Here is a 72089-nt window from a genome sequence, read left to right as displayed (position 1 = left end):
GCAGCCTGAGCACTTAGCCCTGGGCCAGGAGCACGGAGCAAGGCCACAACACCTGCCCTGCCATCACCCGCACCGTTCAGGCCCAGGGATGGTCACCCCCAGTGCTGTGCACCTCAAGGCCGAGGCCTCACCGTACTTAAATGTCTGTGCCCCGTCTCATTCCATGTGCTGAAATCTTAGTCCCTAAAGTGGCAACATCGAGGGGTGTTGCCTGGGCTTCAGGTTGTGAGGGTGGAGTCCTCATGGATAGAATTGGTGTTCTTTATTTATTTTGTTGTAGACAATCTCACTGTGTAGTTTTGGCTGACCCTGAACTCAACGTATAGATTGGCCTCAAACTCACAGAGATTTGCCTGTTTCTGCTTCCTAAATTCTGGAGTTAAAGGCATGTGTGCTAAATGTGATCAGAATTCATGTTTTATAAAAGACCCCAGAGATCTGACGCTATCATCCAGCCTTCTAGATTACTGTACATATGTGGTACAAGCAGGTAAAACACTCATGCAAATAACAGTAAAGGGAGGGATCTCAGAGAGGGCACTGCTCTTATGGGAGGGTGTGACATGGAGCTGGTGTCACAGACCCAGCCATGCTGACTCCTCTGTCCCTCATCTACCAGCCTCAGGACTGGGAGAATTACAATTACCCGGTGTCTGGTCCTCCGCTGCAGTACCCCAAAGCTGAAGATAGGGCTGGGGCAGGGAACAAAAATCTAAATGCCCAGAAAATGCTCAAGGGCCGAGCGCAGAACGAGACCTCACAGGAGGAGTAGGCCAGATGCCTGAGGCGAGAATGACTCCCTGGAAAACTTTCACCTCCAAATGACTCCCATATCGAAGAGAGCAAGGCCCCTGTGGAAGTCAGTGAAGGACCTCACATCACCAGGCTGGCCTGGGACTGGCTACCAGGTCCAGACTGGCCTCGAATCTGAGGTTTTCCTGCCTCTACCACCCAAGTATTGACTTCACAGGCAGGAGCCACCAGGCCCTGGAGTTTCGTTGCCTAGTGTGGTGACTCACATCTGTTATCCCAGAACTCAGGAGGCTGAAGCAAGACTGTTACGAGTTTGAGACCATGCTAGGCTACAATGACTCTGTCTCAAAGCAAAACCCAGAATGCGGAGAGGGTGTGTGTGTGCTAGGTGGAGAGTACTTGCCTAGTTTTCACGAAATCCTGGGTTCAATCCTCAGCACTGCATGAAACCAGGCATTTAGTACCCAATTGTAATCCCAGCATTTGTTATCCTAGCCACATAGGGAGTTCAAGTCCAACCTGGGCTACAGGAGTCTATCTCAAAACAAACAAAAAACTCTCAAGATTTCTTTCTTACTCAGGAGGTATTTCTTTCATTAAACTATCAACTTTGTAGAACATTTTATGCATCCCCATGTATCACATAGAACACTGTCTGGGAGGGGAATTCCATGAGCCTCAGGTGTAAAGGAAGGACTGAAGGAGTGGAGTCTGAGGTCCCACACCTTTTCTCTGGCTTCTCTGTGCTGACACACTTTCCCCAAGCCTCTATCTGCCAAGGCCAGCACTGGTTTTTTCACTTCATCACTAAAGGGCTTTTCTCAAAGACAGAAAACTAATAAGGAAAGAAAAAAAGAAGGGGAAAAAGAAGAAAAGACCCAGTCGTCACCTCCCCCAGATATTTATCTGTCGGGGTGCTTTGTGTGGAGCGATTTTCCTGTTGTGTTTAGATTACAATCACACTGTAAAATAAATGTTATCAGCCTGTTCCTGCTTTAACTCAGGGACCTTTGTCCCCTGTATTAGAGAAGCTATAAATACTACACGAGAATGTTTACATTTTAAAAATCTATTTTCCTTGATCATTTGTAGAAGACAGGGGGAAAAATCCCTAAACTAATACACCCATTCATCTGAACTTTGCAAAAACTGTTTTCTCACAGAAATTACATTTTGCCCAAAGCCACCTTCCATTCAGCATTTCGTTTAAAGAAAGTTCAAGGCCAATGCGAAAAACTCACTGAGAAACCTGTCTTAAGATAATAAGAATAAAAAGGGAGCAGGAATACATGCAGCTTAGTGGCAGAGTGTTTGCACAGCAATCCATCTCCAGGATGGCAAGCGCGTATGGAGATTCCATGTGGTTTCTTTTTGAACCCCCCTTGGGAGGAGAGACTGTAGGAAGAGGCTGCATTTGATTTCAGCAAGTGGAGAAATGGTGTGAACGGCAGGAGAACTCGGAGATGGTGTCTGAAGCTCCTCTTTCCTGGCCTAGCCCCAGCCAGCACTCGGCGGAGATGTGTGTTCTCTTCTGAGTGACCATCCTTGGCCCGCCCTCAATCATAGAAAGACAGACACCCAAATTCTCATGTGTCTGTGTCAGCACAGCACAGGCCCCTGCTGAGCCACATCGGATGGACGTCTGAGCTAGGCCATGTGTGGTTTTCCTCCAGGCAAGGCAGAGGAGGTAATGGGGGGTGACGGCAGGTGAGTGTGAGGAGTTCTAAGGGTGAGAGGGAACTCAGTGGGACACTGCTTGCCTAATATAGAGGCCCTGAAGTTAGTGAGAGAGAGCAAGAGAAAGAGCGGAAGAGAGTGAGAGAGGACGAGGAAGGGGGAGGAAAAGAGAAAGGAGGAGGAGGGGAAGAGAGGAAAGAGGGTGAGGTGTGCCATGAGAAACACACTCTCAGGGGAGCCTTTTGTGACCCTGGAGGAAGTGACGCTTCCAGGGAGGCTGGAGCTGCTTTGGCAGCATAGGTCTGCCAGTGGTAGCAAGGGGCCTGAGCTGTGGTAAAGTGTGTGTGTGAGGAGGATCCAGGAGGCGAGGGGCCTCGCCTCGGGGAGACTGGGATGCAAACACTGTGAGCAGGAGGCCGTCTGGGAGGCAGGCAGGTGCCAAATGGGTAGCACCCAGCTGCCCGGCGGAGTGCGGATTCTGGCTTTACCCCATGAGAAGAAGGCAGGTTGAACAGAGGAGAAAGACCCCATCTGGACAGCACTCCAGCCTCTGGGGAGAGAGAATCCGAATTGGGGGGGGGGGGCACGGACCCTGAGGGAAACGGAAGACTGAAGAAGATCTAGGAATCAGACACTAAGAAATTGCTTGAGGCTCCTTGGAGGAAGAGAAGTCCATGAAAGAGACCAGAGAAAAAAGGAAAACAGATGGATCTAGAAGCCAAGGGAAGGCTGTGCCAATGCTGGGACAGGTGGAAGAGGCCTGCACGGCCCACGCCGGGGCTCTGCCCCAAGCCAACTGGAGCTGACCTTGGCCAGAGCGGACCAACTGGTGGGTCTAAACCAGATTCCAGAGGCTTGGGGTGTAAAGGGAAGTGAGGAAGCAGAGAGCTAAATGTAAACAATTTTTGCCTGAAGCCAGCAATTAAAGGGAGCGAGAGATAGCAGGCCAGGCTTGTACAAGGGTAAATGGGAAGATGTGTGCAAGAGCTGGTAACCATGGTGTTCTTGAAAACCTGTTCAACATTATTAGAGCATGAAGCTACACCAAGTCCACACCACGAAGAGCCACCTCCCCTCTGTGCCAAGTAGGGCTCATGCCTTGAGTACACCACCTCTTTTATTCTTCACCACAGCTCTGTGAGATTGGGATTATGGGTCCAGTCAATGGGGACAGATGGAGGCTCAGAGAGGCCACATGCCCTTGGCTGCTGCCAAATCTGAGTCAGCAAATTAAACCAGGTGTGTCTGCCTCTGAGCCCCTGATCTTTCTTGAAGCCAGACTGCCTCACTGTGTCACGGACACATCTTCCTGTGGATGGCTCCCCAAAGGTCTTCCCTGAAGTCCCAGGAGAAGTGGAACATTCACTAGGCTCTGTTTCTTCATGCTGTACCCTGATATTACTGCAAGATTGGCTGGGGTGCCAGCACAAATACAATGCGGTTTAATTGGACCTGGGTTCAAATCCTGAACTAATTACTTAACCCTGAGTTTTCATTTCTTGTCAGTAGAAAAATAAACAAAAGTTCCAGGCCACCCAAGGCCACAAAGCAAGATCTTGTCTCACGAGAGGAGGGGAAGAAGAGGAGGAGGAAGGGAAGGGAAGGAGTGGAGGAAAAACTCTATACTCGTGGTGCACACCTGTAATCCCAGCACTAGAGAGCTGAGGCAGGAGGATTATGAGTTCAAGGCCAACGCTGGCTACACAGTAAGAGATGCAGCTCAGTTGTTAGAGTTTTTGCCTAGACTTTGGGGTTGAGTCCCAGAATCATCCCAGCATTCCAGATGTGGAAGCAGGAAGATCAAATGCTTAAGGTCATTCTCAGCTACGTAGAGAAGAGGGCTACATAAGAAGTTGAGGGCCAGTCTGGGCTAGAGACTTGTCTCATAAATAAATGAATAAATAAGTAAATAAAGAAGAAAGAAACCACCAGATGAGGTGATGTGCTTCTATAATCCCAACACTTGGAAAATAGAGACATTAGGATCAGGAGTTCAAGGTTATCCTCACCCACATAGTGAGTTCAAGGCCCCTTTGAGCTAAATGAAGTCTAAAGAAAAAACACAGAAAACACCTGAAGCACGAGGAGGTTACAAGGAGGAAGGTCCTGCAGTCCCTCCCTCAGTGCTACTGTGGCAAGTGCTAGGCGAATGGCAGTTGTTAGGTGGATATTGCTCCTGGACTTCCTCCCCACCACACCCCTGCCTGTGGCCCTAGCCCAGGCTTTCTCTCCAGAGCACAGCTAAACAGAGCAAATCAGTGCTCCAGGGCCTTCGTACTCCAGTGCCAGTCGCTTGAACTTGAACTCACAGACTGTCCTTGGAATAGTGTTCAGGAGTGCATGGACCAAAAGGTCCCCATCATCTTGTCCATTGGCTTTTGGAACATTTTTTTCATCTTCCAGAATCCCCTTTAAAACTGCAGGGTTGGGTGTGGGAACTTGAGAGATGTCTCAGTGGTTAAGAGTACTTGATGTTTTTCCTAGAAGTCCAGAGTTCAGTTCACAGCATCCACGTCTGAGGGCTAACTCTCACCTGTACTTCCAGCTCCCAAGGATCTAATGCCCTCTTCTGGCCTCTTTGGGTACTGAATACACATGCATATACTACTGCAACCACACACACACACACACACACACACACCACAAGCACACGTGCACACACAATAAAATTTTAAGTAAGAAAAGACAATAAAAATAACAAAATAAATATTTCTAAGTGCAAGAAGAGGCCAGGGAAGTAAGTAGCTCAGCTGGATCCTCCCCTAACATGGACAACATCGTGGCTTCCATCCCCAACACCACAGCATGGTGGCACATTTTCAACCCCAGCACTTGAGGGGTACAGGAGGGAGGACCAGAAGTTCAAGGTCATCCTCTAATACATAGTGAGTTTGACGCCAGCCTAGTAAAAGTTCCCATCTTAGAAAATGAAAGAATGCAAGCAGTGGCCAGGGCTGGTCCCTCAGGCCTACAGAGTGTCGTAAAGGACAGCAAGACTTTGTTGAAAGAAAGAAAGAAAGAAGAAAGAAAGAAAGAAAGAAAGAAAGAAAGGAAGGAAGGAAGGAAGGAAGGAAGGAAGGAAGGAAGGAAGGAAGGAAAGAAAGAAAGAAAGAAAGAAAGAAAGAAAGAAAGAAAGAAAGAAAGAAAGAAAAGAAAGAAAGAAAGAAAGGCTGTCAGTGATACAGCATTTGCCTTAGGTTTAATCCACAGTACTGCCAAAAAGACAAAATGCAAAGAGCCTAAAGAGAGAAAAAAACAACCTCCCATATAAAATTTGCATAAAGACACTTGAGGATGCTGCTGCTCCAATTCCCCTCCTCCCTTGAGAGAGCAGCAAGCATCTTCTGCACCAAGCCCCACATTTGTTGGGGCCTCATGGGCTGTATCCCTTCTGCAGTATTGGTAGCCCAGTTCTCTGAGCCAACAACTCGAACATTCTGACCGCAAACACTGCCTTGCGTGAACTAGAATCTTAGAGATGGAATCATTTGGTCCAATTTGTTCTTAAAAACTGCAGTTAATACAAAACTGCCCTGAGGTTGGGTGTGGTCCAGACACACGCCTACAATCCCAGCTCAGACAAGGCTGAGGCAAGAGGGTCACTTGGGCAAGTCTGGACAAGTAGGATCTCAAAATAGGAATAAGCAAAGTCCTTGAACAAGGCCTTCCTTCCTTCCCAGGTCTAGAACCCCAGACTTCACTTGGATAGAACTTCCTTCCTTCCCAGGTCTAGAACCCCAGACTTCACTTAGATAGACCTTCCTTCCTTCCCAGGTCTAGAACCCCAGACTTCACTTAGATAGACCTTCCTTCCTTCCCAGGTCTAGAACCCCAGACTTCACTTAGATAGACCTTCCTTCCTTCCCAGGTCTAGAACCCCAGACTTCACTTAGATAGACCTTCCTTCCTTCCCAGGTCTAGAACCCCAGACTTCACTTGGATAGACCTTCCTTCCTTCCCAGGTCTAGAACCCCAGACTTCACTTGGATACCATGGTGATCTAATATGACCCATTCAGGAAAATAACTAAGCAAATCCCCAACTAGTAGACTTTGTTGAAACATACTTAGAACATATTAGTGAGGTTTCTACTTAAAATGACACAGTAAATAATTACCAAGTGGTGGTCCTCCACCTCTTTATGCTACTAGGAACAGAAAAATAAACAGAACACCATCCCTGTGTTGGTTCCCACAATCTGGAAAGAAGGGCAGAGGATAAGGGACACGCTGGGCCAGGGGAGATCCTGGTCAGCTTAAAGAAATGGACTGTGTGGGAGACAGGGCTCTGGGAGACCCAGTGCCTGGGGTGGGGGATAGAGGGCGAGATGGGGGTGGTAAGCAGATCTGGACTTTTAGGAAATCACAGTGAGGCTGAGGTGTAGCTCAGGGTGGAATGAAGCGTGCCAGATAAAGTTGAAAATAGGTCATTAGCTAATGAGGAGAGAGAAAGGGTGTCTCAGAGTTCTGCAGAAAGGGACCCAGAAAGCCTTCAAGGCAAAAGGATAGAGCGGTTATTGTGCTATATTCCCCTGGGAGGTGGAGGTTAAGGGGATCGGGTTGTAAAAGTTAACAGGCTTCTTGAAGGTCATTGGGAACGCTTCAGATTTCAGGGTTGTTTTTTGTTTTTGTTTTTGTTTTTTATACTGACGACCAGACAAACAGAAGTTATAGATAGGTCTTTCAGAATGAGAAAAGAAAGCCTCTTGGAACGTGACACCTTAGGCCATAGCCCTGAGGTGAGGACAGTCACAGAAGGGGCCTTACAAGGACCTGGCCTTGGGCTCTGGATGACCTTCCTGACTCAGGGCTGTGTCTCCATCTCACAAAGGGTCCATTCTGTGATTTGCAATCATCTTAGATGCCTTTGGCGGTTTGTGGGGGGGGTGGGGGGTGGGGGGGATGAGGGTGGGGTGAGGGTGGGGACAAATCTTGTAGCAAAATGTTAACTAAAGCGTGACTTGTTGGTACATGTCTGCAATTTCATTACCAGGAGGCCAGGGGCTCTCAAATGTGAGACCAGCCCGAGCTACTCAGTGAGTTCAAGGCCATGCTGGGCTACAGAGCCAACAAACATTCCCCACCAAAAACTAAAATAAAAGAAATTTAAAAATGAAACCCAGAACAGAACAAGCGCAGCTGCTGTGCTACACACCTGCAGTACTGGCTGGCTGGTGGCTAAGGAGACCTTCAGAAGTTCAAGGCCAACCTCTGCTATGTAAGGAGTCGGAGGCTAGCCTGAGCTGTGCAGCACTATGCTTCAAACACTAAACAAATTAACAGTTAGGAGTCTTCAACAGGATCCAGGCACGGTGGAGTAAGGCTGTAATCCCAACACTTGACTTCCTGCTGGGGGCAGGAAGATGCCAAGTTCAAGGCCATTTTTGGCTACACATTGAGTTGAAGACTAGGCTAGGCTAGGTTGCCTAAGATCTTATATAAACAAAACATTCTTCCACAAACTATGACTATGATTTATTTAAAACGATTTTGGGGAAAATCTCTATAATAAGTTCCAAGTATGTCTATATCACATATATTTTGAGTGACATCCAGACCATCAACTTTTCTAAGGACCTAACTTGGAGTATACTCTCAGCTCACTCCCAAAAGACAATAGGCTTCTTAAAGAAACCAAACCTTAATTTTTTTCTCCGCTACCAACCTAGTCAGAAACTTGTTTTCTGAGGGCTAGAAATGAGCTCACCCTCCAGGGCCGTAATTCTGTATCACCTCCACCAAGATGCATCTCAGGACACCCTCCAGTGTTGGCTAAGTGCTCCCAACATGCTCCAGGGACTAACAGAGGCCCGCATTGTCGTCCCCCTCCCCCAGAGGAATCAATACGAGCCAGTTGGTGTAAACAGATCCTCCTCTGCTCCCGTGAAGCCACACAGGAACATCTAAAGGGGGTAACAACGCCACTTTGTGAGGCTTCTGGCAAGATGCCATCTTGCTTCTCACTCCCAAGAGAGTAGTGAACAGTTCGGGCAGCCCGCTGTGCGTAAGGCTCACTACACATTTGGGAGGAAACCACGAGCCACTTTTGAGTAGGTCTCCAGGGCTGTAGGTTCACCCCAGGCAGAGGGGAAGACCCCACACAGTGGCACAAGTGTTTTCTCCTGTTTCTGATGCAAGCGGACCAGGGCCTGGTCTCAAATGAATGAAGTAAAAACACATGTGGCAGGGCACTGAGGCGGCATCCTGTGCTCATTTCTACTCTACACACCTTGAGCCTCACACAAAGACCCTCCTTCAGGCAGCCAGCCTGAGCCACTCAGGTTCTGTTTTCACACCTCTACCGAGAGATAAGAGGCAATGCTGAGGAATCACATAACTCAGTTGCGAAATGAACCTGATCAGCTAAAATTGACCATTTTGAGTGCCAAAGTGGGAACTAGCTTGGTAGGCACTCAATGGGTCCCCTGTTTTCCTCCTCCTCTCCCAGAGCAGCACATCTCTGTCAGCTGATCATTGGTTGGCCCATTGGCTAGGGCTGAGAGCAGCCAGGGCCTTGTGCTCAGTCAAGTGCACCGGCTTTGACTCGGTGCCTTCTGGAAGGCCCTGGTTAGCTGACACCAGGAAGGTGCCTCTGGCCCTCCCAGCAGCATGGGTAACTGGGCTGTTTGGCAGGCAGCACCTGTCCAGGGCCCCAATCCCCAGACACTGGGAGTTTCGGTCGATGAAGACTAAATGTTAACAGGCCCTTGGATCTTAGCGTCCTAAGTACAATTCCTGGGATACTAACAGCCTAGAAAAGCATGCTACATGCTCTCTGCTCCATACTCAATCTGCTTCATGAACTAGGATGAGGCCTCACTTGGGCTCACCTGTAGGGGCAGAGGCTGTAGGGAAGCAGACTCCTTAGAAAGACAAATGTCTTGGGCTGGTCCTGTTCAAACTGCTGCTTGTTTTTCTTCCTTCCTTTCTTCCTCCCTTTCTTCCCCCCTTCTCCCCCTGCTCTCTCTTCCTTTCTTATTTTAAGACAAGGCTGGCCTCAAACTCTGTGTGTAGCTAAGTATGACCTTGAACTTCAGATCCTCTTGCCTTAATCTCCCAAGGCATGCACCACCACACCTGCTTTGTGAGTTGGCAGAAATGAAACGCAGGGCTTTGCACATACTAGGCAAACACTCTACCAAATGAGTGACATTGTCAGCCTTATTTACTGTTTTCAAGGCAGTCTTACTGTGTATTCCAAGCTGGACTTGAACTCAGAATCCTCTTGCCCCAGTTTCCTGAGTGCTGGGATTACAAGCATGCACCACAGGCCCAGTCCACCTTGTGTCCACAATCTAGTCCTTGTCACAGCCTTTGCCTGGGCTCTGCTTTCTTTGAACTTCACAGCTGCCTGCTCACTCCTGAGGGCCGCTCTTAGCCTAGCCCATAGGTTTATGAAGCTTCCAATCAATAGGTCCCAAGCTGCCTAATTACAGTTTATCATTGAAATGATTGGAGAATCAGAATCACCATCCCATCAGTGTTATTCAATTTAGTATTGAGTTTCGTGCCTGAATTTGTAAACATCATAGACCGTGCAATCCTAATCAGAAAGAACATTGCTAGAGTTATCGCAATAGCTGACCTCAACTTATACTACAGCGCCACAGTGAGAGCACTGTCCTAACACAAAACAGACCATGGAACAGACTGGCCTTGAACTTGCAATCCCCTTGCCTTCTCTGCCACAACTTCGTTCTGTCTTTCTTGACACGATCTGTTTCTCCTCTCAATCGACAAACATTTTGGAGCAGTGGAACAGGGGACTCCTACCTTTGTTACTCATTTTAAGTTGAGTATTATTTCATGGACATCATGTACTAAAAGATCCTATCAATTAAACTGCACTTACTAAGAAATGCAGTTAATTTTTTGTATGCTTGGGATGTGGGGGTTCTACTAATCAAAATTAATTCATTGTTTAATTCATACAGTTTAATTGGGAGACAGAAGGAGTGAGGGGAATGCACACATGTGTGCAGATGTATGTGCCATGTGAATGCACCCAGAGGCTAGAGGACATGTATGTGCTCCTCTCCCACTCTCCACCTTACGTCTTGTTGTGTGACACGGTTGTACTTTATAGCCCTGGGTGGTCTGAAACCTGCCACACAAACCAGCCTGTCCTTCACCTCACAGAGATCCTACCCATGCTTTGAGACAGAGTCTCTTGCTGACGCTTGCTATTTGGGTGAGGCTTGTCAGAAGCTCCAGGGAGCCCCCTGCCTCTGTCCCACAATGCTGGGGTTGCAGGTACACACAGCCACAGCCTGTTTGGTTTGGTTTGGTTTTAAAACATGAGTACTGGGGTTTTGAACTCAGGTCTCCCTGATTTGTAACAAGTGCTCTTACTTCACTGAGTTGCCTGTCCTGCCCAAGTAATGCATCTTTGCAAGGAGCACAGAGGCCCACGCTTCTACATTGGGTCCATAGAATTCTAATCCAAGCGGAAACATCTGAGTCCCTTTGATCTCTGTGGCTTACTTCAGGTTATTATATTCATTTGGCTTCACCATTTAGTAGTAAAATGTCTTAGAGGGCCACCTGTACCCCATTTTCCCAGCACTACCTAGACATTTCAAGTTAGGACTCCGGGCAGTACGGAGCTCCTTCAGGGAGATGAGGCTTCTGGAGCCTGCAGAGAGGGAGGAATCCTTTCCTTTGCTGACTAGCTTTGCTCATTAAATTTTTGTGAATGTTCATTTGTCTTAAGTTTCCTGTCCTACCTGGAATGCAAGGGTTGTTTGTTGGCTCGTTTTAATCAAAGTTAGAACAGTGGTTCCTGTTACAACGGGCTTTGTTTTTTACAGAATAAGCAAAGCATGGGTTTAGAAACTGGTGTCAGGTGAAATCCAACTGTCCAGATTGAGTATAGACCAAGTGAAAGTCTGTTCTCTATAGATGAGGTCACCTCCTCCCAAGCCAGCAAGATTCAGGCTGATGAGGGCCTTTCAATGGCATGTACAGGTGAGTCCTGTGTGCCCCTCTATGGACCTTGCTCACCCACAAGTAAGAGGAACTCATATCCACATATGAAATGGTCATCATATGGCACTAGATGAAGATTCTGTTACCTTTCCAAAACTTCTTCCTTCCCTCAGCCCCATACATGTGCCCCTCACTCATACTGCTTATTTTGCAACCAATGGTTTAGAGAAAAATGGACCCTGGCTGGAGTTAGATGGTGTACAGAAAGAGATTCTGGGGAGGAAGGGATTTATATTGAAAAGCACTGCTAGTATAATTTACATGTGGAAAACAAAGATAAGCACCCACTGAAGTCCCAACATACAGTGCAGGAAGCAAAGCTTGGTAACATCTTGGCTAGTGGAGATCCTCAGATGAGAACAAGGGCCAGTCCTTTTTAAGGTAGCATGTCATTAATTCCTGAAGGATGTGGGCAATGGGAAGGGGAGCATGAGAGCTTATGCTTGTTAAAAGTGGACATAGGTTGAATAGGGCTGGACACTGCAAAGACCCCTTCCTTCCACATCTTCTGCAATGGATCTCGCTTTAATCCAGTCCTCCACCACTTCTGATCATCCACTGACCACCCCAGCTTCCGTCTCTTTGGTCTGACCCTGCTGAACTTCAGCTTATACCTGTGATAGCATCTTTACTCCACCAGCAGTAAGTGTTCTTGGTTGGTGGGTTGTTTGTCTGTTTTAGCTGTGTTTAGTACGGGCATGGAGAGAGGAGTTCATGTCAGCGCATGTATCAAGATCAGAGGACAGCTGGAGCGGGTCATCCCTCACACCATGTGGCTTCTGGGAATCCTACCAAGATCTTCAAGTTTAGTGGCAAACACCTTTACCTCTCAGCCATCTTGCTGGCCCTGGCTTTGGTTTCTTGAGACAGAATCTCTTAAAAGCTGGCTGCAGACTGACTATGTAAATGATGTGGCCTTGAACTCCTGATCTCGCGGCTCCAAGGTCCTCCCCAGTGCTGGGACTGCAGGTGTGTGTCAGCACTTGTGGCTCTCAGGACCTGACTGTAGATTATTTAGTGTAGTAAATGCCTTCAACATCACCAGAGTAAGGTTTGTGTTGTTGCCCTTTTTATTGGTTTTGGGTGTGTGTGTGTGTGTGTGTGTGTGTGTGTGTGTGTGTGTGTGTGTTACTGATAATTGAATTCAGGAATTTACACATGCTGGACAAGTGGTCTACCAATGAGCTACACCCCAATCTTTTAAAAGTTTATAATTTTTAATTTTGAGATAAGACCTCTCTTATTGCCCAAGCTTGTATTGGACTTGCCTTGTAGCCCCAGGAAGATCTGTGATTCTTCTACCTCTGCCTCTCCAGTAGCAGGGTTTACAGCCTGCAAACTCAAACTTCACTAATGAACCAGCACACTGCTTCCTTTGTTGCACTAATTTTGATAATTAAATATTTTCTTTTCTGTTTATTTATTCAGACAGGGATACACACACACACACACACACACACACACACATATACACACACACACACACACAGGCTGGCTTCAAACCTGTGTCTGCCTAGGTCTTCCAAGTGCTGGGATTATAGGCACACACCACTAGGGCCAACTTTTTCTTTTGTTCATGTACTCTAGCTAGCCTGGAACCAGGCTAGTCTGGAGCTCACAGAGGTCTGCCCGCTTCTGTCTCCCAGTGCCAGGGTTAACGGTGTATGCCACTATGCCTGGCTGCTTCTCTTTCTCTTTTCTTCATTTATTTATTTTCTTAAATGATTTTTTTCCAAGTCAACTTCCCTACTCCTCTCTCTGACACTGGTCCCCAATAATGAACATGTCTCTTTGTTGCTGGGCAGTGGTACTCCCAGGACTCGGGAGGAGAGGCAGGTGAATCTCTGAGTTTGAGGCCAGCCTGGTCTACAGAGTGAGTTCCAGGACAGCCAAGGCTACATAGAGAAACTCTGTCTCGAAAAATCAAAAAGAAATTGTACAATTCTTTTTTTTGAGACAGGGTTTCTCTGTGTAGCTTTGTACCTTTCCTGGGACTCACTTGGTAGCCCAGGCTGGCCTCGAACTCACAGAGATCCGCCTGCCTCTGCCTCCTGAGTGCTGGGATTAAAGGCGTGCGCCGCCGCCGCCGCCGCCGCCGCCGCCGCCGCCGCCGCCGCCACCGCCGCCGCCGCCACCACCACCACCCGGCGGCAATATGTGCTTTTAACTGTGGAGCCATCTCTGGGACAGCTGTATGGAGTTCTTAGACTTGGACTCCAAATGGACTTTATTTTATTGTTATTTTTATATGTGTGTATATGTCTATCTGTACGAAAATATGCCACAAGTGTGCAGGTGCCTGTAGTGGTCAGGAAAGGGTGCTGGCTCCCCTGGACTGGCGTTACAGGCAGTGTGAGCCATCTGTTACACATGCTGGAAACCCAACTCAGGCTCTGCACAGGAGCAGCAAGTGTTCTTAACCACCAAGCCATCTCTCTGCTCCCTACCCTTGATGCTGCTTTGGGGGGCACAGGTTGTCACTGTGTAGCTTTAGCTGGCTTTAATCTGCAATCCTCCTGCCTCTGTCTCCTGAGTGCTAGGAATATAGGTATTGTCATCATGTCTGATGAAACTCAGATTCTGAATTCACAGACTCTGAAGAGGTTCATGAGCTGGTTCTGATCTTGCCCATCACAGTCCCGGGTGTCACAGGGAGGTGGCCAGACCACTTGGCAACCTCACATCTCCAGCTCCAGTTTATCTGAGACTCTTTCAGAGGACTGGAGCACCCATGTGGTGTCTCACAACCACTGGAACTCCAGGAGATCTGTGTCCTCTCTTGCTTCTGATGGGCGATGCACATATATGGTGCACACACAATCATATACTTAAAACTCAAAGAAATCAATCTTTTAAAAGCACGTGGTTGGCTGAGTCTGAGGATATATATTCTATCGTTATAGAGGGTCAAGTGTACATAACTTCTGAAGCTAAGGAATTTTTTAAATCTGAAAGTCAATAAAGATAAATAGAAGATGTATCAGGTCACACCAAAGCAATTCTCTTTGTAACCTCTAATGGTGAAGAATGTAAAAGCCCATTAGAATTCTAAACCAAACACCAAAGTATAAACAACCAAACCCCAAAGAAATCTGTCCTCTTTCCTCCACCTGGCACTGAGCATTTTTACAACAGACAGTCACAGACTCTGTTACCGGCTGGCTCGTGTTTTCTCCACCCTGGTTGGTTTTTGATTTCTTGCCTGTGTCCAGTGCTGGAACCTCTGGAGTGTCTCCTCCTCTTCTACATGTGGGACTCCCTTGGACTCCAGCCCACGCCCCCGATTTGTTAGGGCTCTACTGGAATTCAACCCTAAAACATACCGCTTCGTTGTCCAAGACCCCTGGGAGAAGGACTCCTTGCCTTGAAAATGAATATGCTGCTCACACCTTCCTGTCTCCTGGATTTTGTAGCACAGAAGTTCCCACAAGAAAGGGTTTGCTCATCAATCCAGGCAGAGGAGGAGTCAATGGAAGACTCTAAATGAACAATTGGGTGGCTTCTGAAAACGTTTTCCTGTTCACTCTTTGTTCTTTCCTCCGCCTACTGTCCATCCATTTCTTCCTCCATCTCCTCCTTTTTCCCTCCCTTCCTCCCTTCCCTCCCTCCCTCCCTCCCTTCCCTCCCTCCCTCCCTCCCTCCCTTCCCTCCCTCCCTCCCTCCCTCCCTCCCTCCCTCCCTCCCTCCTTCCTTCCTTCCTTCCTTCCTTCCTTCCTCCCTTCCTCCCTTCCTTCCTTATTCTTTCTTTTCTTTATGAGACAGGGTCCTATGTAGCCCAGGTTGGCCTCAAACTCACTATGTATAGTGAGCATGAGCCTGACCCTGTGGTCCTCCTGCCTCCACTCCCCAGTGCAGGGATTCTGGGTGTGTGCGACACTGTGCCCAATTGACACGGGGTTGGGGACCACACCCGAGGACCTCATGCATGTTGGAGTGAACAGCACCCCCAGCCCGCTGTTCCTTTCCTCCTCCCCATCTCCCGCTCCCTTCCTTCTCTCCTCCTTTCTCCCTCTCCTCCTCTTCCCTCCCTTCCCCCATCTCTCCCCTCTCATTGTTTGAGTCTCACTCTGGCCCAAACCGGCACTGAACGTGTACAACCCTCCAGCCTTGGTCTCCCAAGTGCTAGGACCACAGTGTAGGCCTCTGTTCTCATTTGGTTCTTCCCACCTCTACATTTTGCTTATGCCACAAATGCCAAGGCAAGAGCTTTGAATGGAAAAAAAGAGTAAATCTTATCACAAAGTTCTAAGTCCCCAGAGAGACGAATTCTCACACTCTAGTGTTTCTTTGATTTGTCATAGAGACTTGAATAATATCGTATGCATAGTAGATACTCAAATATTTATTGATAGATAAGATTCCATGGCTTAGATGGAAATGAATGCACAAGATTTGCAGGAAAAAAATAAGTAGTTTTATATACATAACCTCTAAATTCTCCTTATCTAGAATAATGAACATAGCAATTTGCACTAAAATATTTAGATGCAAAAAGCCAGTATTCCAAAAATATTTCATGTAATTTAGATCCTATCTACCAAACTATATGCTATTGCTTATTTGTTCTTTGGCAGATAGTGGTCAAGTGCCCACACCCCGAGACACCACTCTAGGAATTAGTGGACAAAGATGGAGACAGGCACCGGCGGTGGTGGCACACGCCTTTAATCCCAGAACTCGGGAGGCAGAGGCAGGCGGATCTCTGTGAGTTTGAGGCCAGCCTGGACTACAGAGTGAGTTCCAGGAAAGGCACAAAGCTACACAGAGAAACCCTGTCTCAAAAAAAAAAAAAAAAAGATGGAGACAGGCCTGTCCTCCAGCTCACGCCCTCCTCCAGGAGGCTGGCAGACAAGCACATAGATGGACTATGAAAAGGTAATCTCTGTAATGGAAGTGTCAGGAGACTTGCAGTCAAGTGGAGATGATGATATGAGGTCCAGGAGGGACCCCGGGTAGAACTGTTTTGGGGTGGAAGTGGCACCAGCCTTCAGTGGGTCCACAGTGAGCTGGCATCTAGAAGCAGAACACCTTGGGAAGCTACTGAAAGTTCTAATCTGCACTTGCTCATTTAGAAAATGATGCTAGGCATGATGGTGTATGGTTGCCATCTCGGCGCTGGGGCAGGGAGTGCAATCAACAGTTCAAGGTCATTCCTGGCTGAACAGTCCTTTCAAGGCTAGCCTGAGCTAAGCTATGACATGTCTCAAAATTTAATTAACTAAAAAATAAAAATTGAGGCTGGTGAGATAGCTCAGCAGCTTAGAGTATTTGCTGCTTTCTAGAAGATCAGAGTCTGATGTCCAGCATCAGCATCAAATAGCTCACAACAACCTGCAACTCCAGCTCCAGGGCATCTGGCACCCTCTACTGGCCTCTGAAGGTACCTATACACAGGACATAGACATACACAAAGACACACTCATAGTCACATAATAAAATTAAATATTAAAATTTAAAAAGAGTTGGGTGTGGTGGCGCATGCTTTTAATCCCAGCACTTGGGAGGCAGAGGCAGGTGGATCTCTGTGAGCCAGCCTGGTCTACAGCCAGGTCCCAAGTGCTGCAGCTCCAAAGCTACAGAGAAACCCTGTCTCAAAAACACCCCCCCCCCAAAAAAAAAAGGGAAACAAAAAGAAAAATAAAAATCTAAAGAAGTGAAAATAGCACCAGGTGTGGTAGAATATACCCCAGCACTGGGGAGGTAAGGGCCAGCCTGGGCTAAATAGCAAGGACATGTGTTTAAAAAGAACAAATAAATGCAAAATAAGCAAAACATGATGATGGGCTGGGACTATCTCAGTGACCTTGAACTCTTAACCTCACACATCCTGGGGAGTGGTACATTCGGGCATCGTTATGACTGAATTGTGATTCCTGTTCTCCAAGAGTCAATCAAGCATCACCCCAGTCTCGCTGGCACTCGGCTCAAGCCTGGGTCAAATTCTTCTACACAAAGCACTTCCAAAAGGCTGATTCCACATTCTCACTTTCATTTTTCTTCTCACCTTGAAAAGCTGAGACAATTATTCAGTAATAAATTTAAATGACAGGCTGGAGAGACAGCGCAGGTGAAGGCACTCGCCACCAAGCCTGAGGGGGACCCTCATGGAGGAAAGAGAGAGAGCTGACTCCAAAAGGTTTCCCACTGACCTCTAAGTGTGTGTGTTGGGCAAGAGTAGCCACAGGTTCAGAAAAAGTAAATAAAATGTAATTAAAAAGTAAAACATTCCAGGACAGCCAGAGCTGCATAGAGAAACCTTGTCTCAAAAACGAAAACAGATAAAATAGGGGCGGAAGAGATGGCTCTGCAGTTAGGAGTCCTTCCTGCTTTTGTAGAGGACACAAGCACACAAAAATTAGTGTAATAATAATTATTCTGAAGTTTGTTCAAATCTATTGTGTCCTTTGAGTACAGCTGCCCCCTCCCTCTGTCCTCTGCGGCAGGCTTCATGCCCTCCCCAAGTGGTCCTTCTCCATTTTCATGCTGTGTGTGTTTTATATATGTGTTTTACTTTCCTTACTTTCTTTTTCAAGTTTTTTAATGTTTTATTTATTTTTATTTTATGTGCATTGGTATGTTGACTGCCTGTGTGTCTGTGTGAGGGTGTTGAATCCCCTGGAACTGGGGCTACAGACAGTTGTGAGCTGCCATGTGTGTGCTGGAAATCAAACCCGGGTCCTCTGGAAGAGCAGCCAGTGATCTCAAGTGCTGAGCCATCTCTCCAGCCCCTTAGTTTCACACACACACACACACACACACACACACACACACACACACACACACACACACAGAGAGAGAGAGAGAGACAGAGACAGAGACAGAGACAGAGAGACAGAGAGAGTTTATATAATATAATAAGTATATAATTTATCTTTTAAATGTATTTTTATAAACATATAAGTAGATATATACATAGATCTCCTAGGTTTTATATATACATATAAAACTAGATTCCTCATATGAGAGAAATGCTTTTTTTTTTTTGAGACAGGGTTTCTCTGTGTAGTTTTGCGCCTTTCCTGGAACTCACTTGGTAGTCCAGGCTGGCCTCGAACTCCCAGAGATCCGCCTGCCTCTGCCTCCTGAGTGCTGGGATTAAAGGCATGTGCCAACAATGCCCAGCCGAGAAATGCATTATTATATGATCTCTAGATATAATTTCCTGCAAATGACATGCCTAGCTGGCCTCGAACTCAAAACAGTCCTGCTGTTTCTGCTCGCCAAGTGCTAGAGTCGCAGGTATGATTCACTGTATCTAGCAAAAATCTTTGAATACAGAAAGCTCCAGTGTCTTCCACCTGTCTTTCTGCCTCAGAATGGGTTTTCTGAAATGTCTAAGTCAGACTTTCTTCCTATTTCTTTGGTTCTCAAAAAAAAAAAAAAATCAGAAATTCTAGTGTCAATCACCATTATACTCCCCAACAATCATCACTTGCTGAACGACATAATTAATTGTTCTAGAACCCTGTAAGGAGCCAGAAAATCCATTTCCTTGGAAGAAGTTCCTTCCTCAGAGAGGGTTCCGAAATAGTACATATTACTGAATATATTGTGTATATATAATATAAGGTGAACTGAGCGAGCTAAAGTGTTCCTGGGGTCAGTGCTGAAGAAGCACTAAGCCAGCATTTCCACTCAGCTCTTCTTGCAGGAAGCAAACAGATACTCAGATTAAAAACCAAACAACAAACAAACAAAAACCAGTGGAAATGGAGAGGGAAAGCGAAGAAGAGCACAGCTAAGCTGTTCAGGAAACAATCTCTCTCTCTCTTTCTCTTTTGCACGTGTGTGTGTGTGTGTGTGTGTGTGTGTCTTTGAATTCATTTGTTTGTTTTAGTTTTTTGGGAGGTGAGTTGGGACAAGATTTCTCTGTGTAGCCCTGGCTGCCCTGGATCTGTAGACCAGGCTGGCCTCAAATTCACAGAGATCCACCTGCCTCTGCCTCCTGAGTACTGGGATTGAAGGCGTGGGCCCCCACCACCCAGCTAGTTCCCTTATAACACTCTGAGTTTGCTAAGCTTGTTTCTGGTCATTCGTTAGATTTGGAATCATTTCATCTTCAGCATCTTCTTCCTTCAGATGCTGAGTATCAAACCCAGGACACCTAACAAGAGTTCTACCACAGCTACACTTCCAGGGCATAGGATCATTTCATTTTTATAAAAGATTAGTTCTCCCTCCCCCTCCTTCTTCCCTCCCTCCTTCCTTCTTTTCCTTCTTCCTTCCCTCTTTCCCTCCCTCCCTCCCTCCCTTCCTCCCTCCCTCCCTTCCTCTCTCCCTTCCTCCCTCCTTCCTTCCTTTCCTCCTTCCTCACTTCTTTCTTTCTTCCAGAGATGTAGGCACATGTAGACTCGTTTGGCCTTGAACTCACGGTGCAGCCTTGGACGACCTGATAAACCTGTGAGCTCCTGCCTCCCCTCCCCATGCTGGAACTACAGCTGCACACCACCATGCCTAGTTTATGTGTTGCGGATGGAGCCCAGAGCTTTGTGCATCTAAGCCATCACTTTATTAACCGAGGCAAACCACAGGAGATGGTCTCAAACAAGGTAAGTGCTGGGGACCCACACCAGAGGTCCTCTCACCTCCAAAGTGCCCTGTGGTGCACACCCACACTCACTCATGCACATACACACACACACACACACACACACACACACACACACACAAACTCAATCTTACACACATACAAAGATAATTTGCTCATAAATATTTTATTTTTAGTTGTCATGTCATGATACAAATCATTTTTTGTAATTATCAGAATATCCATGAAATACTGAAGTCAGTCCCCTCCCCACACGCATATTTTTAGTACACGTATCTATGTTCTAACTTGTGTGGGACAGAGAGTGGGGACAAGAATGGCTGGCTTCCTCTGTAGTTGAGGCCAGACTCAGCAGCATGGCAGGGAAAATAACTCTTTGCTACTCCCAAGTCTGTTCCCAGGATGCTGGAAATGACTAAGACATCCAGACAGTAAAATATAATCCCTGGGAAGTTAAACAGTTACTTTTGTGTCTAGAACGGAATAGAGAACAGACAGAAACATGTATCCGAGAATTTACCACAGCCCAGGCCTCGCCTTTTTATTGGCTTTTCGTCAGAAAGGTGTGGAATAGGGAGAGATGGAACTGGGCTGTAAGTTAGGTTTGCATACTTTTACCTACACACATCAGAAGTAACTGAAAAAGGAGGAATCTGCAAATAGGAGGAACTATAGTGAGTTTTATATTGTGAGTATTTTGCTACAATAAAAAAATGTTGGAGAAGTCAGACATAGCTCAGTGCTAGGTCATGTGCTTATCCTGTATAAAGAAATCACCCAACACCCATTCCCTTACACACACACACACACACACACACACACACACACACACACACACACACACACCAAACCAGAAAAAACAAAAACCACCCTTGGAAACATGTATGGATAACCGCCTGTGTGATAGCAGAAATGCAGAAGAGCCTTTGAACGTTACGGCCAAGACTACGGTTGTGGAAGACTCTTTACAGAAATGACTGAGCTAATCCCTCCCAGTCTTGTTCTTACAACATTCAAAGGTTGGCTTTGCCACATCTCCATTTAGGGTGAAGTTTATTTTCTGATCTTTTAAATCTGTGTCAGGCCTGTGATTTACTTCAATCTGTAGAATGTAGCAGAAATAGTATTGGATAATTTCTGAGCCTAGATCTTAAGACACCTTTCAAAGTCCCGATGAAGTCCAGGCTAGCTTCTTTGAGGCTGAGAGAGCAGGGGGACTAACATGCTCAGCAGTGGCCCACGCTGATGCAGGCACATGACTGAGACCATAAAACCAGCCAGGCCACTGCACACCTGCCACCTGACTGCCACACAAGTGGCCCTAAGTGGGTCCAGCCAAAACGGATGTCCCGCAGAATTAGAAAGCAGTATGTTTGGGAAGGGCTCACTAAACAGTGATAATCAGTAACACAGTAATCTGTACCAAAAGCGGGGTGCGGCCCCCCAAAACAACTAAAACCAAATTGTTTGATTGGTCTGATCACTATTATTGTGTCACTTACTACAGCATCACATACAGCCAGGCTGGCCTTGAATTCATGTACTGGAGAATGACCTCAAGTGCCTCATCTGTCTGTCATTTCTTCCCAAGAACTGGGAATCCAGCTGTGCGCCACTGCAGTCCCCATAGTTTTTAAGGGGATTATAATATATATACATACATAGTTTAAAGTACAAGGATGCTTCTGAGTCCCCAGCTTCCTGGGCAGAGGGGAAGCTATTCATATGAAGCCTGGAAATTCTCAGAGAAAAGGACATAACATTTCAGATGGTTGAGTCCATAGAAAGAAGAATTAAGGGCCTGAACAACACAACCAATTCCAGGGGACGAGAATGGTCCCTGATCAAAAGAGATCCATTGACTTTGTTAGTCGGCTTTCCAGCACTGTGCAAGAAGCAACCTGTGAGGAGATCTCCTGCTGCTGTCATTTTGGACCCACAGTAACACAGAGATCGTGAGCAGTATGAACAGTGAAATAAAGCTACTACCTCATGGTGAGCAGGACGGGGGGGCCTGGGTCGCAGGGCTCCTCCAATGACCTGACTTCTTCCCAGTTGGCTCCACTTTCTAAAGACTGGTTTTTATTTATGTATATGTCTGTCTGTCTGTCTGTCTCTCTGTGAGTCTGCAAAAGTGTGTACAGGTGCCTGCAAGGGCCAGAAGAGGCTATTGGATCTCCTGGAGTTACCCACAGTTGTGAGTAACCCATGTGGGTCCTCTGCAAGTACAGCAAGAACCCTAACTGCCAAGCCACCTCCCTGCCCACTGGCCTCACCTTCTGAAGGTCCCATGCAGTGCCAGGGCAGGAGCCGTCCTTCAATGGTCCACTGTAGCACACCCCTTAGAGAGGACACACCTGGAAAGCCCAGGTGGATTTCAGAATTGTCATGGACCAATGAGCATTGAGTATCTGCAGTCCTTCCTTTTTCTGACTAGGAATGTCTAGCCGTTGCTGTCTGGTTCTTTTTTTTTTTTTTTTTTTTTTTTTGTCCACCATGCTGTGTTTGGGGCAGAATGATGCAGATTCCTGTAAGAGGAAGGGATAAGTCATATGTTCCCCACCCCTTCCTTTTCTTTCCTAGTTGACATTTGTACTGGTTAAAGATCAGCACACAGACATCTCAAGTCTGGTATATCAGAGAGGCCACATTCGTATCTGGAACTAAATGGGGTGACCGAATGCCCTAATGGGAATAGTGTTTGGAGATTGGTGTTTCTCCTGAAGGAGGGATGTGTTTTATCCTGTATAGATGATATTGCCAAGACAGAACCAATAACTTCTCCCTGCCCTGCATACACATTCCTCCATAGGATCCCTTTGCTGCCTTCTCCATCAAGAGGCAGAGTCTGTGAACCAGACCAGGTTCAGCAGCTGTCACAGAAGGGACACTAAGCAGCATGGAGCCCAGGCTTCAAGCCTTAGCTTCTGCTCTGAAGTTCCTCCTGGAACTTCTGCCTCTGTGAGGATGAACGGCCCCATGAAGTCAGGGGCTAGCCAGCCCACAGGACCAACTGCCAGACTCACAGGTGAAGCTAGCTGAGATCTCTCATCTGCACCAGCTGACCAGACGACAGCAGCCAAGCTGTCCAGGTGGCGAGAAGCCAACCACTGACCCCTAGAGTCATGGGTAAATAAAAACAGCCACTATTTTACATAGTGGTAACTGATATGATAGAGACATCTACCGTACAAGGAAAACACACTTTCTCACTTTCTTTCAAAGTAGCTCCTGTGCTATTAGGTGGTGGGTACAATGAGGAAGGTTCAGGTCCGGTACCGTGGTTCCCGCTGTATAGTTCTTGGTTGAAGGTCTTGGCTTGCCTTAGAAGAGGGGCACCTGTGCACATGTGGAGCACTCCATTAACTGCTTTGAGCTGGGGGTTTCTCAGGAGTGGAGAAGGACAATGGTGACTTGAACACTTAGTATCAGACACAGTGCCAAGCACTGGCCTTGGAGCGCCCAGTTTAACAAGGGGTTCTATTGTAACTATTCCCATTTGAGGCAACTGAGCCTTGCAGAAGGTATTTTGATGAAACTCAAGCCTAGTCTCATTCCAGAGGACTGAACCATAGTGCTAAGACCCCACCTTCCCTGGAACAGAGTGTTACAGAGATAGACAAGACTGCCGTGGGGGTCAGGGGCTAAGGATGGAGTGTGGAAACAGAGTTGATAAAGCTAGTAACTTAGGTTTCTTTTCTCCAGATTTTCAGATCCCCAGCCTGGTGACTTTCCCAGTTTCTGCAGTGGGACATATGTGAAAAATTATTTTCAAGGTCTGGTGGGTAGACCCAGGAGGATTGTGAATTTGAAACCAACTGGGACTACATAGTATATGTTCTGGCCATCTACATAGTATATGTTCTGGCCATTTACATAGTATATGTGCTGGCTATCTACATAGTATATGTGCTGGCTAGTCTACATAGTATATGTGCTGGCTAGTCTACATAGTATATGTGCTGGCTAGTCTACATAGTATATGTGCTGGCTATCTACATAGTATATGTGCTGGCTAGTCTACATAGTATATGTGCTGGCTAGTCTACATAGTATATGTGCTGGCTATCTACATAGTATATGTGCTGGCTAGTCTACATAGTATATGTGCTGGCTATCTACATAGTATATGTGCTGGCTAGTCTACATAGTATATGTGCTGGCTATCTACATAGTATATGTGCTGGCTAGTCTACATAGTATATGTGCTGGCTAGTCTTATGTCAACTTGACACACAAACTAGAGTTACCTTAAAGGAGAAAGCCTTAATTGAGAAAATGCCTTCATAAGATCCAGCTGTAGGGCATTTTATAATGAGTTTTTGATGTGGGCAGGCCCATCTCATGGTGGATGATGCCAGCCCAGGATTCATAAGAAAGCAGGCTGAGCAAGCCAGGGAGAGCAAGCCAGTAAGCAGTACTCCTCCATGGTTCTGCATCAGCTCCTGTCTCCGGGATCCTGCCCTGCTTGAGTTCCTGTCCTGACATTCTTCCCTGATGAACAGTGCTGTGGAAGTGTAAGCTGAATTAACCCTTTCCTCCCCAGCTGCTTTGGTCATTGCTTTGCTCTTGATGTTTTATCACAGCAAAAGTAAACCTAACTGAGACAGTATAAATACATCCATGTTGTGAATAAACACACACATGTATACATTTTGTGACCCTGTCATAAAGTAAGATGATAAAGTAAAGCTTCATTTTTATATCAGTTAACTTTGCGTAGCCGTGAGCAGCTCTCTGACACGTTAGGGGAGGAATGACTGAGTCGGGGACATAGTTTCAGAGGACTGGTCCATAACTGCTTGGCTGCACGAGCTTGAGCAAAACTTCATGGTTGTTGTGTAATATTCGGATTGCATTCCGAAACTCCCAAGACTGCCAATCAAGTTCGTTTGCTACTAGCTGACCAAAATTAACCATGGAGCACTGAGGACAGATAGACAGAGGAAGCAGTAGAGCAGGGCTGAGATACGGTCTGAGCCCTTTTGGATTGAGGAACAAGAGAGACAGAGAGAGAGGGAGAGAGACAGACAGACAGACAGAGACACAGAGAGACAGAGAGACAGAGAGGGGAGGTCATTGGTTGTTTCTCTGATCATTCAGGTTCTTGCCCCAATATCTGACTCTGAGTATTTGTTGATAAAGAATAATTAGATAAATACTTCTCATGGTAGCAGGAACATGTGTAGAGAACAACTGTTCACAGACTGGAAATAGTGACAGGAAGTGGCCAGAGAAGATCCAGTAACCTAGTTTCTCCAGCTAGACTCCACTTCCTTAAGTTTTCAGACTCCCTCAAAATAGTGTCACCAGCCAGGGACCAACAACCAAAAACACAAGTGTGTGGTGGACATTTCAGATTCAATCCACACCAAGTTCTACCCTAGGGAGTCTGGCAAGTCCTGCTGCCATCACCAGGTGAAGAGAAGTCACACCAGCTTGGGCTCTGGAAGGCAAGAGGGAGCTCATTTCATCTCCCCGGTATGATCTCCTCGGCACACACTTAATTATTTGGCTCTTGCCAGCTTTCCAAAGACTAAGCTTAGATAGTTGTCTATCTCACAATCAACTAGTAAAATGTGAGTTCAGAATTCAGAAGAAACTTCTCAAGCTGTACACCAGTGCAGTGAGCTTCCAAGGTCTCTGTACAGCCACCTTACGAGGAAACGTGATGCCGAGAACAGCCAGCATCTCTAGCCACACCCTGAGCTGGGTTCAAGCTCTCTCAACTACAACCCCTGGGGAGAGTGGGTAGCAAGGGAGACATGGATAGGAGGAAGGGGGCTTCATAACAGAATCCCGGGGATAAAAAGTAGGAAATACACAAAAGGGCAATTGTGTCAGGAAACAGAGGAGGGGCTAAGGATGGAGCTCAGCTGGTAGAGTGTTTGCCTCATCTGCAAGAGCTACAGCTTCGGTCCCTAATGCCTCATAAACTCATAGTGTTTCAGCCTGTAATCCCAGCTCTCCCAGAGGAGGAAGCAGGGGGATCAGAGTTTCAAGGTCATCTTTGGCTACACAACAAGTTTGAGGCCAGCCTGGGCTACATGGGACACTGTCTCAAAAAAAAAATTAGAAGATCCATTAGAATGAAGGACCCATTAGAGAAAGAAGTAAAAATGCCATTGCACACACCTGTAATCCTACCCACTGGGAGATGAGAGCAAGAAGATCCAAGTTCAAGATCAGCCTGAGAGAGGCTCTCAGAGAGAGAGAGAGATGAAATAGAGAAATGAGACATTTTACACACACACACACACACACACACACACACACACACACACACACTTTAACTGGCGATGAAAACTCAGACCTTTACTTCCAAATACCTCCCAGGAAACAACTCTGACACACCTCGGAGAATCCACCGCCCGTCCTGTCCCACAGATCCTGCTACAACCTCCCTGCTCCCCTGGTTCTTACGAGGCCTAGAGCTTCCCAGGCCCTTTGCAAAGGGCTGTCTCTGCTCTGCCCAGCCTGTGATGTTGTCCTCTTCCAAACATTTTCACAAGGAGCAGCCAGGGACCTGCCTGCTCCAAGGGAGGATTTACTGTATTTACAGAACTGTGTCAGTGGGTGGCCCACTGGGTTTGAACCTTGATAGGGGACAGCAAAACAAGGAGGTTTGCATAATCAAAGCTACTCTAGAGTCTGTTTGGAAAATGCATGGAGTTTTGAGGGAAATCCCAAACATATTTTCTAAGGAATCTGGTTCTCTCTTCTGAGTTCCATACCACCCACAATTCCCATGTTGTATCTTTGTATACTCTAGATTTTCCTCTTTTTTTTTTTTGTTATTTGAGTCGGAGCTCACACTGTAGCCTAGGCTGGCCTGGCACTTACTTTGTACCCAGACAGGCCTCAAATCTAGAGTAACCTTCTCCCTCAGCCTCCCAAGTGCTGGGGTTACAAATGGAAGCCACCTTACCTGGTTCAGATTTCACATTTGTGAGGCTTTAGAATAATTGGGCAAAGATTCACCAATGGCTACAAAGAGCTTTGTAGCAAAGCCTTAGGGATGGGTGGGCTGCAGCCCGGGATGGGTGGGCCGCCTCAGAGGATGGTCTCACCCCCAGGAATGGAGGCAGCAGCAACTGCACTCAGTAGGCATCAATAAAAGAGAAATGAGAGGTTTCAGGGACATGGGAGAAGTGAAAGATGTATCTAGAAGGAGTCAGGAAAAGTGTGTGGGGGAACAAGGTCAAAATACATTGTATGAACTTCTCAAAGAATTAGTAAAAATGTATTTTAGGAGTATTGGTAGTTTAAGGAGTTCTTTTTGTCTTTTCTCTTAAAAAACAACAACAACAAAAACTAGTGTATCTTCCCAAATGATGCAAAAGAAACACTGCACACTAACAGTCACGTGCTGGTAGCGGGAACACAGGTAAAACGCCAGTGAGAACACCATACCGGTTCCCCTTCTCCCACCCCCCCACCCCACCCCCCCACCCCCGTGTTCACCTTCCGCTTCGCAGAGACTAACAAGCACTAAAGTTGCACGCAGTTTTTAGACTTCCCAAGGAAACATAAGCAACAGTCTCCGTGTATTTATTTCCTCAGACACACGGCCATCCTCCTTTGAGGGCTGCATGAAACCCCGGCTTTGTGATGAGAACCTGCTACCTCCATCTGAGTGCTGCCCAGAGGCATGCTCCTGTTCCCAGTGGCCTTCAGCAGACTCCTACTTGGTCAGCACTGTGTTCAGCTGAGCAAAGGAATACAATGGCTTCGATCTTTTTTCCTGCAAGCTTGAAAGCAAACACCAGAGTAGATCCCGGTGTGGTAGTGTCTGCCTCTAACCCCAGGAAGATCATGAGTTCGAGGCCAGGCTGGGCTACACAGTGAGACTATGTTTCAAAACAAAAACAAAAATAAAACAATCTCTGAAAAATGATGAGGAGCTGCATCAAAGGTCACACCCTGGAACCACAGGTTCCTAGTGTTGGGGATAGCCATGACCTGGTACCCGAGGTCACCAGCACTGGATGGAGCTCTCCTTCCTTGCTGTCTGCCCCATTTCCTCAGTGATAAGGCGATACAACTCCAGAATAGTATATTAACTCCAAAGGACCAGCACAAGTCGGAGGGGTGGGGAGCAGGAGGAAGGGCATTGGAATGCTTTGTTGCTTTTTTTTTTTTTTAAATCTTTTCATGCTCTGCCACGGCCACCTCAAGGCTCCGCCTCTGCATCTCAGTCCTGCTGGTGAGTCTGCAGCAAAGGCTGCCACAGAGCCAGCCGCCATCTCTCCCATACACCCTGTTTCTCAAAATCTTGTCCCCCAGACCCAGATGACACACTGCTTCTTGGGCAAGACCTCATTTGCTCTTCTGGTCCTCTGAACTCCAAATGTCTGTCCCCATCCAGGTCCAGCTACTGTCTGTAAGTCATCCAGGCAGCATTCCTCCACAGCCTGTCACGTCCTTCTGAGGCCCTCTTTCCCTGTAATTTGAGCGTCCTGACACCTCTCCGTGAAGTTTGTGATGATGGAAGTGCCCGGGCTGTGTGTGTCTGGAGTGGTGATGGCCCCCAGAAACCCGTTTTCCTACCTCCTGTTTGGGGCATGGAGTGAGGCCGGGTCACTCACTCCTTCTTTCTCCCAGCACCTGTATGCATGGCGAGTGGTGGGGTCGTGTTTGCTGGTAGAGCGCCTGCCCGCAACACCAGGAGCTCTGGGTAGCCAGAGACAATTCTGTGGGACAAAACCAAAATATGTAATTTATTTTTATTTTATGTGCATTGATGATTTTTGTCTGCATGTATTATCTGTGTGAGGGTATCAGAAGCCCTGGAGGTGGAGTTATAGACAGGTGTGAGCTGGGTGTGGGTGCTAGAAACTGAACCCAGGCCCTCTGGAAGAGCAGCCAGGATGCTAACTGTTGAGTTATCTCTCCAGCCCTTCCAAACCTTCTTTTAAGTTTTGTTTGTTTGTTTGTCTGTCTGTCTGTCTGTCTGTCTGCCTGTTTGCTTGTTGAGTCTAGGTGGAAGTAGCCCAGGCTGGCCTCTTTTTAATTTTTTTTTTTTTTAATCAGTCTCAGTGTTTTTCTCAACCTGGCTTTGAGCTTTCAATCAATCCTGCCTCAGCCTCCTGATTAGCCGACCACAGGCTTGTTCCGAAGCTTTTTCCTTTGCTTCCTAGAACTCAAAGGGACAACAGAGGCTGCCAGCCCAGGGCTGACTGCTCAGCAAGGCCCTAGCTCTGTAGCTCAGTCTGACCTGCACATTTGCTTATGCTGAGAGAAGTTTCCAAAGATCTGGAGAGGCTGAGAAGAAAATTCAGTTTGTGCTGTTCCCTTTCCCAGTGAATACTTATGGAATTCGATGTTTTATTACATTTAGTGTGTGTGTGTGTGTGTGTGTGTGTGTGTGTATGTGTATGTGTGTGTGTATATGTGTGTGTCTGTGTGTGTCTGTGTGTGTATGTGTGTGTGTGTATGTGTGTGTGTGTGTGTGTGTGTGTGTGTGTGTGTGTGTGTGTGTGGAGGTCAGAGGACGACCTGTGAGAGTTGCCCTCCTTCCACTGTGTGAGTCCTGGGGATTGAACTCAGGACATCAGGCTTGGTATTTGGGAGCCTTTACCTGCTGAGCCATCCTGCTGGTCTGGGTAATTTTTTATGTTCTGAGACAGGATCTTTCTATGTAGGCCTGGCTGTCCTAGAGCTCACTATGTAGACCAGGTTGGCCTTGAACTCACATAGATCCTCTTGCCTCTGCCTCCCCAGTGCTAGGATTAAAGGCATGTAAATTGCCTGACCTGGCCCTGGAATTTTTATTGAAAGTAAAATTGCTAAAATATTCACCAAGTTGCTTCAGTTGCAAGTCTAGTGCTTTTGTGTTCCCTGAAGGTTGAATTTATTGTATGCAAGTCAACTTAAATAAATGTACATGCCTTCAAAGATACATTTATCTTCCGCATCTAAGAGGGCACTTAGTAAATCTGGAGCTGAACAGAGGGTGACCTCTGACAGGAAAAGATGAGCATCACTTCAAGGGTGACATTTGCAATCCACATTCCAGGAATGCTGTTTGTTAAGGAGCATGCTCTTGAAGCTGAGTGCCAAGGCTCCTACTCTCGGGTCCAAGACAGTTCAACATAAAGGCATTCCAAAGTTTCAAAGGAATTCAGCAGCTAGCAGTCAAGTCACACTTCAGTCCTGAGGCCTGGTTGGAGACGAGAGTGTGTGTGTGTGCATGTGTGTGTGGAAAGGTGCACACACACATGTCAACCTTGAGTACCATTTCTTGGAAGCCATCACTTTGTTTTATGAAAGCTCTCTTGCTGGGCTCTGGGCTTCCCAGTTACACTAGGCTGACTGGTCAGCAAACCCGAGAGCCACCTGACTCGGCCTCCCTTGAGCTGGGCTCACAGCATTTTACAGAGATGCTGAGGCTCAAACTCAGGTCCCAACACTGGTGTGCCAAGCACTTTAGACTGAGATATCTCCCTGGCCCCAACATTTCCTATTTTCTCATGTCCAAACAACCAGACTCCGAGTGGTTAAGGCTTTCCCCATCACAGACAGGCCCCTCTGAGCTGTCATTCTGTCTAAAGGCATATGGTTCCATTAAAAGTTTCCTACATCTTTGTGAGCACTAAATTTCCTAGTTTCACCAAGATGCAAAACCATGTCCAAGTCACATCCAAAAATGCTCGAGGAGGAGGCAAAGGGTATGACTGTAACGTCAGGGAGTACAGAGCTATGTCTGTAGAAAGAGAACGGACAACGGCTGGAGGTGTAGCCCAGTGGGCAGTGTTGGTCTAGAATGTGCTCTCACCACCAGTACCAAATAAACCAGATGTGGTAATGCACCCTGTAGTTCCACGAACCTCAACTCACTATGTGGGTGAGACTGACCTTGCTCTCTTGCTCCCCTGCCTCGACGCCCCCGTGCTGGGGTCACAGGAATGTATCAGCACATCTCGTAAGCAATGTTTTCCTGATTTTTGTTTTTGTTTGTTTAGGCAAGGTCTTGATGACTGTAGCTCAGGCTGGTTGAGAACTTACAGCTATCCTCCTGTGTACTGAGAATACAAGCAAGGGACACTATGCCTAGAATTCACTGCCTCCACAGTACTGGAACTTAGTATCTTCTCTCATCTCCACGGAGCAGAGTACAGGAGCAGGATCTGGCCATGTTCCCACTTTTCCCATCAGGAAGACGGGCTGAGAAGAATATCTATGTTATAGCGTTTATGGTCATCTGTCAAAAGCCTGTTCTCCTGAGGCTGCAAAGGCATGCAGGCCATAGGAAGTCTCAGTGACAATGCAGACATCAGGGGACATGTGCTCAGGGTAAGCCAGACAGCTTCTTGGAGTGAGCAGAGGAGAGACCACGGGGTACACTTGCTGTGCAGCAGAGTTCTGGTGGCATTTGACAGACGGTATCTTGAGGTATTCGTTATCTATTTGCATGTATGCTTTGTGCCCCTATCAAGATGTACATGTATGGAGGGAGGGGCCCTAGAGGTCCTGGGTCCAGTTTCTCTGCGACCCCAGCACTGACTACAGTGTCTTATACATGGCAGACGTGTGACAATACTGATTGCCAGTTGCCCAGAGGACCGGGACTCCTGGAATAAAAACTTTATTATGAAGAGCCTATTCCTCGATGGAATTTCATGGCTATTGTAGTTTGATCAAGTCAATATATGAAAAGCTAACACACAGCTGCTTCTGCTCATGAACTTTCTGACCTTTTGTCTCACATACTTCAAGTTCTGATACCATTAACATACAGCCAAAGTTACCCCCACGAGGCAAGTCCCATGGCTGTCCATACTTTGTGGATGGGGAAAACACGGCACAGAGAACTAAGGTTATTTGTCTCCAGCATGAGGAAGTGGTGGAGCTGAGATTTGGACCCAGTGGGAGAAGGAATGGGGTGTCATTCCTCGATGACACTCCCTGCCAGGGTGACAAGAAGAGAGCGTGGCCTCCTCTGATGGGAAAAGAAGTATGAGAGCCAGCGGCGTGTCCAGCTCCTGCTGCAGAGCCCCGTGAGAACATGGGGCTGTGTCTGTCTTCCCAGCCGGATCCAAGGAGGACCATTTCCTCTGGAGGCTCTTTGCAACCAGCCTACCTGCAGAACATTGGCTCAGTCTCTCACCAAAGCCCTCAGCAGAGACCCTTCAAGACCCCCTCTGCTCAGGCCCCTCCCTTTGGGGCTCCTCCACCAAAGCACCACGCTGATCCCTCAGTCAGGCCACCAACAAAGACACAGCCCTGCCTCTTCCCCACACTGTGCTGTCCCTCCGTGACTTTTTTTTTCTTTTATGATTTTCACCCAGCCTGTTGTTAGCCTGCTGTGTTTGGAAATGGTAGATGATTAAACCTCCTGGCCAGGTGTAAACGCAACCTTTGTCATCTGAGGCTGGGAGAATTACCTTGCTGGGCTACCTACCACCTCCCTGAAGCTCCTGAACTCTCTGCCTCCACCAGACCCTCTCTCAGGGCTGAGGTCTGCAAGGCTTGGGCCTCCGTGAATGATTGCCGTGCTATGAGCCCGGTCCAGAAGCCAGAGAGTCCAGTGTATCCAAGGGCCACAGACACTGAAGCTACCCAAAGCTTAGGAATGACCCCTCCTCCTCCTCCTCCTCCTCTCTCTCTCTCTCTCTCTCTCTCTCTCTCTCTCTCTCTCTCTCTCTCTCTCTCTCTCCTCTCTCTGTGTGTGTGTGTGTGTGTGTGTGTGTGTGTGTGTGTGTGTGTGTGTGTGTGTGTGTGTTGGAATTTTTACCAGGTAAATAATAAAATATGTAAACATGTAATCATTGACTAAGCCTTTAAACCTGAATGGTTTAACATTTTTAGTAATATTCATTCCCACTGGTCCCTTCCTTTGCCTCAGTAGTTACCAGTAGCCTTCAGAGTCCACATGTCCACGCGATGAGACTTTTAAGTTCAAGCTCAGAGCGGCAGTCAGATAGAGAAATGGGGGCAGACTGAGGTTCCCTTGGCAGGATATATCCTAAACCTCTTCCTTCAGGGGAGACCCTTTGGTCCACACCACATCTGACCACAGGCTTGAGGCTGGAGAGGCCAAGGCAGGACTCCCAGGCTGGAAACTGCTAACTTAAAGGACAGAAAGTCCTGGATCTACATTAAACGCACTACCGGCAGCCCAATGTCCTGGTGAAGCAGCCAGGAGCCCTCTGTTGACTTTGTAAGGCCCAGTTCTCACCAACAGACCCACACTTGAGGAAAACTGGGGCTGAGCAAATACCACCGGGCAAGCACACTTTCCGTGCGCTTGTTCCCAAACTCCTGAGCCTGGCCACTGCTCAAGGTGAGCTGGAGGCAGTGGAACCTGTTCTCAGGTAGCTTTTGTTTGTCACTGGCCTCTCTCAGCACAGGGTGGTGCTTACTGGATTTTGGTGCAATTGGAGCAGAGAAGTAATAATCAAATTCAGCTTCCTCTGCAGACAGCTAATGTTTGTCAAAGACTGAGTGACCAGCTCAAGAAGTCCATCAGAGCATGGTTAGTGGGTGTCAGTGCCCCCAGCGCAGCCCTGAGCAGCCCTCTGTGAGAGGCTCTGCAGCGGATGCTGCAGCAGCAGCAGCAAACTGGGAGTTTATTTGCAAACACACTAAACCGCTGTTCCTGCCTTTAGAATTTTCCTTCAGACAAAGAGCACGGGAAATAGGCAGAATCAAACAATAGAAAGTCAGAAGAGAGGGAGGACAAAGAAAGAAAATAATTGCTTTATTTTGTGTCCATGGTCAACAGCTCTGGGGATTTTGCTGAGGCTTTTCCGTGAAAGCAATGGCATTTGCCCAGTGGTAGAATGGTGACGTCCCCATCAGCAGCAGGCACATTCAGTGTGGGAGTTAGGAGGCACACTGGCTGAGCAGGTCTCTTACTGGATGGTAGATTGGAGATGAAGTGGAGGGCCGCAAGATGGTTTCAGCCCCTGTGGGAAAGGCAGAGAGGGAGAAAGCCTGCAGACTGGAGCAGCTCTGCCAGTGCAGGGGAGAGTTTCCTCTAGGGTAGAATAAGAAAGCATGACTCTCCCCGGCCGCCCTCAGGGATTACATATTGATCAAAATATAGTCTGTGCCGAGCTCCATGCCAGGGTGGGAGGCACCTATTCTATCAAGAAAAAGAAGACCCAGTGACTAGTGTGGAGGCTCACATTTATGAGTCTCATACTTCAAGAGATTGAGGCAGGGGACACACAGTCAGACACACACTTAGGCACACACACACAGGCAGGCACACACAGGCACATACACAGGCAGACACACACAAGGGGGCACACTAACACACACACACAGGCAGACACACACACACACAGGGACATACACAGGGACACACACACAGGGACACACAGGGATACACACACACATAGGGACACACACACACACACACACACACACACACACACACACACACACATGCACGCGCAGAGAAGCACAAGCACAATGAAGGCAAATGGGAAACCCACAGAGCCCAGCAGAGGCTCATCGCTGGCTGTAGGCTCAGCGGGGAGAAACCTGGGACAGGTGACAGTATCCATGGTGCTCTCGGGAACGCAGTGTCCCCAGCATCTGGAACACAAAGGACAAGGGGAGAAAGCTGGCCTCATCCGCTGGCTGTTTGCTGACGTGGGTGTTAAGAAGATGGGGACTCCGAAAAAACTCTGACCAATGTGTGTGTGTGTGCAAATTCGTGTGGATGCTGTGAGTGTGTGGATGCTGTGTGTGTGCAAATTCGTGTGGATGCTGTGTGTGTGCAAATTCGTGTGGATGCTGTGCATGTGTGGATGCTGTGTGCGTGTGTGGATGCTGTGTGCGTGTGTGGATGGTGTGTGTGTGTGGATGGTGTGTGTGCAAATTCATGTGGATGCTGTGTGTGTGGATGCTGTGTGTGTGGATGCTGTGCATGTGTGTGTGTGGATGCTGTGTGTGTGTGGATGCTGTGTGTGTGCATGCTGTGTGTGTGGATGCTGTGTGTATGTGGATGCTGTGTGTGTGTGTGTGTGTGTGGATGCTGTGTGGCAGGGGGATGCTGTGTGTGTGGGGATGCCGTGTGTGTGGATGCTGTGCGTGTGTGGATGCTGTGTGTGTGGATGCTGTGTGTGTGTGGATGCTGTGTGTGTGTGTAAATGCTGTGTGTGTGTGGATGCTGTGCATGTGTATATGTGGATGCTGTGTACGTGGATGCTGTGTGTGTGTGGATGCTGTGCGTGTGTGGATGCTGTGTGTGTGTGTGTGTGTGTGTGTGTGTAAATGCTGTGTGTGTGTGGATGCTGTGCATGTGTATGTGTGGATGCTGTGTATGTGGATGCTGTGTGTGTGTGGATGCTGTGTGTGTGTAAATGCTGTGTGTGTGGATGCTGTGTGTGTGTGGATGCTGTGTGTAGATGCTGTGTATGTGGATGCTGTGTGTGTATAAATGCTGTGTGTGTGGATGCTGTGTGTGTGTGTAAATGCTGTGTGTGTGGATGCTGTGTGTGTGTGTGTAAATGCTGTGTGTGTAAATGCTGTGTGTGTGGATGCTGTGTGTGTGTGGATGCTGTGTGTGTGGATGCTGTGTGTGTGTGGATGCTGTGTGTTTGTGTGTGTGTGTGTGTGTGTGTGTGTATGGATGCTGTTTGTGTGGATGCTGTGTGTGTGTGTGGATGCTGTGTGTGTGCACGTGCAAATGCATATGGATGCACGAGCATTTGTATGGAGGCCGGATGATGACATTGGATGTTGTCCTGCTATTCTCCAGCTTATTATTTTTAAAGATGTATTACTTTAAATTATATCTACAGTGTGATCATGTGCACACTAGTGCAGGTGCTCCAGGAGAGCAGGGGTGTCATATGCCCTGAGGCCAGAGTTACAGGCAGTTTTAAGGCTCTGTTTTGTTTTTGTTGTTACTACTATAGTGTGGGGTTGTTGTTGTTGTTTAAAACAAGGTTTCAAGTAGCCCGGACTTGCCTCCGATTTGCTCTGTAGCCAAGGATGACCTTGAACTCTCAATACTCCTGCCACAGCTTCAGAATTCCTGGGTTTTAGAGGTGTATACCAACACTTCTGGTTGGGGTGGATTTATTTTTCAGTGTGTGGGGGTGTTTTGCCAGGATGTACATCTATGTACCACAGGTGTGCCTGGATCCCATAGAGGCCAGAAGAGGGGGCTGGATCTCTTGGAATTGGAGTTACAGATGATCATAAGTCACCGTGTGGGTGCTGGGACTCAAACCCAGGTCCTCTGGAAGAGCAGCCATGTCTTAGCAGAGTGTCCTAACCACTGAGCCATCTCCCCAGCTGGTGAGGCAGGGTCCTTTGTTTCCAAGCTTCACATCTCACCCAAAACTGGGGGACAGCTGAGTGTGGAGCTGCCAGTTGTGCTTCCTGGGCCTTACAGAAGCTGCTGTTTTCATTGACAGGCGCTTTCCCTTGCCAGTAACTCTGTCTCCAGGGGATCCAAACCCTCACACAGACATACATGAAGGCAAAACACCAATGTGCATAAAATAAAAATAATCATTTTTTTTAAAAATAGGAGAACAAAATCTTTAATAAATGAACAAATATTTAAACAGATACTTTATCAAAGAAGGTAAAAAAATATTAACCATCCACAATCAGCAGAGAAATGCCTATTGAAACCACAGGGAGATGCCTATTCTGGTGACTGAGTCAAGGAGAGAGAGGGAGAGAGAGGGAGAGGGAGAGGGAGAAGTAGAGTGAGGGAGAGAAGGAGAGAGAGGGAGAGAGAGAAGGAGAGAGAGGGAGAGAGAGGGAGAGGGAGAAGGAGAGTGAGGGAGAGAAGGAGAGGGAGAGAGAGATGTAGCAGGCATTTTAAAAGTTCTTATTAATAAAATCAAACCCGAGGCGAGTTATTGGGGTCCGTGCTGGTAGATCAGAGAAACAGAACAAGCCACAGCTATCTCACCTTGCCAATTCCTCAGCTGGTCCTGTTTCCTCAGACTGGAAGCTTCTGTGTCCTCATCCCAATGGCTCTCAGCTGAACTGCTGCTTAAAAGCCTGAATGCTTATCCAGCCAAATGCTTAACCAGCCAAAAGCCTCTAGTTTCTGGTCCTCACGCCTTATATATCTTTCTACTTTCTACCACCACTCCCTGGGATTAAAGGCTGGCTTTCTGGGATTAAAGGTGTGTGTCACCATGCTTGGCTATTTCCAATGTGGCCTTGAACTCACAGAGATCCAGAGGGATTTCTATCTCTGGAATGCTAGGATTAAAGGCGTGTGCTATCACTGACTAACTAGTGGCTTGTCTGTTCTCTGACCCCAGGTAAGTTTATTAAGGTACACAATATTTTGGTGAACACAATACCACCACAGAGAGAGAAGGAGAGAGAGGGAGAGAGAGGGAGAAGGAGAGAGAGGAAGAGACCAAAGACAAAGCAGGGAGCTGACATTCATCTACACTGATGGTAGGGGTGTGGTCTGGCCACTTTGGAAAGCAATTTCTCCCTTTGCCGCTTTCTTATAAAGCATATACTCACTTGATTGATCTAGAAACCCTACTTGTAGCCGGGCGGTGGTGGCGCACGCCTTTAATCCCAGCACTCGGGAGGCAGAGCCAGGCGGATCTCTGTGAGTTCGAGGCCAGCCTGGGCTACCAAGTGAGCTCCAGGAAAGGCGCAAAGCTACACAGAGAAACCCTGTCTCAAAAAACCAAAAAAAAAAAAAAAAAAAAAAAAAAAAAAAAAGAAACCCTACTTGTATGGGATATGCCTGAGATTGACATTAATGTTCACACAAAATCATGAATAAGAATATTTATTGCCCCTTAATTCATAATAATAAAATAAAAACTGCCACCAGTCTATTTAACTGTGAATGAATTAAAAATACTGTAACACGGCCAGGCAGTGGTGGCGCGCGCCTTTAATCCCAGCACTCGGGAGGCAGAGCCAGGCGGATCTCTGTGAGTTTGAGGCCAGCCTGGTCTACAGAACATTCACCAAAACTACACAGAGAAACCCTGTCTCAAAAAAAACAAAAACAAAAACAATCCAGAAAATTTGTAATATGAGCTAGAGAGGTGGCTTAGCCATTAAGAGAACACACTTCTCTTGCAGAGGACCTGAAGTTGGTTCTGGGCACCTACATCGGGTGCCTCACAACTGCCTGTAACTCCAGCTCCAGGGAGATTCGAAGCCTCTGATTTCCAAGGTACCCACACACATGCACACACATACACACACATGCACACATAACCACGCACAGAGACACACATATACACATAGTTAACATTTTTTTAAAATGCCAGGGCTGGAGAGATAGCGTAGCAGTTAGAGCTTGCTGCCCTTCCAGGGGACATGAGTTCCATTCCAAGAACTCATGGCACCCACATGGTTCATAACCACTGGTAACTTCAGATCCCAGAGATCCAGACAGACTCTTCTGGCCTCTGAGGGCACTTTCACACATGTGGCATGCATCCCTCCCCCAACACACACCACACTGTGGTACATCCATACGATGGAACACTACTTAGCAATCAAAAAGGACAAACTATGAATGAAAGCAAGGCAGTGGATGAATCCCAGGTGCATTATACCACGTTTTATTTTCTTAATTTAAAAAAAAAACTAGATTCAAGAAATATAAGATTCCATCAACATTATGCCCTAGAATCAACATTATGCCCTAGAAATGCAAAAACTATAGGTCAGGAATTGCCAGGAACTTGTCACAGAGGTTTGACTGAAGAAAGAAAGGAATCTTTAGGACTGACAGACATTTTTGTCTTGATTGTAGTGTTAGTTACAGTTACATGTATGTATCAAAATTCATTGGCCATTCCTGTAACTGTGGAATGTTGCTCTCTATATAAACTACACCTCAATAAACCCACATTTTAAAAAGAACAAACCAAAGCTGGGAGGCGGCTCCCTGGGTAAAAGCACTTGCTCTGTAAGCTCGACAGCCTGAGCTTGGGTCCGCAGACACCCTCAGGAGTGTGTGCGGTCCTAGCCCTCCTTCAGTGAAATGGGGTGTGGAGAGCTGACCCTCCAGAAGCTCACCGACCAGCAGGCCTGGAGTGCACAGCTCAGCAGTCAACAAGATCCCCTGCCTCAGACAGGTGAGAGGCAAAGACCAACACTCAAGGCTGTCCTCTGGCTTCCACACATGCACCCCACATACACCATACACACATGCACAAAAGCAAATAAACTTATAAAAAAAAAACATTCCCAAAGCATGCCGTGAGATGTTTCTTTTTGTTTTCAAGACAACATTCATGTGTACACTGTTCATCAGTCTCCCCGCATCACGTCTGCCGGTCAAGTTTATTCTCTTTGCACCGGAGAAGTCCAGGAGCAAACTCAGCAAGCGCAGCACCGGCCATTCTCTGTCGGCTTCCGCCTCTCCTCAGCTAACAGTGTGTTCTCTGCCCCTCTCCTTTTCATAGATGTGGTACATACATGCACATACCTCACACACAGAAGACTCACTCGGCTACCAAGAGGTGGCTTTGCAGCCCACTGCTGTTGGAGTTTTAAGCATGTACAGGCTTTGGCAGAGGCCAATTGGTATGGGAAAATGCTAAATTTGCCCAAATATCCATAAGTTTGCTTTTTTCTTAGATGGGTACATAAGAGTAAAAATCACAGTAAATGTAAAAAGTCATAAGGGACCCAGCATGCAGGAGACTCAAGCGGGCTGCTGGTTTGCATCCCCTCTACCACATACAGCTGCACGACCTTGACCTAAGTCCTGATTCTGTTCCTGCACAATGGGGTGAGGGTGCGCATCTGCAGTTCCAGCACTGGGAAGGTAGGGCTGGAGGATTGCAATTAGTCAGGGCTAACCTAGGCTATGTAACAAGACCCTGTTTGAAAAATCAAAGAAAAAAGAGGAGAGATGAGAAAAGAGAGCTGAGGAGATGGCTCACTTGGTGAATGACTTACTTTGCAAACACAAGGATCTGGATTTAGCACTCAAGACCCACAGTGGCAGTGCCAGGCATGGGGACACACACTGGCTATCACTCCAGGCCTATGGAGTCGGAGACAGGTAGGTCCCTGAAGCTCACTTGCCAATCACCCTAGCCTACTTGATGAGTTCCAGGCCTGTGCACACATGCACGCATGCACAGAGGAGAAAGGAAGAGGAAGAGGAGAAGGAGAAAGGAGAAAGGAACAGCGGCTCTGTTTATATCCTGGTTCTTAAGGAGTTAAATGAGGTGACTTACATGAATCCATCAGCCTGGTTCCTGGCCTCTTGTGACCTGCACTGCGCCTCATTCTGCTGTCTACTATGAACGCCTGTGTTGAAGTCCTATCTCCAGGACCTCAGAATGTGGCTCCATCTGAAGCTACAGTCTGCAATGAAATGGTCATGTTAAAACGAGGGCATTAAGTTAGGCTCTGTTCAGGATCACTGATGCCATTAGAAGGGATCAGGACACTGACACATCACACAGAGGGCGGGTCACATGAGGGTGATGAAAAAGATGCCACAGGCTAAGGAAAGAAGCCTCAGAAGAACCCAGACCTGTCAACACTTTGATTCTGGACTTTCTGGCCGGGAAGGAACTAAAGATTTTGATTTAAGCCTGTCCTATTTTGTCATAGTAGTCCTGGCATATCAGTTCAGCTACTAAGCCATCCAGTCCATCATGTAGAGCCCGTTAAACATATTTGAATGTTGCCACACAATAAAATGCTATAAGCATTTAAAAATTGTGCTTCATATGTAGATACTGATCTATAATAAAATATTATTGAAGTGAGAAAAACAGGCTATTAAATAATATGTATAGAAAGCTACTGTTTTGTTTACATGTATATAAACACAGGATGAAGAACATGACTATCCTTTTTTTTTTTTTTTGGTCTTATTTCCTTGTGGTTCTGGACATCAGGATGGAGCCTGGACCATCTATGTTAGACAAACGCCTGCTGCAGAGCGACATTCTCTGCTGTCATTCATTTATTTAGAGGTTTTGCTTGCTTGCTTGCTTGCTTGCTTGTTTATTTTTATCATAATGCCTCACTATGCAGCCCAGGCTGGCCTGGAACTCTCCTGCCTCAGCCTCCCAAGTGCTCAGATTTATGGTGGGAACCACCACGTCCTGCTGAGTTACTAGATTTTGTCTGCTTGCTTTTAGCAAAGGTCTCACTATGTAGCTCTGGCTGGCCCAGAACTCCCTTTGTAGATCAGGCTTGAATTTACAGAGATCTGCTGTCTCTGTCTCCTGAGTGTTGGAATTAAAAAATCATACGCCATTCCCAGCTCAACCACTGGCATTTTGAGACAGCACTTCACTGTGTAGCTTAGCCTGATCCTGCAAGAACTCACTATATAATCCAGGCTGGCCACTTGCCTCCACTACCCAGTGTTGGGATTCCAGGTTTGCCCCACCACACCTGGCAATAATCAATCCTATAGAGAGGATCATTCTATATTCTTTTTAATTTTGTTTAATTGAAATTTCTGACTTTTCTACAATGAATAACAATTTCTTGAATATGATAAAGATAATAAAAATACTAATGAGAGGTATAACGTTGGAGCCAGACACCTGGAGTAGGTCAAGGCTAAGGTAACTCAACAGATGGCTGTGGACAGGAGCTGGAGGAAGACAGGAGCCACAGCTGGAGTGTCTGTGCCCAGCTGAGGGCCCTCAGTGGTGGGCAGTTCATCCCAGCCCCATAAAACCAAACCAGTTCTTTCTAGAGATCTCATTTATGACCAAAGCTTACAAAGCAGATTCCAAATTAAGCTCCCTTATTCTCCTCCCTGCTGCCACTGGTCCCTTCCTTCCCACATCCAGCATCTCTAGAAAGAACACACGAGAGGTAAACACAGTGTGCCAGGCTCCAGGACCAGGAGCAGCCTGGGATTAATGACTTCAAAAAGCCCTTGCCAAGAACTCTTCAAAGCTGGAAACAGAAGCCCCAGAGCATTAAATAGAAATAAATACTCAGTTGATTGGTTTCTTCCTTGCTTTTCAAAGGGCAATGTACTTCCTGGATTATCGTCACAGTAGCCGCTCCTCCGGAAGCCAGGATTATTTGAGTGCGGTGGTTCAGGATCGGGAGGGGGAAATCTCTCCAGATCACCTTGTCATAGTTTTGCTGGGCTCTGCATTTTCCCCTGTACAGCCTGTGTGGGGAAAACAGAAACCAGAGCCCATTGTGTGCACATGCCCCCCAGAGGCAGCAGCCACGTCACCTGCCCACCTGACCAAGTCTTCTTCCTCTGAGGTCTACCAGTTCCTTAAAAAGTCTGGCTCACCTTTCACCATGTTGATTTTAAAACAAAGCCACTGTCCGTGCTGCCAAAGCTGAGAGTCAACCAACAAACACTTAGTGAAGTCCTAGACTGTATCGGAAGTGGTGGCAGGGCCAGCGAGCAAACCAAAATAATTTAAGACCTGGTTCCCACTGTCAAAAGACAGGTAATCAGCCCATTGTACAGACAAATGTGCAAACCGTGCTGTGGGACTGTGGGATGAGATACAGGACGGAGCTGTCACAAAGATGTGGGTTTAATTTTTTGTTTTTTCTTTTAGGGTTTTTTGCTTATTTGTTTTTAATGGAGGGTGGTGGTGGCATGTACACGTCACATGTGTGGAAGTCAAAACATTCCACAGGAATCTGTTCTCTCCTACCATGTGGGTTCCAGGGATCAAACTCAGGTCATCGGGTTTGGCTGCCTCCATCTTCATCCGCTAAGCTATGCTGTCAGCCCTTTCTTTTAGTTTCTCAAGACAAGGTCTTGCTTTGGAGCCCAGGTGGTCTCAAACTCATGGTGACCTTCCTGGCTCAGCCCCATGAGTGCTGGGATGGTGGGCATTTGCTGTAACCTCTGGCTTTTCGTGAGTGTTTAAGCCGTGACACCACCGCCAAGTGTGCATGTGTGTGCCTAGAAGTTTGCTGAGGGCCGGGCCCCATATCGTGCATGAGGACAGAGATTACAGGAGTAAAGGTAGAAAGATGTAGTCTGATGTTTTGTCTCCTTCCCAGGAGTGTTGGCAGTGAAGTGAAGGATTTCTGAGGCAGGAGCTGGAGGGGGAGACCGTTCAGCTGCATTTGAGCCTGGCTCTTCCTTTCTTCTGATCAGCTTTCTCACGTTCCACCTTCCACGGGTGGCCTCCAGAGCTGGCACCACGGCGCCCAGGCCTGACCTTTGGACAAAGTGCCTGTGTTCATACTGAAAGACAGGGAAGTTTTTTGTTGTTTTTAAAGGTGTTCCAGACTCTCCTGGCAGCTCTGCTGTTGGGACAAGTCTCATTGTCTAGAGTGGATTCCATATTTCTCATGGAATTCTGACATGTGTGGAGTCCACAGTCCACAATTTTAACTTGTTTTCTTTGCTCCCGCCCTTCTTCCTTGGTGGTGTTTGTTGTTGGTTTTGTTTGCTTGTTGCTTTGTTTTTTAGATAGGGGGTGATTCTGTAGCCTTGCTGGCCCAGAGCTCACTCCCTCCCTATGAAGCCAAGGCCGTGCTCAAATCCACAGCTTCTATGGCTCAGTTTCTCCAGTGCTGGGTTGTGACCTGATCCACCATGCCCATCATTTTTCACTGTTTGTTTGCTGTGGTACTGGAGATGGAACCCAGGGCCTTTCATGCTAGATGAAGGCCCATCACTAAGCCACACTGCGTCCTGCACCAGGTGGCTTCCCTTCTCCCCTGAAGTCCTGAGTGTGCTTTGGGAAGCACTGCCCAGCTGACCCTAAGGCTCAAAGTCCACCTTCTTAATATGAAATGGCATGTGCTGGTGATAGATACACTTTATAATCTAATTGACCGGGACAGGAGACAAATCACAGCCCCAGAAATACTCACCGGGGCTCTAACTACAAAGAATTCCGACCTTCTGTGTTGGGACAAACTGGCCCCCTGTCTCATCAAGTCTGTTTTACATTCCCCCATTGGCAACTAAATCCCCTTTCCTTGGAGATTTTCCACAAGTTATTTCATCTACCCAGAATGCCTTGTCTCTTCTTCCTGACACCTTGTCTTTCAAAGTCTGACTGGGGGTGTTCTCTCTCAGCACACCCAAACACAGTCCCCTCCCCCATCATGCCCTGTCGTACATTCCTGGAAGATTCACTCACACCAAATTCACTATCATGATTCAAACATAGTATTCGTTCACTGCACACTTACCCGGTACACTCTATGGGGCACACATGAAAACAAGGGATCTCATTTAAATTCCATGTCGATCTTACAAGGGAAGATTATTATCCCATAAAGGGATGCTGGGTACAGTGTTACATGAGTGCAATCCCAGCTCTAAGACAAAAAAATGTGTCCAAGTTTGAAGGTAGTCGGAGCTACAGAGTGAGACCCTGTCTCCAAAAGGGGACAGGGGAGCTGGAGAGATGGCTCAGCTCTGTGGTTAAGAGTGCTTGCTGTTCCTCCAGAGGCTCCAAGCTTGGTCCCCAGCTGCTCCAGATGTGACTCCCTCTGAAGGCCCCCATATGCACATGGGTGCTCAGGCACATGCAGGGGTACACACTAATGAAAAAAAAAATCTCTGAAACAATTAATAATCACAGAGTTTAAAAACTGTCTAGGACAAGGATGCATCTCAGTGTAATGAGCTTCCTGAGGACCTAGGTTTGATTCCAGCACCACAAAAGAAGAAAAAATTGTTTAAATCCAGCCTGGAATCAGTATTTAAAGCCATCCAAACCCAGCTGCTGGGGGATCAGTGTGTGTGCTGTGATCAGTGTGTGTGTTCTGGATATCAGTATCTGTGTGCTGGGATCAGTGTGTGTGTGCTGGGGATCAGTGTCTGTGTGCTGGATCAGTGTCTGTGTGCTGAGATCAGTGTCTGTGTGCTGGGATCAGTGTGTGTGTGCTGGGATCAGTGTCTGTGTGCTGGATCAGTGTGTGTGTTCTGGATATCAGTGCCTGTGTGCTGGGATCAGTGTGTGTGTGCTGGATCAGTGTTTGTGTGCTGGGGATCAGTGTGTGTGTGCTGGGGATCAGTGTGTGTGTGCTGGGGATCAGTGTGTGTGTGCTGTGATCAGTGTGTGTGTGCTGGGATCAGTGTGTGTGTGTGCTGTGATCAGTGTGTGTGTTCTGGATATCAGTGCCTGTGTGCTGGGATCAGTGTGTGTGTGCTGGGATCAGTGTGAGTGTGCTGGGATCAGTGTGTGTGTGCTGGATCAGTATCTGTGTGCTGGGATCAGTGTGTGTGTGCTGGGGATCAATGCCTGTGTGCTGGGGATCAGTGTCTGTGTGCTGGGATCAGTGTGTGTGTGTGCTGGGATCAGTGTGTGTGTGCTGGATCAGTATCTGTGTGCTGGGATCAGTGCCTGTGTGCTGGGGATCAATGCCTGTGTGCTGGGGATCAGTGTCTGTGTGCTGGGATCAGTGTGTGTGTGCTGGGATCAGTGTGTGTGTGTGCTGGGATCAGTGTGTGTGTGCTGGGGATCAGTGTGTGTGTGCTGGGGATCAGTGTGTGTGTGCTGGGGATCAGTGTGTGTGTGCTGTGATCAGTGTGTGTGTGCTGGGATCAGTGTGTGTGTTGGGATCAGTGTGTGTGTGCTGGGGATCAGTGTCTGTGTGCTCGGACTGGGGAGGCTTTGCCTGGGTTCCTTGACTGTTTACAAGAATCCTGTGAGAGATACATTACCCCTGTTTTACAGGGAAGTGATCTCAAGCCCACAGTCATACAGCTAGCACCAGCGAGGATATGCGCTAAACCCGAGCTGTCTGCTTTAAAAGACATGTCTGTAAGTGCTGCTGCCTCTGAAGGTATGGCTTCAAAGTTCATCCTATTCTTATGAACCCCAATAATAATTTACACTCCATTTATTGCTTTGTGAGATAATAAAGTCCTTTTATCTCACGTTGGCTTTGTCTCCACACAAAACCACATGTCCATTCATTGATTTGTTCCTTTAACAAGCAATATTAAAAGTTGACATTTGGCCAGTCTTTCTGGGGCTGGGAGGGTAAGGGTGATGATGGGCTCATGCAATGAAGGGTTATACAATGCTTTATATGCTGGGGCTTCCCACAAAACCTAACAGGAGCTCAGAGCACAACAGGCCCTTGCAAAATATTTTCAGTCAAAAGCTGCTGGTTGCAAGAAAATTTATAAAAGAAATAGAAATATAAATATGTTGGCTGTTCCAGGGCCAAAGGAGATCTAATTCAGTTTTTCTTGAATAAACATTTCCACTTAAAATGTAAAATTTTCATGCTGTGAAATAATCCTCTTGTACATTGTGAAGATTTGTCACTCGAATTGATTTAATAAAACACTGATTGGCCAGTAGCCAGGCAGAAACACTAGGCAAGGTGGCCAACTAAGAATTCTGGGAAAAGGAAGATGCAGAGGAAGCAAGATGAGAATGTCATACTGAGAAAAGGTACCAAGTCACGTGGCTAAACATAGATAAGAATTATGGGTTACTTTAAATGTAAGAGCTAGTTAGTAATAAGCCTGAGCTACCAGCCAAGCATTTATAATTAATATAAGCCTCTGTGTGGTTATTTGGGAACTGGCAGGAGGGAGAGAACTGTCTGGTTACATTTTCTTTTTGTCTCTCTAGGGTAGCAGAGCTGCCACCATCTTTAGTCAGCTATCACTAAGACAAGAATACCTGAGGTAATCAAATTCAAAGGAGGAAAGGATTATTTTGGTTCATAGTTTCATAGGTTTTTAGTCTGAGGTCACGTGGCTCTGTTGCTTTGAGATCTGTAGGGTAAACAGCATGAAGTGAGAGTGTGATAGAGCAAAGCCATCTTCTGCTGACAAAGAAGTAAGGGAAGACAAGAGGGGACTGGAGTCCCAATATTCCCTCCCAGGTCATGATGCCCAGTGACCTACCTTCCAGTAGGTGCCCCCTTCTAAAGACTCCATCACCTTTCAATAGCACCATGGGTTGGTGACCAAGCTTTGACACAAGGGGACAATTAAAATCCAGTCCATAATAATATTGGTTCAAAGTTCTGTGTCAAACCTAGACTTTCCATACTTGGACAACCCACACAAAGTGCAGCCTCCTCCTCTGTGGTTCCCAACGTGGGCCATGAGTTTGTTTAACACTTCAGTCACTTAACTAGTATCCATAGGGTGGTGACTCAGTGTCAGACAAAGCTGCAGACACTAGCAGCAGCAGAGTGAGCAAAGCAGATAAAGCCCTGTCATTAGGGGAGACAGGCAGCAGTCACATACATGTCACAACATGGACGGTGATGAGAAGTGCAGAGTATGGGGACATGGCTACTGAATGGAGTTGCCGTTCCGAGGAAGGGAGTCAGAGCTTCCCATGAAAGAGTTGGCATTTGAACAGTAATCCAAAAAGGCATGAGAAAAGCTCTGGGGAGAACATGTAGCCCCCCAAATCAGCAATGGCAAAGGCCTTAAGGCAGGAGGGCGTGGAGGGATGTCCAGGAAGAGTGTGGCTGGATCAGCATGGACCAGGGATGGTGGTAGAGATATGAGCGGTCTTCACTGGGCTGTAAACTTGATTTCTTGCTGTGCCCATCCTCCATTTCTAAGAACCTGGGGCATCACCTCTCCCTTACCTACTCTAACATAAATCACCATTTTATTGTCTTTGTAATTTTGGAAGGACTTGGTTGGTGAGTTGGTGTCCTTGAGATGGGGTGTCATGAAGTTCATGCTGGCTTGGAACTTTGTATACAACCCAGGCTAGTCTAGAACTCAAGATCCTCCAGCCCCAGGCTCCCAGTGTAATCCTTGCATTACAATGCACATCAGCACATCTCCTTCCTTTCTTCTTCCGACTTCCTGCTGATGTTTTTTTCTGTATGTCCTCCCATCAGCATGCAGTCCAGTCAGTGGTCATTTTGCTCTGAAATTCACTGTGTGATTTTGAGCTCCTCAAGAGAGAAGACCACCCTGACCACTTAGTAGGCCTTGCCCACACAATGCAGGTTGCTGCCAGTGGACTGGATTACAACAGCCCAGCGGAAGAGTTCTGTTGTTACCCTGGAAACCACATCTCTACATCCTCTGCCCTCTATCCCAGCTCTTCCTGCCACACCTCACAGAGACTTCAGAATCCTATTCCATATGGCAGTGTTGCTCTTGAAACCTTCTTTTATGCAAGCGATCTTCCTAGCTCCCAATTCTAGATCTATAGGCTAGACTGTCTTCCAGCGCCATGAGATATCACCATTTGGATCTCAGCACCTGGATCACCATCACACTCAAAGAGGTCATTAACCTCATCCTAAAGTGCTTCTTCCCCATCATCCTCACTTTGAAAAAGGGCCTCAACCCAGTCACCCTTGAGGACCATCCCACCTCCCTCCTTGATGCTGCTGTCTCCTCTCCCCAGGCCACTGAAACCTGCCTTGCTATCCTACATCTCTCTAATGCATCTTCATTTGTTTCTATAAGGTTAATCTTTTCTCACGACTCCCATTGTCCCCAGAAAAAAGGACGGACTTCCTATTTTGGCTGGATATATTCATGTATATACACATATATACATATATGTGTGTATGGTGATATTTTAATTGTACTGAAATGTGATTTTATTTGTATGTTAATAAATAAAGTGGTCTGGGGGTCAGAGCTAATAGCAAGCCATAGCAGAAACTGGGCGGTGGTGGTGCACGCCTTTAATCCCAGCTCTTGGGAGGCAAAGCTAGGCAGATCTCTGTGTGTTCAAGGATACAGCCAGCATGGAGACACACGCCTTTAATCTCAATACCAACCATAGAAGACCTGGAGGTCTGTACAGACAGGCAGTGACGAGGAGATCATGTAGTTGGGTTTGCAACCAATGAGAAGGCAGAATAGAAAGTCTTTAAAAAAGACAAACAGACAGGAAGTAGGTCTCTGGCTGAAGAGGACAACAGCAGCAGTGAAGGGTAAGGTTTTTAGCTCTGACCTCTTGGGCTTTCATCTCTGCATTGGCTCTGTGTTTCTTACTTAACAAGACCGTTCATCTACATGTGGGTGTATATATATATTAAATTGAGAGATCCAATAATGCTGCTTACCCAGAATCAAGACCTAGCATCTCCACAAAGTAGAAACATGAAATAAAATGTAAAAAAGGAACTCTTAGGGAGGAAAGATTCACAAATGTCCCACATTAAGGTCGAAACTAAAAGCTTAAGCAAAACCAAATAAGGATAACTTGCCTTAATGGCTATTCCCGAAAATAAAAGAGAGCAACCCAGCCGCCCTAGGGGCCTCTGACAACCGTAAATCCAATATGGGACAGCTGCATGACATCACCATCTGCACAAACAGCCTCTGCCTCATCCCACTCTGTGAGCGACACATGGGAAGTAGACTGTTGGCGCAATGGCGCGTTTTCAAAGGAAGACAGCCGAGAGCATGCGGGGCTGCGAGCCTAGTCAGATGAGAGAGTTTAGAAGTCACAGCTTTAGCCAACCAGTCTACCTCAGCCACCACAGTGCACTGGGGAACTTAGCTTCAAGTTCGTCCTCTACCATGGACTCCAGAGCCCAGGTCCTGCTCTATCCCTCTGTTTTCTGTAGCATTCTCTGCAACATGCTAGGACTTTCCTTCTTTGCTGTGTTCGTTACCTACCTTCCTCTGGGGTTTGTTGAAAAGTAGTCATCTTAGGTCAGTGATAAACCCCTGAGTGCTTGAAGTGGTATCTGGCATTGGTATGTATGCGACAAATATTCGTGTATATGAGACTTTATGAAAGACAATCTCACACAGTCAGACGTGGAATCAGCCACTGATTTTAAACTGCACCCCTGTGTTTTATTGTCCACATGGTGGCTCAAATGTTGGACAGTCTGCTTCAGATAAATGACATATGTGCCCTAAGAAGTACATGCAGGGTGTTTGTGGGCATCACATTAATGTAGCAAAGGTTATGCACACGTCAGTTGTACAGGCCTGGTATGCCCATATGATAGACACTCATATAATCTTGTTTGTTTGATTGATTGACTGATGATTGACTGAGACAGGGTCATAGACCCCTGGCTGACCTCAAACTCACTATGTAGCCATGTGGGTGCTGGGATTCAAACCCAGATCTTCTGGAAGAGCAGCCAGTGCTTTTAGCTGCTGCTGATCCGTCTCTCTAGCATGCTCTCCTTTTCTGTGATCCTCCTGCCTCCACCTCCTCAGTGCTGTGATTACACATGTGCAACAGCAATCCCTTCGTATCATCAGTTTTTGAAAGAACGAGGCACATGTAAAGGTGCTGGCTTGAAACGATTTCCACAATAGACCAGTAGACAGAAAAGAGAACACACGTATCAGCATATGTTGGACTTCCGTCCATGTTTCTAAAACACCCTGAAAGAATTTACAGGTCAGCCTTGCCCTGGCTTTTTGTTTTGTTTTGGTTTGGTTTCCTGGCTGTGGCTTTGGTGGTTGCATGAATATTTATATAGTGGGTTTGTTTGGGGAGTGATTGGCAAACATAATTAGAGCACCAGCTGTATGTCAAGCCAGTGCTGGATCCCACCCAGCACACCCTTCCCTTCAGAACTTGACACTGTGGTTTAAATTCATACTTCACTGTCACTGCATTTGAGGCCCTGGTTTGCAGGGGATTGAACAGTCTTGGCTTCTGCTTGATCCAGCGGTACCACACCCTCCCCCGTGCACCCGACTGGCACCTCCACCAAGGCAGGACTGCCATCCATTTCCCACCATCTTTTCGTGGGACATATGGTGACACAGAGGGCTGCAGCTGAGGTGGGATAGCCTCGGCAGCCATCTGACTCCTGACCAGCTCATCCCCTGCCCCTGCAGAGGCATGGAATGACAAGATGCTATCATGGTCCCGTCAAAGAAGAGTCACTGGCCAGTCTCCTGCCCGCCTGTCCAGGCACAGGCTCTGGCAGACAAGATAGCTAGTTGCCTGCATGGGTGATAGCCTTGGTGGCAGTTTGTTCCAGTGACCTCTCTGCCAGCAAAAGAACTCCTGCCATACTCTGGGGCCATAGGAACAAGCTCACACCATCAGGATAGTCTCAATATCAAGGCAAGCTCTGTTATGTCTGAGACAGAAGGCCAGAACTGAGTTACTTTTTATCATTTTCAGTGATTCAAGTGTTTTAAAGAAAAGAGAGGACCTTGGGGGCTGGTGGCGTCACAGATAAGAGTGTGGAAAGCGGCAGCAGATGGGCGACCTTGCTCTGCCTACTATCGCTTTTCCTCCCCCTCTGCCCTTCCTCACCCCCTTCCTTGACTTCAGTTTCGAGTCCAAGGTTTGCAGGGTCTGGGGGAGGAACATTTAGTACAGCCAAACCTTGGGAAAATGCTGCTTCAGGGCAACCTGCGTATGCTTCGGGGGTGGATCTGTGGCCTTCAAGCGAGGCCCTGCTGCATGCTTGTCAAACCCAGCCAGAGCATCCCTTGGGGAGGGCAGCCAGACCAGACTGGCACCTGCAGTGATGAAGGATAAGGCAGGATGCAGGCCCGACCTGGTGGTCAGGGCTGAGGCACTCCAGGAGGCAGTAACCCAGGTGCCTCAGCAACTCAGCAAGCTCTTTGAATTCTCACAGCAATCCCATCCCGTCCAAAGGACATTTATCCAGTTTGAAAGCACAGTCTGTGGTAGGGCTGGACACTGGAAGAAGGAGACCCGTTCTTACCAAAGAACAAGCCTGTTCGTAGTTAGTTCAGCTAATGGAGCCTGGAAGTCACAAAGGCTATACCAGAAGAATGAAGATCAAGAAACAAGACCCAGGTCCAAAACTATAGGGACCATTTGGCCCCCAGAAGCTCAGAGGTCTGCTGAGCATTAGAGAGACCTGGAGAGCCCCAGCTCTAGGTCTTACGTATTTCATTTTTATCACCTCAGGTCAGTTAGACTTCTCCAGCAATCTACCCTAACCTCCCCCTCTTCCTCCCCCCTTCCCCTCCTTTCCTTCCTTTCTTTCAATGGAGTGTTGTAGCTTAGGCAGACCTCAAATACACTATGTAGCTGAGAATGATCTTAAAATTCTGATCCTCCTGCCTCTGTGCTCCAAGGGAATCATAGGCATGTGGCATCACATCCAGGCTGAGGATCGAACTCAGGTCTTTGCACGTTCAAGCATGGTACCCACCAGTCTACACCCTAGCCTTATTTTCTTTCCCTTCTCCCTAAAAAAGTTTTATTTACTTGTATGTGTATGTGTGAATGCCTGCATACACTACACACCGCAAGTGTGCCTGGCGGCCCCAGTGCCAGCAAAGGCTTGTAGATCCTGGAACTGGAGCTACAGTTGGTTTCGAGCCTTGTGGACGCTGGGAATCAAACCCAGACCCTCTGCAAAAGCAGCAAGTGCCCTTGGCTGCTCAACTGATTCCTCCCCCCTTTTCTTTTCTTTTTTTTTTTCTTTGAGAATCTTTTTATATATAAATAGTTTTGACTGACCTGGGATTTACTATGTAGCCTAGGCTAGCCTGATATTAGCAATTCTCCTGCCTCAACCTCCCAAGTGCTGGGAGTACAAGGTATTCATTACCAAGCTAATTTTCAGTTTGAAAACACATTTTTCTCAGGGAACATTACATGGCAGTGTGTGTGTGTGTGTGTGTGTGTGTGTGTGTGTGTGTGTGTGTTAGTTATTAACATACTTTAAATGTTCTGTCTTGAATCACTTAAGCCCATGAGTTTGAGGCCTGTAATACAGCAAGATCTTCTCTCAAAAAAAAAAGATGTTGGGTGGAGCTCCGTAACATAATGCTTGCCTGGTGTGTGTAAGGCCCTTCAACACTGAAAGAAAATAAAAACTGCTTCTCGTCAGTCTGTCTGTTACGCCCTGGAGTTCAATACCACACCCTTGCCATTCTCCTCTCCTACTTGGGAACCTGCTGTGGATTTTTGCTGATTTAGAGGGTTCTGTGCCTATTTAAAGCATGAGAAATGTGGCTGTCGAGACAGCCCAGTGATTAAGAGCACAGACTGTATTTTTAAGAGGACACAGTTCGACTCTCAATAGGCTCACAATCGCCAGCAACTCCATCCACCTCTAGGGATCTGACATCCTCTTCTTGTAGGCTCCTGCACTCATACATATCCCTCTGCCCCGACACACTATCCCGACATACACACATACATAATTTAATTTTTTTTAAATTTTATTTATTTTATTTTACAATACCATTCAGTTCTACATATCAGCCACGGGTTCCCCTATTCTCCCCCCTCCCACACCCTCCCCTTACCCCCAGCCCACCCCCCATTCCCACCTCCTCCAGGGCAAATCCTCCCCCAAGGACTGCAATCAACCTGGTAGACTCAGTCCAGGCAGGTCCAGTCCCTTCCTCCCAGCATAAGCTCCAGGTTTCAAACAGCTAACTCATGCAATGAGCACAGGACCTGGTCCCACTGCCTAGTTGCCTCCCAAACTGATCAAGCCAATCAACTGTCTCACCTATTCAGAGGGCCTGATCCAGCTGGGGGCCCCTCAGCCTTTGGTTCATAGTTCATGTGTTTCCATTCATTTGGCTATTTTTTTTTTCAATAATTGAGTAAAACTGAAATTTATTATAAGCCACAGTCGTCCTAGGGACCTCCATGCTATATATATATAGCCTCTATGGTTCTATGGGTTGTGATCTGATTGTTCTTTATTTTATATCTAGAATCCACCTATGAGTGAGTACATACCATGACTGTCCTTCTGGATTTGGGTTACCTCACTCAGGATGATTTTTTTCTAGTTCCATCCATTTGCCTGCAAATTTCATGCTTTCATTGTTTTTCTCTGCTGAGTAGTACTCCATTGTGTATATGTACCACATTTTTTTCATCCATTCTTCCGTTGATGGGCATCTAGGTTGTTTCCAGGTTATGGCTATTACAAATAGTGCTGCTATGAACATAGCTGAGCATGTATCTTTATGGTATGAATCAGCATTCCTTGGGTATATGCCCAAGAGTGGGATGGCTGGGTCTTGAGGTAGTTCGATTCCTAATTTTCTGAGAAACCGCCATACTGATTTCCACAGTGGTTGTACAAGCTTACATTCCCACCAACAGTGGAGTAGTGTTCCCTTTGCTCCACATCCTCTCCAACATTGACTGTCATTGGTGTTTTTGATCGTAGCCATTCTGACAGGTGTAAGGTGGTATCTCAGAGTCGTTTTGATTTGCATTTCTCTGATGATTAAGGATGTTGAGCATTTCTTTAAATGTCTTTCAGCCATTTGTATTTCTTGTTTTGTGAATTCTCTGTTTAGCTCTTTAGCCCATTTTTTAATTGGACTGTTTAGTATTTTGATGTCTAGTTTCTTGAGTTCTTTATATACTGTGGAGATCAATCCTCTGTCAGATGTGGGGTTGGTGAAGATCTTTTCCCATTCTGTTGGCTGTCTTATTGACTGTGTCTTTTGCCCTGCAAAAGCTTCTCAGTTTCGAGAGGTCCCATTTATTAATTGTTGTGCTCAGATAATTTAAATTTTTAAAAATAAAGCATGAGACAAGTCAGCTGAGAGTGTTTGCACATGCCATAATCCCAGCATTTGGGAAGTAGAAGTAGGAGGGGGAGAAGTTCAAAGTTATCTTCAGCTCCATAGAAAGTTTGATGTCAGCCTGGACTACATGAGACCCTATGTTGTTGGATTTTTTTTTTCTCTTTTGGGGGGCCCGCCACCCAGTTCCCACATAAATCACACACAGAGGCTTATTCTTACTTATAAATGCCCAGCCTTAGCTAGGCTTATCTCTAGCCATCTTTCCTTAACTTAAATTGTTCCTGTCTACTTTTGCTTCTGGGCTTTTACCTTTCTCTATTCCGTATACCTTACTTTTACTCTTACTCCATGGCTGGCTGTGTAGCTCAGTGGCTGGCCCCTAGCATCCTCCTCTCCTCCTTCTGGCTACTTCTTTTTCTCCCAGATTTCTCCTTCTATTTATTCTCTCTGCCTGCCAGCCCCACCCATCCTTTCTCCTGCCTCACTATTGGCCATTCAGTTCTTTATTAGACCATCAAGTGTTTTAGACAGGCACAGCTTCACAGAGTTAAACAAATGCAACATAAAAGAATGCAAGACATCTTTGCATCATTAAACAAATGTTCCAGAGCATAAACAAGTGTAACACACCTTAAAATAACATTCTACAACAACTCTGTCTTTAAAAAAAAAAAAATAAGTTAAAATATGAGTAAATTTCATTGGCTTCTGCATCAGCAGATTAGGATGTACTCTGAGTAGATGTTTGCCAAACAATCATATCCCATATGTAAATTTTTTTGTTTTATTTTTTGTTTTTGAGACAGTGTTTCTTTGTGTAGCTTTGGAGCCTTTCCTGGAACTCACTCTGTAGCCCAGGTTGGCCTCAAACTCCTGCCTACCTCTGCCTTCTGAGTGCTGGGATTAAAGGTGTGCACCACCACCACCACCACCACCACCACCACCACCACCACCACCACCACCACCACCACCACCACCACCACCCAGTGCTAATTGGTGCCACACAAGTACCTGCTCAGAAACCAGTGGACTGAAGCAGGAGCCAGCCTTCCCGCTCCCTACGGCAGGTATTCGGAACAGTCTTTGTGGAGGTGCTAACATCGTCAGGACTGGACTTTGGTGACAACCATGTTCATCCATGATGTCCTTTATGCTGACACTGACTGTCATGGATTGTAAAGACTTTCATGGTTTACATTTTATTCACTCGTTTATTTTTACTTTTCCTTTTTCCATTAACATTAAGCTGTGGTTTTAAAAACATCCAGGCACAGTGGCACACTCTTTTAATCCCAGCACTTGGAAGGCAGAGGCAGACAGATCTCTGAGTTTGCTTCCAGTGTTCAGTTGATAGCATCTTCTCTGCTGCAGCTGTTGACAGTAACAGTAACAAGAATGTTAGTGGATTTTATGTGTGAAAGAGACAGAGTTTCATTCCATATCCCAGTCCGGCCTTGAACTCAAGGTGGAGCCCAGGTGGGCCTCAAATTCACACCAACCCCCCATCTTCACCTCCCTTGTTCTGGAATTACAGATGTGTACCATAAAGCCCATCTTATGGTAAATATTTAATAAATAGGTAAGGGCCTCTTGACTTCAAAAGATAGCCTGGGAAACTCAACCATCGGTCAAGTAAATCCTCAAGCAGAGATTTCAAGTGACTACCACTGTGGTAAACATGAAGTTGGCTAAGGGACACTTTCCCCTAGAATAATATGTTACATTCCAGTGGCCGCTGTCCTTACATGTGCTCAGAAAGACACAGCAAGGACTTCTGATCGTCACACCAGCTCAAAGCATGCTGCTGCACACAGAAGTGTTTTACAGCCTTGAAGATGGACTTTTTTGTGTGTGGATTTTTATGTATAGGGATGTTTTGTCCGCATGTACAGAAGAGGGCACCAGATCTCATGGAACCACAGTTACAAAGGGCTGTGAGCCACCATGTGGGTGCTGGGAATTGAACCCAGGTCCTCTGGAAGAGCAGCCAGTGCTCTTCACCTCTGAGCCACCCCTCCAGCTGCTGTTTCACAGCTCTTTACAGGAAGCTAGAGAAAGCAAACGTCAGGAAGGGACCCACTGCGTCCCCAGTGCTCCCAGAGGCCCATGCTGACTCCAGGATTTCTCAGTCCAGTGTCTCAAACTGCAGGGTCCACCTGAGAGGCCCGAGATCCGGCCAGGCTCCTTAGGCTTTCCTATTTTATTTTATTTTTTTAAGTTTTTCCATGATATCCATAGTGCCTCTTGATCGTTGAAAGGCCTAATGTCAGGTGCCAAGTGTGGTCTTATTTCCATTCTAGAGTCAAAGGCCAGGCGAAGGAGGTGACATTACAATCTTTGCCTTCTCAGTAAATGACAACCCCGTGACCCAGCTGTTCAGACCCTTGGTGCTGTTCACCTTTCATGAGTCATTTACAAACAGCCAGAAAAGCCTCTCAGCTCTGTCTTCGAGCTACATCCAGAGTCTGGTCCCTTCCCAGCGCCTCCACTGCTGTGTGCTAAAGTGAGGCCCTGTTCCGCCCATATCCCCCAGGACATCCTCTAGCAATGTGTGACCGTGATCTGTCCGTCTTTCCTCCTTTCCTTCTTCCCTTCCTTCCTTTTTCCCTTGCTTCCTCCCATTTATTGATTTATAGGTGATGGGAACATTAAATTTTTTTGTTTGTTTTTTAAACATAAACTCAGACCATGTTTTCCTTCACTCACACCCTGCCTGTGCCCTGAGCTCACACAGAGCCACACTGTGCCTCACCATCCCTCTTCTCCAGACACCCTGGCCTCCTGCAAGGTACAAACAGGTGGCACCTGGGCAGTTTTTGGTTTTGCTTTTCAATTTTAAGTTCTTCCTTAAAAATTAAAACTGGGTGGTTCAAGGCTGCAGCCATGCCTGGCTTTCCTCGCACACCCAGGAAAGGGTCTTTCCAGGCCACCCAGATGCATCCCTCCCTCCAGCAGGTGTTTCTGCTCCTCCCTGCCACCACCCCCGCAGGCCTCAGCAAACACGGATGGCGACAGTGAGGACACACTCTCCTTTTCTATTTGCTGTAGGTGGCAGCATGCCCAGAGACAGCCCAGTGCTGGCATTTAGGGACACTCCAGCCTGAAGAGACACCAAGGAGACTGTGAGGCCAGCTCAGACCCAGGGAAAGTGATCATTTGTCCTACAGAACCAGGCCTCTGGCTCCACCGCCTTCCCAGATTGGGGGCTCTAAACATTACGCTCTCTCACGTATGGTACAGACAGCCCCTACCAAGACCAAGTCCTCTCTCCTGCGCCCTCACTTCCCAGGGCCCCCGGCTCAGGAGGCCCTGCTCAGTTATTAACACGGATACACAGCTTTACATCCTAGCTCCACCCCGCATACACGTTGCACACAGTAGGTGCCTCACTCCTAAATACTCGCAGAAATGAGGTACCCCTGCCAACAGCCCTTGCTTCCTGCTTCTCCACCGCAGGTCCCTGTTCCTTTTGATTGAGAGCAAAGGAGACCCACTCTGTGTGCTCAAAGCCCATTTCTCTAACAACACAAGTGATCGCTTCCACTTCTTGCCTTCCTGTCCTTGTGGAGGGACAAAGGGGTCTGACTCTAAGAAACACTATCTCCTGGAGTCAGGAGAATTCCTGGAATGGGCTGGGACACAGCCTGAAAAGGAAAAAAGCATTCTAGGTGAAGGCAGAGGGGAGCAAGGGACAGATCAAAGAGAGCTTGGACAGGGTCAGGCATGATGAGGGCCACAGGGAGACAGATGAGACCCTCTGAGGGGTCAGCCCAGGGACAGGACGCCTGCGCAGAGCGCATGCGCACTGGGCAGAAGGCAGCTCACTGCAAGGAGACACTAGACGGGAAAAGATAAGAGGTGTAAGCTAATGGAGAAAGACCAACCAGAGATAAGAGTGTCCCCTGTGCTCAAGAACGTACAGCCTTGCCATCTCCAAGGCTGGGGGTGCCCCAGACTGTCCCTGGTCTGAGATGGGAGGTAGCTGAGTCCCAGGTGGGGCAGGAATAGGGACAGTTAATTATTAGCTCCCAGCAGGCCAGCTTAGAAGCTGACTCATCCCTCTCACTGGCAGGAGGAGTGCCTGAACTGAAGTCACCCATGATGAGGTAAGTAGCTGGCCTACCTCAGGAAGATCCCTGGCAGTCTCTGGCCTTTGACCCGGCCCCTCATTTTTAGGCTGGCCACGGAAGTTCCTTCTGTGTTTCATCCGGCTTTTATCACTCTTGACCTTGATGGCAGTGTCTGTTTTTAGTCTGGGTTCTAACATCCTAGCCAGGAATAGTGGTCTTTGCCTGCAATCCCAGCACTCTAGAGGCTGAGGCAGAAAGACTGCCTTTCCTTCAAGCTCAGCCAGGGCTACATAAAGAGAACCAGGCCAGCCACATCTACATGGCAAGATCCTGGAGAGTGGGGGGTGGGGGGAGGTGGAGGGAGGGAGGGAGGGAAATTGTCAAATACTAATTGAACTTGAACTCTGCATCCAGAAAGGATGCTCAGTGACAATTTTTGGGCAGGCTCATTAGCCTACACTTGTAGCTAATTAGGTAGATGTGTGACACACAGTAGAGGTGACCCAGGCTGCCCAGAACTGATTCTAGCCTCGTCTCTTGCTCTCTGTGCCATGTGAGACAAAATATTCGACCTTTCAGGGATCCTTGCTCCTGGCTTATAACAAGGGCCCAAGGAAGGTCATCTCTTCTTACCATAACTATTGCTATTGCCATGGTATCATCCTTCGTCTCCCACGGCCTGAGACAATGCTGGGAAACGAATGCAGACCACCTTCCAAAATTCCCACTTCTGGTCTGAGAGCTTCGGAGAATTCCTATTCCTTTGCTCAGGTGTGTGGGGATTTATGCCAAGGTGATCATATCCGAGTGTGGTTCCCAAACCAGGCCTCTCAGCTGTTAGTGGGGGCAGCTGTGACTCCATGCCTCACATGCCTCAAACCCTGACCTTGAGGGAAACCTTGATGGTCCACTTGCCTGCATCTTCACCGTCAATAACACCACAGCGCGAGCGCCAGTGCCCCTCACCTCGGCTCCAGCTTCCATCTCCAGTGTTTTAGATGCAGCATGTACCACAGTGCCTTAAAACAGGAACACGGAAATGATATCACACTCCGCTTAGCCCCCGCCCCCTACCCCCCCCACCACCACATCACCAGTGGCTTCTCCAGCCCTTAGCTGGCTTAGAAGACCCCGTATGCCTAGGACCCGCAGCTGCCTCCAGCTTTCCCCTCGGCAGATCAAACACTTCCCCGTATCCGAAGGGCCAATTCCTTTCCGTCTAAGTGTTTCTTTAGTGAGGTCTTCTTCGGTCTTCCTAACTAAATATCCCTCTCCCAACTTTTATTCTCTTTCATTACACCATGTTCATTCCCTCCATGGTGTTTATCTGACTGCTTTGTTTCACTGAAATGTCTTATTTTGCTGCCCAGACCAGTCCTAAACTCAATTACCCTGCCTCAGCCTCCAAAGAAACATACCACTGAGCCCATTTTGGCTAGGACTATGGATATGTACCAGTGAGCCCACTGTGGCTGGGACTACAGATAGGTACTGCTGAGCCCACTCTCTTCCATAGTGTTTATTTCTCTAATTGGTTGTTTATTTGCTTGCTACTTTGCTAGGCAGTTTTGTTCAAGGAGGCTATCATGGGATTTTTTATTTTTTATTTTAGGGATTTTTTTAATTAAAATTTTTTAATGTGTGTGGATGTTTTGCCTGCGTGAATGTCTGTGCACCACATGCATTCCTAGTGCCAGCTGAGACTGGAAGAAAGCATTAGATTCCCTAGGACAGGAGTTGCAAGATGTCTGTGAGCTGTCATTGGTGCTGGGTCCTCTGGAAGAGCAGACAGTGCCTTAAACTCTGGGTCATCACTCCAGCTTTGGGGGATTTTTTCCTTATTGTTCTATACTTCCATGTTTAACCAGTGTGAGCACAGCCTCTTACTGTTCTGTATCACCATGTTTAGCCAGTGTGAGTGAGCACAGCCTCTCAGTAACTGGAGAACTGCCTTTCATGAACAGTGAAGAATAGAAGGAATGATTCAATCTCTAGAACTTGAGATCCAAGAGAAAAGAAAGAAAAAAGAAGGAAACCAGGAGAGAAATCTATGGATAATTTCATTATTATTATTATCATCACCATCATCATCATCATCCTTATTGGATTAGAGAGATGACTCCATGGTTAAACATTGTGGAATATTCCTTTACACTGTGTGAAGTTGTTTCACTGATATTGGTTTAATAAAAAGCTAAACGGCCAATAGGATTTTCAAGGTAGAGAGAATGTTAGGAAGAAGAAAGGCAGAGAAGCCAGACAGACATGGAAAAGTCAGACACACAAAATGGGATAGAGGTAAAAGCCACGTAGTAGAATATAGATTAACAAAAATATGGGTTAATTTAAGTTATAAGAGCTAGTTAGAAACAAGTCTAAGCTATAGGTTGGGCTTTCGTAATTAATAAGAAGTCTCTGTTGGGTTATTTGGGAGCTGGCTGGTGGGACAGAAAAATCTACCTAAAGTTAAGAACACATCCTGTCCTTCCATAGTATCTGAGGTCAATTTCCAGTATCCACGTCAGGAGACACTCAATGGCCTGTAACCCCAACTCCCAACTCCGGGGGATCCAACACCCTCTTCTGGCCTCTACAGGCAACTGCACATATGTGGCATACACTCATACACAAAACACACACACATACACATAAAAATAAACCTTTCTAAAATTTTTATTTTAAGGTGTCAGAATAAAGACACTCTCATATTCTTTTTTTTCAAAAAATGTAAATAGGTAGAAATCCCTGTCATAGTTAGGGTTTCTATGGCTGTGATGGAACACCGTGACCAAAGGCAAGTGGGGGAGGAAAGGGATTATTTGGCTTATACTTCTGCATTGCTGTTCATCAATGAAGGAAGTCAGGACAAGGACTCAAACAGGGCAGGATCCTGGAGGCAGGAGCTGATGCAGAGGCCATGGGGGCGGGGGGGGGGGGGGGGGGGGGCCCGGGGGGAGCTGCTAACTGCCTTGCTCCACGTGGCTTACTCAGCCCACCTTCTTATAGAACCCAAGACCACCAGCCCAGAGATGACTCTCCCACCATGGGATGGGCCCTGCCCTTTGATCACTAAATGAGAAAATGCCTTACAGCTGGATCACATGGAGGCATTTCCTCAGCTGAGGCTCCTTCCTCTGATAATTCTAACTTGTGTCAAGTTGACACGCAAAACCAGCCAGTACACTCCCCAAATAAAGAAAAGCAAGAAATGAGCATAAATTAGAAAATTCAATGAAAGTAAAAGATCCTAAAGCCTAAACAAGAGAAAGGAAAACAACAGCCAATGACTAATGGTGATGACTGGACACAGAGGTGGAGGCAAAGCCAAGCACCTGTAGAGTATGGTATGTGGACAGGAAGTGACTCATTTACTTGGTAAAATTCCAACAATGCTCAGGTAGCAGAGTCAGTAATCAATGAAGAAGACAGGTATAAGACCCAGCGCTAAGAGCAAGGCTGTCCGGTTGTGTGGGAGGCCCGCCATCAGGCAAACACTCACCAGCCTGCTTGCTTTACCCCAGACTTCCAGGTCAGAAAACGCCAGACTTGTTTGCTAGAGAAGTCACATAACAGAAGCTTGATCAAGAAAAAAAAAATCTACAAGAATACCAGAAACAGGAAAAAAGAAAGTGAAAAGGAAGAGAATTAGTCATGAAACAATAGGAGAAGATTTGAAGGACATGAAGTTTAAATCTCAGCGGTAAACAAGGAGACCCACATCAAGAAACGTTTTATCTCTCAACTGAATGAGCAAGAGATTCTTTATAACTTCTAGAGAAGAGACATAGTTACTATTTAAAGGATTGTGTTTAAGAGTGAAACAAACATTTTCAAAGCACTTTTTGTTTTGTTTTGTTTTTGTTTTTCAAGACAGAGTTTCTTTGTGTAGACTTGGCTGTCCTGGAACTCGCTCTGAAGACCAGGCTGGCCTCAAACTCACAGACATCCACCTGCCTCTGCCTCCTAAGTCCTAGGATTAAAGGTGTGCACCACCATCACCTGGCTTTCAGTAGCATTTTTGAACTAGAAGGTAATAAAGTAATTTACTCAAAACTTTGAGTATAAATTTTTACACCAAGAATTTTATACCCAGCTAACTCAAGAGAGGAAAATAGGGACTGCTGAGATGGCTCAGAAATTAGGAGCTCTGGCTGGTCTTCCAGAGAGCCTGGGTTCAATTGCCACCATCCAGATGCTGTGTACAACCATCTGTAACTGGTTCCAGAGATCTGATGCCCTCTTCTGGCCTCCACTGGCACCAGAACTGCTTGTGGTACACAGACACACATACAGGCAAAACAGTCATACATACAAAAAATTAAAATTTAACTGTTTCCTTTTTAAAGAATAAAATAGAGATATATTTTAGATGCACAGTGTACTTTTCTCTGAAAGGTACCTGAGTGTATGTGCCAGAAACATGAAGAAATTAGGCTGTCTTGAGATGGCTCAGAAGGTAAAGACACTTACCATCAAGTCTGAGGACCTGAGTTCAAGCCCTGGGACCCACGTGATGGAATGAGAGAACTGACTCACACAAGTCGTCCTTTGTCCTTTACACACATGCCACAGCGTGTGTAGAAAAAAACAAGGCAAAAGAAGAAAGTGTGGTCCCAGAAAGAGAGGTCAGGAGAGAAAAAAGGAAATCTCCAGGATAAGAGAGATGGGGAAGTGTATGACATCAGCTAGAAAGCCACGGACGAGGAGCAACCATGTCACATTGACACAGAACCAAAGGCTCCAGTGGAAAATGCTGTCACACCACATGTTACAAGAATGTTACAAGAAACATTCAAAGACATGAAGAGAAGCTAAGCAAGCCAACAGATATTCACTCCAGGAAAATCAGAGAGCAGAGAAGGAAATGTCATCAGAGAACACAGTTCAGTTTATCAGTGAGATGGATTTGTAGATTCATAACAACAAAAATCTGAATACTATAATCAGAATAGAGGTTTGATTACACCATGACCATAAAGATAGGAAAGGGAGTGTGAATGAGCTAGGATAAGAAGTCAATGATGTCTGAACCAGATGAGTCCAGGATATCAATTTTATTTAGGAATATGAGTGCAAGAGAGACAGACTATCACTTCAGCCACAGTTGCTTACTCCATAATCTTAAAATGATTATAAAAATAAACAAAATGTATGAGGTGACTCATTTTGGGCACCAGACAATAGCACGAGGATGTGGTCCTTGAGAGAGGGGAAGTGGACAAGGTGAGCACCACAGTCATCCATGCTCTGTGGGGACAGAGACAGCAGTCCCCTCCTGGGAGACGGAAACACCTTGGAGGGCAGATGCTGAGGCAGCAGCATCGTACGGAAAAGTAAGGGAGAGGAAGTTAGCCGTTCAGAGTACAAATCCTGTACAAATTTATTCTCCAGAGAAGCCAAAAAGAGGCTCTATCCAGAAAGTTCTACCCCAAAAGTAAGTTCCAGAAATAGATTAACAGAGAAAATGAAAAGAATAAAATAGTTCAAGAAATAACCCAAGGAGTTGGGTGCGTTGGCGCACACCTTTAATCCCAGCACTCAGGAGGCAGAGGCAGGAGGATCTCTGTGAGTTTGAGGTCAGCTTGGTTTACATAGAGAGTTCCAGAAATAGCCAGGACTACATAGAGAGACTCTGTCTCAAAAAAGAAAGAAAAGAAAAGAGAGACAGACAGACAGACAACGACAACAACAAAATCATAAGGTCACTGCCTGTGTTCTCCTGCAGTGGCGACGTGGCACCTCTTTTGTGAAGGTGCAGCTGGGTAACACTGAGGTGCACCATGAGCAGCACAAACCCCAAAGAAAGAGTCAGGACTGGGAACAAGGGTCACATTCACTTGAAGGCTGTAGCGCAGGATGGCTCTGCAACGCCGTTTACAGTTAGAGGCAGACACTTGGCAGACTAATGAAGGCCTAGTGTGAACAACAGGGGTTACCCATGAGGCAGCTCAGATCATAATTTGACCAGTGAAACAGACACACCTGCACAGCCTGAAATGGAAGCCCAAGGTACCACTGACGTGTCCCAGCAGCAGACAGCTGTCTACTAAAAAGAAAAGCTGTTATTTCACTCCAGAATTTTATTACAGACCAAGAACACATGCTCTGTTAGAAAGCCTCAGCTTGGCCTCCCCACACCCCGATGAGCACAGTATAACTTTCTCTGTTCTTTCATTCCCCCCTCCCCATTCCTTTACTGTACAGGATGTAATTAGTGTATTGCATAAGCATATTGAACTTTTTGCTTTTTAAAACTAAATGGCCACTGTTCTGTTTACGTCGACATCAAATGGAGATAAAAACTTTGAAAATAACTGAATGGCCTGGTAATACTCTTGGGAGAAAATGAATTTTAATAGTTTTCCCTTCAAGTCAAGCATTCTGTTGTTTAATTAAATAAACTTCTCATTTAAAAAAAAAGAAATGAAATTACACAAGAAAATTTGAAGGATGTGCAGATAGGGGTCTCCTTGAATCTTCAAGCTGTAATGCATGAGAAAGATGTTTCAAGAACAGTTCTGGAGCATGAAAGCCCAACAGAGATGCTAAGACTGGATGAAGAGAGTCCTCCTCAGCAAGCCCAAAGACAGGCACTCAGGCACTGGGCTGAGACTTCTCAAAGGCCACAGTGGGAAAAGCTCCAGCCTTAAAGGACTGGCTACAACCGGTGTAAGGAAATCTTAAACCAAGAGGCCCAAGCTTCACTGGTAGTGTGCAGACACACAGCATGAGACCCACACAAAAGCTGTTTGGGGCCCTAAGAGCTTACCTGCTGTGAGGAATGCTGGGATTCAGTTCCCAGCATCAGTCAGGCTGCCCCAGATGGCCAGTACTCCAGCTTCAGGGAGTGTGAAACCCTCTTCCAGCCTCACTTGCCTGAAAGCAGCTACACACACACACACACACACACACACACACACACACACACACACACACACACGATGGAAAGTAACACAAATGTTTTTTAAAAAGAAAGATCGGGGAGAGGGGGGCAGCATGAAATGTCCAAAACTTTCGTAAATTTGATGGAAGAAAAAAATCTTTTCTTCCCTATCCATCAACTCTATGAACACTAACCAGGGCAACCACAAAGCCAGAGCTAAGTACTTGCTGAAAATGAAGGACAAAGAGAAAATCTCAAAAAGCGGCCGAAGGTTGAGGAGCAGGAAAGAGATAAACCCGGTTACCGCCATCTCCAGCCATGTCCTTTCAGCCCTCAATGTGACCTGAGAAGTGGTTTCATGAGAGACTTTTAGATCTATACTCAAAATATTTATTTAATTTTGAATGGATAATGCATGAACACGCTTTTTAAAAAATCTAATTCTATATTAGAGTTCAATCTGAGAAGCATCAGAGTTATGTACACACACAATAAAGGATTTGTGACACATGGTGACGGAAGAGCAGGGGCTGGAAAAACAGTCTGTGTGATGCTCTTGTCTCAGCATCTGATGCTAGAATCTGCAAGATGAATAGAAAGTAGGGACGTCAAGGACAAGTTGAAACCCTTGAGTCTGCTTAAGAATCAACCTAGGAGAGTAGCATTGCTGTTCAGTTCCAACCTGGTGTGACATCAACCAGAACCAAGGTTACAAGAAGAAACTGATAGTGTTGGGTGTGCTAGCCCACACTTGTAATCAACTTTGGAAGCAAGTTCCAAGCTAACCTGGTCTGTACGGTGAGCCCTGCCTCAAGCAAACAACAAAAATATGAAACAACAACACCAATCAGTGAGTATGAGGCACAAGAGCAAGGGGCTGTTTCATACACCCTGTGTCCACTGTTTGTCGACTGTCCACGTTCTGTGGACCTAAACCTTTGACCTTGACCAAAAATGATAGCCTACAGCAACCAAGACTGTTGTAGGGGCCTGGTAAAGTAATCTTCCCAGTGAACAGAAACCAGTAAGTAACTCAGTATTCTTAGGACTGCTCCCTCAAAATGCTTGTCAGCAAACATTTGTTCCATACTATAGACACATCCATCACACAGTGGAGTGGGGAACCTACCACATGTAAACAGTGACTGGCAAGTCACAAAGCCATTCATTGCTCTGCAGCCTAATGTCACCTTGTGACTATCAGATAGAAGGCAAGCTGTTTGAGCAAAGAAAGGAGACACCCATGAAGTCAGGTGGGCGGTGTCTTTTCCTAAGAACATTTTCATTGATTTTTCTATTATTGAGTGTTTGCTTAAAGGCCCTTTTCACCCTTCAGCCCAAAGGGTTTTATAAATGCCACATTTGCTTCATTCATGCTTCTGAAGATCTGGAAAGAAAATTTTTTCTTTCAGGAGTCACTCTTTCAAAAAGTGAGTGCAAAATAAACATTCTGACTCTCACAGCATAATAGTGAAAATACAGGATGTACACAAAAGACAAGGGCAGATTCACTAACAACAACCTATCTCAAAGCAATATGTAGTTCCGCTGTAGGAAAAGCACTCAGGTGAGATGGCTCAGTAGATATCTGTTGCCAAGCCTGAGGACCCGAGTTCAAGCTTTGGAACCCACCCGATGGAAGGAGAGACCCTCTTCTCACAAGTGGTCCTATAACCTCTATGTGTCTGCTTGGTAAGCACACAGAGATAGATGATAGATAGATAGATAGATAGATAGATAGATAGATAGATAGATAGATAGATAGATAGATAGATAGATAGATGATAGATAGATGATAGATAGATGATAAATAGATAGATAGATAGATAGATAGATAGATAGATAGATAGATAGATAGATAGATAGATGATAGATAGATAGATAGATAGATAGATAGATAGATAGATAGATAGATAGATAGATAGATAGATATCTGGATCCCAGAGCTTTTCCCATCATTCTGGAGAAAGAAGGACCTCCTTGTGGCTATAGAAAGCAGTGACTGGACAATCCATAGTCTGGGTTCCAAGCAGGTTTTGCTGGAATACCAGTAATCCTAGCACTAAGAAGGCTGAGACAGGAGGGTAACCACAAGTTCAAAGCCAGCCTGAGCCAAAGAAACTCAATCTCAAAAAGGAGGTGGTGGTGTCTAGATTGACAGACAAGAATTTGAGCCAGAACAAGCATCTCAAGAGAAAGTGTAACGTCTCTTTTAGTCAGAACAAGCACAAAAGGAGGAAATGCTGCAGGTGAGAGAGCTGGGGGTGGGGGAGGCTTGCAGTGTGGGCAGAGACTGACTACACACACACACACACACACACACACACACACACACACACACACACAATTCCTTAATTCTACAGCGAGATGAAAGGTGGAGACAGGAGAACCCCTCCCCCTATCTGCCAGCCCACAGGTCTGCCAGCCTCATGTACCAAACGACAAAGAAGCTCCAGGGTCTTGGCACACATGCACCCTCACAAGCACATGCACATATACACAAAAGACTTTAAAAGTAAGCATTAGAGGGGTTGGGGCGCTTGCCTAGCAAGCACAAGGCCCTGAATTCGGTCCTCAGCTCTGGGGGGAAAAAAAAAAAGGTAAGCATTAGAGCAAGACAAATCAATTAGAGTCACATTAAAGAGACCTGAAATGCCAGAATTGTGAGAAGAAACTGAAGTTATTCTAAGTAAGATCAGCCCAAGGGATAACTCCTTCTGAAAATGCCTGGTAGGGACCCTGGGAAGACAGCAGTATTAAGTCTAGATGGGGAACATTCAGATCAGTGCTTGAGAGTGGCATGTTTCCAGGTCTGAGCTTAAGCTACCCTATGAGCTTGGCTACTTACAGGGTTCAAAAGATTTACAAAAGCATTAGAAACTCCCAGCAGAGCCAATCACTAGGCATGCTCCCAGCTCCAAGGCTGGGTCTCATGGGTTGCAACTCAGCGCCATTGGCCTCCATCCCCATCATAAATCAGCCAGGGCCATGTCCAAGTAAGATCCCACGGGGGCCTAGAGACCACTTCCTAATTAATGAGCTCTTGGCCCACAAGGAAGAGTAAAAACATGAGCCACAGCGGAGAGGAGGGATACATGGGAAAGGGGGCCATCCAAAGGCGAAGGCAAAATTATGCTTGGAAGGTGGGTCCAGGTCTAAAGGTAACTCCTGAGCAATAACTCAATCCTTTCTTAATTTACTCAAGTCAGATGTGGACAACTGCCATCTGGTCCCACGGTTTTAATTCAGACTATCCAGCAGAGGACGAGAATATGGTGGATGCAGCTCTCAAAATGACAGAGGAATCCCCCATCAGCTGATGTTTCTAGAGGGCTAGCATGATGCAAAGCTAATGCCAGGACCAGGAGAGCTCACATCAGGTGCCATGAAGGGAAGTCACAGGTAAAGATGGGACGCGCCAAGTGTCTGCGTTGGCGAGGTGGCCTCTGAGTGCCTCTCCTCTTCACTTCCACAGAGCTCACAGTCTAGAGAGGGCATGGGGCTGCTGTCCACAGTGCTGGCAGGTTAGAGAAGTGGGATGTGAGCAAGGGCACGGGTGAGATAAGACGTTTTTAAAATCAGAAGCAAGAATTTCAGAGCATTTGGTATCCTCCATCTGCTTTCACATTTGATCTCTCTCTGTGTCTCTGTCTCTGTCTCTGTCTCTGTCTCTGTCTCTGTCTCTGTCTCTCTCTCTCTCTCTCTCTCTCTCTCTCTCTCTCTCTCTCTCTTTGGTTTTTTGGAACAGGGTAGTTTTTGGAGCCTGTCCTAGAACTCACTCTGTAGACCAGGCTGGCCTCAAACTCACAGAGATCCACCTGCCTCTGTCTCCCGAGTGCTGGGATTAAAGGTGTGCGCCACCGCCCGGCTAATGCTTTCTCTTAATTACAGTTGTTTATCAGTCTGTTTGTGCACGTGTGGGCACTCAAATGCTATGGCATTCACGTCACATCAGAAGACAACTTGCAGAGTCAGTTGTCCCTTGCCTGTGGATTCCAGGGATAGAATTTGGGTGGTGAGCCTTGGCAACGGCTTTCTTCGGGCTGAACTATTTCGTGAGTCCTGACGTGTGTTCCTGCGGCTCATCTTTCTGTGCACATTTACTGCTACACCCTAGCTGGATTATGACCTCACCTACAGGAGAAACTTTAAGAAGGAACATTAGTTAATTAAATACTTACTTAATGTATTTACTTATTTAATGACTTAATTAGTCAGTCAGTTAGCCAATGACAGACTTCTATCAACATGTGGTCAGTGTTCCTGAAATGTTTAGTTTGGCTTTTGAAATTTATAATACCTTTTGTAATAGAAACAGCAATACAAATACAGGTCAGTTTCCTGTGCCAGCCCCTAAAGCCTGTGCAATAATGCTCCTAATCAGCACGTGTGCGGCCTCTTCTCCTTCTTTTTCTCCTTCTCCTTTTCTTCTTCTTTTTTGGTTTTTCAAGACAGCCCTGGCTGTCCTGGAACTCACTCTGTAAACCAGGCTGGCCTTGAACTCACAGAGACCCATCTTCCTCTGCCTCCCAGGGCTGGGATTAAAGGCATGAGCCACCACACATGGCTTGTGTGCTATTTTTTTTTAATAAAATGATATATAGATATTGGAAACATTTTGGCAAATTATGATTTTTTTAAACCATAAAAATGGATTATACTTGGGATAAAATCACGAAGGCACAACAAATTACCATGTGGTCATCTTTTTTATGTTTTTGAATAATTTGTTATCATCCTCGTCATTACTGGGAGGCTCATGTGCCGCAGCGTGTGCCAGAGGATAACCTTATAGAGTTAGTTCTCTCCTCCCACTTTTACATGGCTCCATGGAGCAAACCAAGGTCATCAGAGGTCATTGCAAGTACTTCTATCCACCGAGCCACCTGGCTGGCCTCTGCCTGAGATGCTTGCCAGATGAAAGGTATTCTGAATTTCATTTTAGGACTTGAATTTAGAAAGAAGTTCTAAGTTCTAAGCGCGCACACACACACACACACACACACACACACACACACACACACACACAGAAACACACACATACATAGGCTTACACCCTGCTTGCTACAGTAGAATATGCTCACTTGGAGAATATTGTTTTCCTGGGGGCCTCTAATAAGATTTTAAAAAATGGCTATTGGTTCCCATATGCAGGATGTTCTTGTTCTGAGAAGGGGTCTGATCAGGCTGCCTCCTGAGTGCTGAAACACAGGTGTGGCCTTCCCATCCTTCTCCACGTGTGGAAGTTTTAATTTGAAAATGAAACAGCTCATTTAATTTCTTAAACAGTTACAGAACTTTTAAATCAGGTCGCTTTCTAAGCTCAGACTCGGTCCTTCTGACAGGAACACAGGAAGCGCGCTGGGTCATCTGCATGATGTCAGATGGGCCACCCTCATGGCCCTGCGGTAAGCACTGGACACAACAAATACCAGCACTACCTCCCCCAACCTCTGTCTTTTCAAATGGGTCTCACTATGGATCAGCCCAAGCTGGTCTCATATCCATGATCCTCCTGCCTCAGACTTCCAAGCGCATGCTGCCCTAATGCCTAGTAGCCTGCCACCCTTTGTACAATACTGGGGTTTGAATGTGTTCTCTTGTTTTATTTCCCCTCTGACTTAGGAGAGAACTCATCGGGCATGAAGCCCTCCACGTGAACAAAACAGATGGACAGAAGCAGGAGTCCCAGAGTCCCAGGCAACTTCCACGCTCACACACCACTGCCCATCCCTACCCATCACGGCCCTCACTCCAGCTGGTACATCACTCCAGTTGGCACACGGAAAACACTGTGTTTCTTGTCTGTTCTTTGCTAGCAGGTTAAAATTCACTTAAGAAGCTGCAAGTTTTGATTTCGGAAAAAGTTAAACAAAATGTTGGTTTCATTGAAATACTGCCACAAATTATTTAACGTGCTTTACCAGCTCCTGGCAGGATCTAACCCAGTTACCCGTTTAGGTACAATGTCCTTGGAAAAAAATCAAGGTGCCCCTGTCCCCTTGCTGAACGGTGGGATGCAGGAACACTCAAAGTCCCGTGTTGCAACACGGTAATTCCTCTGCTGATCGCTTTCTCTCTCTCTGGTTATTCACAGCCCAGACCCCTGTGGAGGCATCGTCATCGCACAGAAGAATCATGGCTCCAGCAGCAGTCAGTGAGACCAAACTCAGCCTTGGAGTCATTAGTTAATCATAAATCCTTATTACTCTCTCCCAGACCTTACAACCAGAGTCCGCCCTTCCCGGAGCAAGCCCACGTCCTCCCCTTGAGTAATGGATTGGACAACCCCAACTCAAACACAAGCCTGCCCTGCGCGCAGACTTATCAGCAGGCCTGGTGGACGTGGGCGGGCACAGGGCAGAACAATGGCGCCCTGGCTGCAGGGACGCGTTATCAGGAGGCCATCAAAGCCGGGCCAGCATTTGTTTCCCTCTCTGTGGAGCCTACGAGCCGGTTCCCGTGTACAGTACCAGGCGGTGTAAAAGGTGGCTGCTGGGTCCCTGTTTGTGAGGCCTGTTGATACAAGGAGGGGTCCAGGTGATGTAGGCTAACTCCAGCCCTGTTTTCCTGATAACCGTAGATGAGAGAAACCCCACAGGCCCTTTGGCCCTGGGCTTGGGAGCGCCAATTTTCTGAGAATGGAGATACTGCCCCCACCACCATCCCAGTGTGTGGAAGGCTATGCAAGGGGGAATACTAACAACAAAAAGGTATTTTAGTGAACTATTACAGAATGGGTAGCACAGAGAAAAGCATTCCGAACTGGAGTTGCTTCGTTCGGCACATGAGGCCTCAGCTCCTTATGCAACCGCTGTCTCATCCTGAGGAAGGGACTGCGCAC

General features: G+C 46.7%; 1 long non-coding RNA gene across 2 annotated transcripts; it reads right to left on the bottom strand.

Annotated features, from left to right (window-relative positions):
• Positions 1-33644: 33644 nt before the first annotated feature.
• On the bottom strand, positions 33645-59392 carry LOC143269517 (uncharacterized). 2 transcript variants are annotated; one of them, XR_013045964.1, is made up of 4 exons: positions 59329-59392; positions 40128-40257; positions 34410-34512; positions 33645-33875 (listed from the first exon to the last, which is right to left on the bottom strand). It is a non-coding gene; the product is annotated as an uncharacterized LOC143269517 (long non-coding RNA). The 2 variants fall into 2 exon arrangements; XR_013045965.1 differs by lacking the exon at positions 59329-59392 and adding an exon at positions 41862-43532.
• Positions 59393-72089: the final 12697 nt, after the last annotated feature.

The sequence above is a fragment of the Peromyscus maniculatus genome, chromosome 19 (genome assembly GCF_049852395.1).
Source record: "Peromyscus maniculatus bairdii isolate BWxNUB_F1_BW_parent chromosome 19, HU_Pman_BW_mat_3.1, whole genome shotgun sequence".
NCBI lineage: Eukaryota > Metazoa > Chordata > Mammalia > Rodentia > Cricetidae > Peromyscus > Peromyscus maniculatus.
The sequence above is the reverse complement of the archived record's forward strand: the minus strand, read 5'-3'. Positions and strand labels throughout refer to the sequence as shown.